Source organism: Coregonus lavaretus (genome assembly GCF_964263955.1).
Source record: "Coregonus lavaretus genome assembly, chromosome: 24".
NCBI classification, from domain to species: Eukaryota; Metazoa; Chordata; class Actinopteri; order Salmoniformes; family Salmonidae; genus Coregonus; species Coregonus lavaretus.
This window is the reverse complement of record NC_140011.1, coordinates 27,762,552-27,834,640: the sequence shown is the minus strand read 5'-3', so window position 1 is coordinate 27,834,640 and position 72,089 is coordinate 27,762,552. Positions and strand designations below refer to the sequence as shown.

Here is a 72,089-nt window from a genome sequence, read left to right as displayed (position 1 = left end):
TGCTTCTCTAGCTACCTTGATGTGGTCCTCCCCATGAGTTCTAAGACTGCTGCCATTCATCTTAGCTGGTCCCATTTCTTTGCCAATTTTCCTGTTGTGGTTGCCTAGGCAGCCATGGGTTGGTAGGACAATCCCTTCTCATATGTCCTAATTGATTACACCTCCAGCAGACACCTGGTCTTCTTGGTCCCCCCTCTTGGCATGTCTGCTGTTGTGATCGGTATCCTGGATTCTTTGGTCTGTTTCCATTTCCTTTGTTTAGCCACTGTCCAGGGGATTGGTGTGTATACACATTCACTACTGGTAAGGCAGGAGCTCTTTGGCCTTGCTGCTGAGGCAGTGGTTGTTGAACTCCCTGGATGACAGGTGCCATGCCACCCTCCTCCGTTGGGACCAGAGTAATCATTGGAGCTTGTGTCTTTTTGTCCTTTCTTGTCAGCTCTTCCAGCTGCATCTGTGTCAGTTTTCTTTGAATGTCTCTCCCTTGATCTGTCAGTTTCTGTTCGTCCTTCCTGTATTTCTCCACTGCGTGGATAACATGGTCACAGAACTCTTTGTGTGACTGACGTTAGTCCCACCACATCTTCTAGTCTGCTTCTGACAGGCATTGGCATTGCCTCCATCAGTGATGTCCTAAACAGTGTTGTCATCAGTGGATCCCCCTCCGGATCCCTTTCTGTTTCTTGTCGCCACCTCTTGAGCTGGTTCTCCAGGTACCCTGCCGGGTTTTCTTTATCCCCCAATGGCTCCCCTCTTAGTGCTTTAGGGTCTATTTTGGCTGGATACTCTATCCTCAGAGTGTGCCACAGTCCTGGCCTATAATTGTCAAAGGCTACTCCATCCAGTATCATTTTCCGCACCGCCGGTATGAGGCCATCCGCCTGCATCAAGTTCTCCATTTTGGCCACTCCATCCACCCTGGCCAGCAATGCCTTCAAGTCTCCCACCGCCAGTAGCTTCCCCATCGTTTGTTCTTCAAATGTTCTAATCCATTTCCCTGCTCCTTCATGCAGGTTAGGCAGTCTAGTCACCAGACCTTCCAGGTCCTGCGTTCCCCAAGGCACATAATGAACCTGTGTCCCCTTTACCAAAATGGGACATTGAGCTCCATATTTTTCTGGCTTTTTTATTGTCCTTCTGTTTCTTAAATTTGCTTTTACCAGATGAGCGTACAGTGCCTTACCTAATTCTGTGACTATGGGTTTGCCTCCTGTGGCTCCTTGCTCTGATAGTCGTCCCTCTGTCTCACTCTGTTCTTGATCAGAGTCAGCATACTGTCTAAGTTCTTCACCTTCCTCATCATTTGTATTCCCCACATCTTTTAGCCCTCCATACTTTTGTTCATCTACCCCATAATGTTCTAGGTCTGTTAACATGTCCCTCAGTCCTCCATAACAGTCTATATCTAAATGTGATTTGTCTCCTCTTTTAGGCGTGGAAACCTGTTGTTTCCCCTTTTCTTCCTCTTCTATCTCTATATTCCCTGTTATTGAGACTACACCTGTAACCTGTGAATACTGCCCCCCTTCTGTGTATGGTGGTGGTGTAGTTGAACCAGCCTTTTTTGGTTCACTCTCTCTCTCTCTCTCTTCTAATTTTCTTGTTATTCTTTGTTCCCTTATCCCAAACCTATAAAATAGCACTGGAGACTTTTCCTGTCCCCCGCTATTTTCCCAGTACCCTATTCATTCTAGGTCTAGACCACACCCTACTTCCCCGATCAATATTCCTCTATTTTTCAAAAACCCTCCCGTTGTACTAACGTACTCTATTTTCCCCGTATCCGAACTTTTGTATCTGTTTTCCCGTGGTTCTCTTTCTAATCTCCGTCTCTGCATTTATTCCCAAACCTTGGCTTTCAACTCTCCCCTTTCCTTAAATTAGGTTTTATCCCTTGCCTTTCCTTTACTACCCTTCGATCATTACTGGATCAATGACACTCGTAATAACTATTTCGCATTAAATTATGCCTTTTTCTGATAATGTTATAATTGTAGCCTATTGCATTACTTTAGTTTAAAATATAAATTTGTTCATTCAACAAATCTAGAACCCACTATAAGTTGGCGCTATTCCCTCAGCATAATAGCTAAAGCTACTTGCATCCCCTGGTTCACGTAACGAAAACAAATTATCGTTTTCGAATTCACCACCTATTTGCATACACCACTGGTGTTAAGCAACCTAGTAATAACAATTAGAATTTGTCAAAGAACTGTCTTCCAGTCCACTATTTAGACCTCTACTTGAAATCTTACAGCTCAATCTAACTCGCTGGACTGTCTCTATTTTACCCGCCAACCATAGCCATAAATTATTCTCCTTTGTTATCAATCCAAACCATTACCACAGCCAGCCCGCTATTCAATTTCTGTAACTGTCCTTTCTGATTACGCCCTAATTAGTAAAACAACACTGGTTATAATTTACAAGCATACATTTAATTCACATCCATATTCAATTGTATTCTCAGTAGCTTTCAAATTATCAACTCATTCGGGCGGCGGGTAGCCTAGTAGTCAAGAGCACCGTGCCAGCAACGGAAAGGTCCCAGGTTCTAATCCCTGAGCCGACCAGGCAAAAATCTGTCTGTGCCCCCGAGCAAGGCACCCAACCCTAACCACTCCTGTAAATCGCTCTGGACAAGTGTGTCTGCCAACTGACCACAATGTCATTCCGCGCCACGGAAAATAACTAACTATCTTTCTCCCTGTCTCCTATTCCGGTTGAGTACCGGAGTTGTTCAATTTGAAATCAACCAGCTGCTAACTCGTTCAGTCTTATAACACACATTGAACATTGACTGTTCTATCAATCTAAGCAACCCATAAATGTAATTTGAAAATCTAATGCAGAATCTATGCTTTATCTGAATGACAAGTAAATCCTCCGTTATTCCAATTCTAAATGGTCTGTATTTCTAGTATCTCGCACATACCCCATTTATCACAAAATAGCTTTGAAGGACACAGATCTCACACGCTCAACGTAAACACCTTAGCAGCCAACGAGTCAAACCCACATTCATTGATTTGAAAATAGATATAACGACTTAACCAGATGAATTATATTTTCCCCCTAATATACTAAAATTCCTTGACTATATCACCTCTGCTTCTGAAATGATAGATAATTATTATATTGCTTAAAACCTTTTCTCCCACACGCTCTATGCACTGTCACCCACCCCCCACGTTCGTCTACGTGTTTTGGCGCTCAAGCCAGCACTTATATTCTTCCACTTTTATCCACTCTCCATTAATCAATTACCCCCACATAACATACATCATATGTCAATATTATTCATCATCCACCGCATTCGTATTTCTAAGGATTCTTTGTCGCCACACGCTAATTTCCCCTAATTCAGTCCGAGCGGAACATCAGTTTAACAACCTAGACCCCGTCCCTCAGTCATAGCATCCCCTCAGAATCCTATAGACTGGTCACTGATCTTACACTATTCTATGCCAGGCCGCGTTGTACACCCCCCAAGATATTATTATATAAAAAACCTTATTATCCACACGCTCTATAACATTATCATACATACCTCCTTATCTCTCCATCATATCATTCACACCACGTTGTTCTCAAACACGCTTCATCACTATTTGCATAACCTACCGGAATATTCCTTTACTATGGTCAATTTTACCATAATCCCATATCCCTTCTAAATTTCCCAACTTTTAATTACCCCCTAAAAGCTTGACCGAAATTCAATGTATCCACGTCATATGATCACCCCCGTACACGTGACCTGTTCCTTCAACAGGATTTCTCTCTCTCTCCTTTACGTTAGTAAATTAATATCCACTTACTATTAATTATTCTCTCCCTAATGCAAGATTGGGCTTTCCCCTTTCTCCACCAGCCTTAGAAGCTTCAAACGACCTAAAATAGTTACCCTTTCTCCACAAAGACAAGGATACTATTTTCAGGATTTCTTTTTGTTGTCCGATCACCCACACATATAAGCCGCCACTCGTGCTTAAATGAGTCAGACAGAATGACAAGCAGGACGAACAATAGTGTCAGACGATTGAACGAAGCTGACCAAATGACAACTTAATCACAACTGAATGAACCACAGCCGCTCAAACTAATTATTCCCCGCACAAGATGACCTATCTTATTATTGCTCTATACTTTGAAGCCCTGGTGGCTGTTCACAACCGTGCACCTACTCAGGATGCCCGGCGTTACTTTCCAATTTATGGCGTCACCTTCTCAGGATGACTTACTTAATTTAAGCTGTCTAATTTGTGCATTACCTCAATCAGGATAATGCACACCTACCCGAGCAGTCCTCTAATGATGAACTCCACGTTAGAGCGGTACCATAGGCCCTCTCAGTCTTATGTACAACTCTTGGCTAGCCACCTGCTCTTCCAGCCCTCTGGAGTGCTATCTTAGCTCTCCACAGCGGTACCACAGGATTTAATTTATTTACACTTTTCAACAATCACACTGCATGCATGTTTATTCCTCATTCCAACAAAAACTCTGCTTCTTCTACTTAATTTGGTCCTTATTCTGGAGAGAATTATTCCGTACACCACCCCACCCCCAGATTCAGCTTGATCGAAACACACAGTTAAAGTAAGAACATAGCTTACCTTTGTTTAATCAGTGGCCACTGAGTCTGTGTGAGTCGGTCAAACTTCATCCGACGGTAAAGCAATCAAAACTCTCTTTAAACAGCTCCTGGCAAGCTCGCCAATTATGTTGTGGAAAATAACCACCATACTTTCTTACAAATAAGGTTTACATAGTTTTTGTTGCACCAAGAAATGACTTTATTAACGTTTCCAACAAAGCCGATACTCGTCTGCAGAGGAGCACCCCTTCTCAAGGTCTTTCTCCATCTTATATAGTTCTCTTCAGTTTCCACGCTCTTTTATTGCTCCGCCCACTTCCTTTGTCCCTGAGGACGGCTGAACTATTACTCCAACCAATCACCCGCTCCCCTGTACCTCACCCCCTCAAGCTGTAATCAATCAAGGAGATACCAAAGAGACAAAGGTCTAGCCCAAACTCTATTCAACCCTGGTGCCACTCTCTTCACAATGTTTGAAGAGAGAGACAAAAGGCAGCCATGGATTTAAGTAAGAGAAAGCACTTTGACCCTAGGGCAGTTTTTCCTCTACTCCCCCACACACACAGTGAAATGCCCCAATAAAATTCCTAGCCCAATAACAAACAATTCTAACTCATGTTCGTGATTAACCCAGTTCTATCTTCTAATTTATTAAAGAATATACATCATTAGGAGGTAATCTATCCCTACAGGTCTGCCAACATCTGGTCTACTTTTGTCAGGGCCTGGTCAATCTGCTCCTGGCCAGTATCCCTTTTCTTCATAACCATGGTCAGGAAATCATCCATTTCATCATCCACCTCCATTGAAGAGGAGGACCTGTGGAGCAGGGGTGCTACAGGTGAAGGGCCTGCAAGAAGAGAGAAGAGGACACATTGTACAATACATATTACCAATTGATAGATTAAGTAATGTTGCTGTCCTACACACATGCCGGTGCGATTGAGATGAGTGAGTGAATTAGTGATATAGAAAAATGTGTCAATAATCAGAAATGTATTAGAGAAACATTTATTAATAATAATGTTTATTTCTGAAACTATGCCCCCATACACATTTCCCCTTTATAATGGTTTACATTGTTCTGCCAGTCTACAATACACCTCAGTAAATAAGTGCGGTAAGATAATCAGATCAAAAAGAGATTGTGACATGGTTGTTATGATGAGTTTCTGGTATTGAGAAGTTCAAGTTGCAAGAATTTACTTAGACATTCTGTGGAGATTTTATACCAAGTATTTATTGGATCACGAGCTCATGGGTTCATCTAACAAACGGACATGGCTTTGCCCTTCGTCAGTTGAACTAACTTGAACAAAGGAAACACTCTACCTTATATACCTTCTATTACCCTCTTCCTGGCATACATCTGGTAAGTCTCCATGGGCACTCCCTGTCTTTGATGTTCATCACTCTTTACCCCAAGTCACTATCCTGCCCATCACTCATGCTATCCTAAACGTCACTAATCTACCTTGACATAAGGAATGTAGACTTCATGACCCCAAACCACTTATCTCGTAACTCTACATCTGTCCTCACAATACTATGACATGACATCATTACAATCCATTTTCTTTTTTTTCTTTTTGTGGTAAGTGACATGACTTATCCCCAACAATTCACATATAACCTTATATAAAATACAATATTCTCCAATCAGTAGTACATATATCTCTGACTAGATCCTAAACTATGCTAGATAACTGAGAATTGATCCCTTCAACCTTTCATACCTGAATCCAACTTGATTCTCCGTTTATTTAATCAACAAAGTTATACATTCTCAGTCATCTATCTTATGTGATATCAAACCTCTCAAACCTCTATAAACTCAGTCTGAGTAAAAGATAAACACATAATTAACTACTATATATTCATGCTAATAATCTATGTAGCCAAAACCTTTTTTTTTATATATATATGGAAAAAATCCCACATAGACATCCCCCCTTTTAAAATGACCCCTTTTTCTGAGCCATGCAACCAAGAAAACATACATAGAAATAAATTGTTAACATAATGACATCAACAATACACAATAATTATACATAACCATTACTAAGTCACATGAATATTGTAATCTATACACATGAATATAAAAATAACAAAAACACCCGTCTTCATAATTTCTGCGCCGTCAGAGGAACCCCAAGTTTTTTCCCTGGTCACAAGGGGCGCTATCTGATCTACCAAAATATTCATCTGTCCACATCTACGATCCTGTAAACCTTAAATTCCATGTTATACATTTTCAACTTAACATTCCTTTTCCTCAATCAACATTATTAATGGACTCTAAACAGGAATAAGACAACATAAAAGAAGAATTAGTCCTCGCCCTCCTTGTATTAACATTAACTGATACATCTCTAACTGTAATCACATGCATGTTAGTAATCGTTTGTACAGATCTTAAAATCCATCCCCGAAAAATTTGAAAACAACACCCCATAACTATTGCTACAATAATTACTATGGCCACTAGAGGACCTAGAATGCTTGCCATCCATGTTCCTATGGAATTACCACTAAAAAAAACTTTGAAAAGACTTCAACAGCATTCAAATTACCATATCCTCCTAATCTTAATATAATAGCATCCAATGCTATGTGATTATCAATTACACATTCTAATGATTAACATCTCAGACCCAATTCTTAAAAACCCATGATTGTTAAAATATACAATTTTCAACTCTGACTGTTCCTGATTATTCCTGATATGACATAAACATTATAACACTCTATTATCACTCCCTGTTAAATCATTACATCCCTAAACTATTCCTGCTTTAATCATTCAACCAAATTCAGATCATATGAAAATATCATAACCCCATGATAATAACCAATTAAGTACTTGCCTATCAACATAAATATTTACCACTCTAAACATCCATATCAATATCACCCAATACTTCAAATCTATATCATTACTAATATGTTAATACTTTAACCCAATTAATCAACATATTCATGATTTCATTCACAATCCTCACCTTAACTTCCATGTTTCAAACAGTATGATTCAACAGTGTATCCTAAGACATTACCTTAATGTATTACTGTTTTAACCCATAATATCTATATAAAACATTTCTCAATTTAACAATCCCTATCCTTCATTTTGAAAATAATCATACTAATACATACTAATAATTTACTTAAATCCCTCATTAATCTTATAAATTATAACCAACCAAATTACTTAACTCAACCAAATTTAAAATACCCATTGTTATTGCTTCACGTTATCCTTATCTATGAAAATTAAAACCCTCAACTTAATCACCCATTACAACTTTCAGAATGTATACTTATATTATCATACATTATAAACATCCATAATTCAATTATGAACTTCCTCATCCTGATAAAAAATACAGATCATTATCTCAATGCATTCTTAATACTATTAATTTAGCAGTGTATATACCTACTACCCAAATTATCAAATGTAGATAAATCACATTTTATTATCAACAAGCAACCCCTTTATTCCTCCCGGCACTTAAATCTTCTGGCGTCTCTTCATTATGTTCTTCAGACAGCTTCATAGTTCAAAATGACTTGCCCATGACAATGTCACAACTACAATGTCTCATTCGATTCACCACCAACTCCACAACCTCAATGTCATTTCCATTTGCCAACCATTATACCAACAACATGAGAAATGTTGCATTTGAACAGATCTTTCTCCATTCTCACTCAATGGTGAACTCCTTTCCCACTCCTTCGATATAAAAACATGAGAAAATCCTTTGATATCTTCAATTGGTTGTTGTAGACCATTTGCATGTAGAAGTGGTATTTTACAAAAACGTCTTCAACGCCTCTGATATTCATAATATGCCATTTAGCAGACGCTTTTATCCAAAGCGACTTACAGTCATGCGTGCATACATTTTTGTGTATGGGTGGTCCCGGGGATCGAACCCACTACCTTGGCGTTACAAGCGCCGTGCTCTACCAGCTGAGCTACAGAGGACCACTAGGCTACCCGCCGCCCGAATGAGTTGATAATTTGAAAGCTACTGAGAATACAATTGAATATGGATGTGAATTAAATGTATGCTTGTAAATTATAACCAGTGTAGTTTTACTAATTAGAGCGTAATCAGAAAGGACAGTTACAGAAATTGAATAGCGGGCTGGCTGTGGTAATGGTTTGGATTGATAACAAAGGAGAATAATTTATGGCTATGGTTGGCGGGTAAAATAGAGACAGTCCAGCGAGTTAGATTGAGCTGTAAGATTTCAAGTAGAGGTCTAAATACTTGACTGGAAGACAGTTCTTTGACAAATTCTAATTGTTATTACTAGGTTGCTTAACACCAGTGGCAAATAGGTGGTGAATTCGAAAACGATAATTTGTTTTCGTTACGTGAACCAGGGGATGCAAGTAGCTTTAGCTATTATGCTGAGGGAATAGCGCCAATTTATAGTGGGTTCTAGATTTGTTGAATGAACAAAATGACTAAAATGTAAAAATGTTTACGGGTATGGAGAGAAGAGTGCGTGGTAGTAATTGTTTTGGGGCATTGGTGTTAAGCAAATAATTGGTTCAATCTCCCCTCTATCCATACCTCCGTTGGTGTAGACTGTGTGATGATGCATGAACATTCTTCCTTCACTAGTTCTATGATCATGCAGAGTCCTTCTCCATTTATCACCATCTCTCTGTGGATTGTGTCCTTCTATCAGTGTACCAATATTCCCTGCTTCCAAAAACACACAAACAAAACAAAACAATGCTCCGCCAAAGCGGTGCCATCTTCCTCCTCTGCGTTAGAAAAGTCCTACAATGGTACATATAGATCTAGGAATCTCTCTCTCTTACTTGCCCCTCCACCAAGGTAGCCATCAACACCTATTACTAACCTTCCCACTTGGGTGTTGTCATAGTCTCCAAGTTGCAAAAAATGTCCAGATTCTCCTGGTAGGTCTGGCAGAGAAGCCTTCACCTTTTCGAAAGAAAGTCTGCATAACATTGTTAGTTGAGACACAGCATGCTACTTCATCCTGTCTTCTTATCAGTCCTGATAAGCCTTTTAGATTAGGAAGTGCACATTATTGTAGCTTGTTATAGTCACTAATGTCATAGAAAGTCCTCCTCTAAATTCTCCCTTATACCACAAATACATTTTCCCCTTAAACATTTAATCTAACCCATAACACATTACTTACTACTGCTCATATTCTTAATACAATATGCAAATATACCAATAAATCCTCATACCATCAATACTACCCCCTTTTTTGAACACATGAGTCACAACGTGATTCATGCTTTCAAAAACAAAACACCAACATTGTTTATTAAACCCTAATAAAAATGAAATTAAAACGACAACATTGGATAATACCTCAACTTACTTCTATCCCGTAAAGTAATCCAAGATTAGCTACCAACAGGTATCCCTCATTCAGGATAGCTCCCTCTCTCTTTAGATATTTTATGGTTCGATTCATATATATTATTACCAAATTATAAACTTCTTCACAATTATCCTTATCATAACTAACCCCCAATTCAGCATGCCTCTAGGATTTACAGTGCAGGTGATCAAGTCACACTATAAAGCCAGGACAGATTGCAGAGGTCATTCAAATCATTCAATGAATTGTTCCATCCAATAGTATACTAAACATTACCACATTCAAAACCTTTCATAAATGTTATGTACCCCAAGTGTACATTAAATCCTCATGACATTTATTCTCATAAGAAATCATGTATACCCAAAACTCAGTCAAAAAATAAAAAAACTTCATAAAATTCACCGTGTGTGCTCCTTTAAGACATATCACTTTTGACCTGTTGAAACTCCTAACACTCAAAATAACAACCCTCTATAAACATCATACTAGGTGTGTTGTGTTTTATATGAAAAACCCAATTAAAAAACAACAAACAAAAATAGCCAGGCCATACTTAATTTAGTAGCTCCCTTTTACGACCTAAAAATAAGACTACCTAATTTTACTAACTGTTCCACCCTAGCCCTGGGCAATATTCCAATGAGATAAGGAAATCCCCTTGCTCCTGGAACATAAATTATACATGTTGTTAACATTCAATTACAATCAATAATCAAAAAATGGTAAGTACACACAAAACATGATACAGCTATACACAGTCCTATCTCATCATTAATCGTTTATATCAAACTAATTCCTCATAACTACTCCATAAAAATATTATATAAAACCTTTCACAATATGAAAACCACTCCAATTTCTTCAAGTATACAATGATTATGTTTAATTGATTACCCTTCAGATCATATCCTCTTTAATTCTCACAATAATTATTAAACCCAAAATCTCCTCCTTATTATCCAATATCAAATGATCCATTATCTTTTACATAATCAACATCAAAAGAAAATCCATGTCGTTTGCCATTGTTCCTGTCACCCCTGTAAATGTCATATTTGTCTGCTAAATTAGCGTCTGCTAAATTAGCGTCTGCTAAATGACTAAAATGTAAAATGTAATATTTCATTCATTACTTTGTGTAAGAATTGATATTTTATCCCAGGCATCTATTTAAAATTTGTTCTCTACGTTGTCTCCTACTCTCCCCTTATCATAATGCTATAGGAGACTTCCATCAATCCTGGAGAAAAAAAACGCCCCCTCACGAAACACTGGATAATACCACGTTTATTAAGTTAACTACACCTTCTACTATAAACCTATAACCCCATTTCTAGTAATTTAATCATCGCAAACTGTTGCATTGATGTTTTAAAATATAAACCTATTGTTTTATAATCCAAAACCCACAAAAAGATGTCTACTTAATCCATCAGGCCAACAGCAACAACTATCTCCCATCGTTCAACGTACTATAAACACATTATCGTTATCAGAAGTAATGAACCGTCATCATAACTCACCGCTGTTTAAACAAACTATATAATGTCATAATAAGAATGATCAATTATCAAATATCGTTCCTTATTCAACTATCTAGACATGTTCTTAATTTGTAAATCGTCTCCACAAAGCAATACTACCTAATAACATATTCTCATTCACCTAAATATAAATAATTACTTCTATTAAACAATCCCATTCAACATCAAGTCAACCTGTCTCATCACCCAATTAACTTACTTACTTTTTAAACCCTCTACAATATCTATCATACTCTACCGCTAATTTTCCTTATAACGGTACCTCAACAGATGACAAATTACTGTGAAGTTATAGTCAAAACATATAAAACATCAAATTCAAAGCTATGCAACTTTAATTACTATGTTATACTATTCACTATGTGTCGGTAAGACAATCCCTTTCACAAAATGTTTATCAAGTCACCTATTAATCTATGTCAATATCCTCAATGTAAAAGTTTTGCTTTCTATCCCTCTCTGGGTTTGAACCAGGGACCCTCTACACATATCGACAACATTCACCATCGACACACCATACAAAATCCGCGATCCTTGCAAAGCAACTACTTCCAGTTCATAGAGCAAGTGACGTCACCTAATGAAAACCGCACTAGCTCTCACCGCTAACTAGCTGGCCATTTCACACCAAACATTCAACCCCCTATGACTTCCTTCTCCACAACAACCATTGATCCTTGTACACCTAACGTAACCCATAATGTCCCTTACAGCGCTCTCACGTTTCAGCAAGCCCCAATGGTTAACACCCGCAAACAAAAACATGGACATTCTTCCATGTTTTACTAGTAGACAAATTAACACACTCTCAAACAGCGTTCTACATTAACCTCTATCATCTATCATAAATACTATCTTAGTTGATTACAGGGAAATTGAATGTAGTTTAGGACGCACAGAAAAGCGAATGTCTTATATTCATGGGAAGTGAAGCAAGGGAACTAAGACAATTATAGAAATATAAATAAAAAAACTAGGGATAATGGAGCTTTGTTAGAAGTATTATGGACATACTATCGTAATAAATAAACTGAACATACATGATGTTACTAGAGCAATTTAGGATGGTTAATGTTGTTACGTTAGGTTAAAAACGTACTTCTAACAAAGCTCCATTATCCCTAGTTTTTTTTTTTTTATATTTCCATAATTGTCTTAGTTCCCTTGCTTCACTTCCCATGAATATAAGACATTCGCTTTTCTGTGCGTCCTAAACTACATTCAATTTCCCTGTAATCAACTAAGATCATAGCCACACAATGAAACCATCACTCCGCCATTATCAGAATGAATGAGATCTAGTCAACTATCCTTTCAAAGTAGGCTACAAGTAACACCAAACACTTGCTGTAGTTTACCATCATACAGTATATTGAAATCATCCATTTATCACAATCCAATTTATTTATAGACATATTCCACCATTCTCACTCGTTTAATCTAGCAAAACCTTATTCAATGCCCCAAAACAATTACTACCACGCACTCTTCTCTCCATACCCGTAAACATTTTTACATTTGAGTCATTTAGCAGATGCTCCTATTCCGAGCGACCCACAATTAGTGAGCTCATACATTTTTTATAGTTATACTAGCCCCCCTTGGGAATCGAACACACAACCCTGGCGTTGCAAGCACCATTCTCCACCAACCGAGCTACAAGAGTCCTGCTATTTAAACCACACACGCTTCAAATCACACATTCAACATCACCAAACCAAATACTCCGTCTTACACATTCAATCAACACATCAGCAGTGGAATTTACACTCATGAATGCAGATTGTTACTCCATGCCATTGAAATGATAAATAAATTCCACAAATAGCGCCATTACAATGATTTCTCATCTTACCCTCTGATACCAAATGAAGTTCCCTCACTTTACTATGTTAGCTCTACCATGATAATTAGTTCAATTGAACCCTATATTGGCTTTGTACTATATTATACATTACGTCTAAAACAACATTACTTATGGTCAGTTTATTCCACTATCACATGAACCAACTACGGTATAAACTTAGAAAACCCATATTAATTACTTTCCCACCCATTACGTACGTCTACGTTTTGGGTGAGCAAGTTTAATACAGACATGGCACTCTAATTATGATTTTGTCATTACCATTTCCAAATCGTCACAACTCCTTATAGAACATTATAAACTTCTAGATACTCACATCAAATAATCCCTTCATAGTGTTTTTAACCATTCTTAATCGACACAAATCTCTACAAACATTTTCCCAGCGGAACCAAAATGTTTTATATAAATAGACTAATTTCCCGGACACTGCTCTGCCTGTCCAGAAAATATAGCCTAAATTGCTCTCTAAAATAACGTCAATCTCCATACCACTCCTTGATTATTCTATGAATTAATTAAGTTATATATCGTAACTTCTTATCCAAACTTATATCAAATTATTATACACATTTTTAGAACTTATTTTTTTACCCTTCAGATTCAAATTACCTACTGCTTTTTGTTCATAATATCGCCCATTTTGTCCCGTTCAATTACTTAACTTTACATTACTTTTACAAAATACTTATTCTTAACTGCTGATTTGCCTGTACTAATTTCGTCACTTCCTGTCTCTCGCTTCGAGTTTAAATGAAGCTCTGCTTTACGTTTACTGGTGACAGTTTTTCCAGATATTGCTCTACTAAGCTGGTCATTAATTACTTATTAGTTCATGCAATCATTAGTAATTAAATACTTAAATAAAATCCCCATCTGTATTAAAATGTCGTTTGCCTATTTCTGCCATTTTGGTGCTATTATTCAATATGTTACATTGCATTGGCTCCAACTCCTGGCCATTTTGAGTAATTCATCAAAATATTAATTCAAAAAGGGCCTCAAACCCACTATTTTATAATGTTTTTTTTAACCATTATGAGTTAAACATCACAATAAAGGACTCAAACCTTTATTTCTGCTCTGTTGGGGACTCGAACCTCACAACGCTGCACTAAGGACTGTAACCTTCAACCGTAGGCCTACATACATGGCCTCAAACCATATCCTTAATGTCCTTAAATATTCATGATGTCGTACACTGTATAATCTCGTCATGTCTACCAAGGACGTTTATCGCTGAGGACTCGAACCTCGCATCTTTCTACGTTCGTCTACCAAAGACGTTTATCACTGAGGACTCGAACCTCGCATCTTTCTAATGTCTATCCTGTCGTCACGGGACTGACATAACCCATCTACCTTACTTTAGGACACAAATCTAACTTATCATAATAAAAGAGCCTACACCCAATGTTGTTAAAACCCATTCTACTACTTCTGTTTTATGTTTGGTCCTTTACTCAGACCAAACCCTGTTTAGAATAATAGCACCCTATTATCGTCAAATTTAATTAACTCCTTACATCTCATTACATAACTCAATACAACTCATCGTCCCCCTTTAAAAATATTGAATTTTAAACGTTCGTTACAGTTCAGCTTTACCACAGATAAGTCTGCTTACCTGTTAGCTGAGCTGTAGACTGCATCCTGTTTGTGAAGACGCCAATCTGTTATGATGAGTTTCTGATATTGAGAAGTTCAAATTGCAAGAATTTACTTAGACATTCTGTGGAGATTTTATACCAAGTATTTATTGGATCACGAGCTCGTGGGTTCATCTAACAAATGGACATGGCTTTGCCCTTCGTCAGTTGAACTAACTTGAACAAAGGAAACACTCTACCTTATATACCTTCTATTACCCTCTTCCTGGCACACATCTGGTAAGTCTCCATGGGCACTCCCTGTCTTTGATGTTCATCACTCTTTACCCCAAGTCACTATCCTGCCCATCACTCATGCTATCCTAAACATCACTAATCTACCTTGACATAAGGAATGTAGACTTCATGACCCCAAACCACTTACCTCGTAACTCTACCTCTGTCCTCACAATACTATGACATGACATCATTACAATGGTTTTAGACAGGGAACACATACTGTATACATCTTCAAATTTATTATTTAGCCTCAGAGTGAGATTGTTTTTTCTCATCCTTTTCAGAATCTCCAGTGTGATTTTCATAGCGCCCGGGTCCATGTAAGCTGCTATCATCTTATACACGGTGTCATGAGTGCCATCATTCTCCAGCTGGCCCTTTGGGATGGAACAAAAGCCTTCCAACACCTCCTGCGTCAGTGCCATTTAAATCTCTTCAGCTCTTTTAAGACCAGCTCATCCAGAATTTCCACCAGCAGATTCGGAACAGACGCCATTGTAGGTCACTAGACAAAAAATATTTGAATAGAAGGGGAAATCGTTTGATGAAGGCACAATGGACTTGCATTGGTTTAACTTTACATTACAGTGACCTTATTACTTTTTCAATATTCTTGTAATTACAGTGTAACAAGTACTGTCATTACTCATTGCTACAGTGTATTCACACTGTAGGCTACTTAAAGTTACTTAGGGTTAGGGTTATGGCTTGGGTTACGGATTAAGGATAGGGGAGGTTACGGTTACTTTTGTAAACGTTGTAACTCTTTTCAACAATGAATAATTACAAGACTTGTTACACTGTAATTACACCCAGAGGTAGCGTTTCTGGTGGGCAGAGACTTTAATGCGGGGAGACTTAGAACCGCCCTACCTCACTTCCTCCAACATGTCTCCTGCGCCATTAGGGGCGCTAAAACTCTAGACCACTTTTATTCTACCAACAGAAACGCATACAAGGGCCATCCTCGTCCTCCCTTCGGCAAATCTGACCATAACTCCATTCTCCTGCATCCTGTTTACAAACAAAAGCTCAAACAGGAAGTACCAGTGATGTGCTCAATCTCTCCTTATCCCAGTCCCAATATGTTTCAAGCTGCCACCGTTGTCCCTCTTCCCAAGAGCTCCAAGGTAACCTGCCTAAATGACTACCGCCCTGTAGCACTCACATCTGTAATTATGAAGCGGTTTGAAAGGCTGGTCATGAAACACATCAACACCATCATCCCAGACACCCTATACCCACTCCAATTCGCATATGGCCCAACAGATCCACAGATGACGCAATCTCAATTGCACTTCACAGTGCCCTCTCCCACCTAAACAAGGGGGGAAATAACTTTGTGAGAATGCTATTCATAGACTACAGCACAGCATTCAACACCATAGTCCCCTCCAAGCTCATCACCAAGTTAGGGACCCTGGGAACAACACCTCCGCCACGCTGACTTTCAACCCGGGGGCCCCTCAGGGGTGTGTGCTTAGTCCCCTCCTGTACTCCCTGTTCACCCTCGACAGCGTGGCTATGCACAACTTCAAGTTTGCTGACAACACGACAGTGACAGGCTCTGGCTCTGTCGTAGCAGGCCGCGACCGGGAGACCCACGGGGCGGCGCACAATTGGCCCAGCGTCGTCCAGGGTAGGGGAGGGAATGGCTGGCAGGGATGTAGCTCAGTTGGTAGAGCATGGCGTTTGCAACGCCAGGGTTCTGGATAAGAGCGTCTGCTAAATGACTAAAATGTAAAATAGGCCTGATCACCGATGGCGATGAGACTTAGCAATGTGGTGCCAGGACAACAACCGCTCCTTCAACGTTAGTAAGACAAATGAGCTGATCGTGGACTATAGAAGAAAGAGGGGAGAGCACGCCCCCCTTCCACATCGACGGGGCTGTTGTGGAGTGGGTTCTTGTCGTTCACATCACTAAGAACTTAACATGGTCCACACACACCCGCACAGTCGTGAAGAGGGCACGGCAGCGCCTCTTCCCCCTCAGGAGGCTGAAAAGATTTGGCATGGGCCATCAAATCCTTAAAAATGTATACAGCTGCACCATCGAGAGCATCTTGACTGCCTGCATCTCCGCTTGGTATGGCAAATGCACTGCCCTTGACTGCAAAACGCTACAGAGGGTGGTGCGGACACCCGAGTACATCTTTGGGGCCGAGCTCCCTGCCATCCAGGTCCTCTATATCAGGTGGTCAGAGGAAGGCTCAAAACATTTTCAAAGATTCCAGCCACCCAAGCCATAGACTGTTCACTCTGCTACCGTCCGGCAAATGGTACCTGAGCATCGGCTCTCGGACCAACAGGCTCCGAGACAGCTTCTACCCCCAAGTCATAAGACTGCTAAATAGCCATTCTGCTAAATAGTCAATTAATGGTACCCGAACTATATGCACTGATGCTACGCACACTCACTAGACTATATACTGTACAGTGCCTTCAGAAAGTATTCACACACCTTGAATTTTTCCACATTTTGTTGTGTTACAGCCTGAATTTAAAATGGACTAAATAGAGATTTTGTGTGACAATATGCCATAATGTCAAAGTGGAATTATGTTTTTAGACACTTTTACAAATTAATTAAAAATGAAAAGCTGAAATGTCTTGAGTCAATAAGTATTCAACCCCTTTGTTATGGCAAGCCTAAATAAGTTCAGGAGTAAAAATGTGCTTAACAAGTCACATAGTAAGTTGCATAGACTCACTCTGTGCAATAATAGTGTTTAACATGAATTATTTATGACTACCTCATCTCTGTACCCCACACAAACAATTATTACACAGATTTAACCACAAAGACCAGGGAGGTTTTCCAATGCCTCGCAAAGAAGTGCACCTATTGGTAGATGGGTAAAAAAAAAAAAAGTAGACGTTAAATATCAATTTGAGCATGGTGAAGTTATTAATTACACTTTGGATGGTGTATCAATACACCCAGTCACTACAAAGATACAGGTGTCCTTCCTAACTCAGTTGCCGGAGAGGAAGGAAACCGCTCAGGGATTTCATCATGAGGCCAATGGTGACTTTAAAGCAGTTACAGAGTTTAATGGCTGTGATAGAAGAAAACTGAGGATGGATCAACAACATTGTATTTACTCCACAATACTAACCTAAATGACAGAGTGAAAAGAATGAAGATTGTACAGAACATATTCCAAAACATGCATCCTGTTTGCAATAAGGCACTAAAGTAAAACTGCAAAAAATGTGGCAAAGAAATTCACTTTATGTCCTGAATACAAAGCGTTATGTTTCGGGCAAATACAACACATCACTGAGTACCACTCTTCATATTTTCAAGCATGGTGGTGGCTGCATCATGTTATGGGTATGCTTGTCATTGGCAAGTACTAGGGATATTTGTAGGATACAAATAAACTGAATAGCACTAAGCACAGGCAAAATCCTAGAGGAAAACCTGGTTCAGTCTGCTTTCCAACAGATACTGGGAAACAAATGTTCCTTTCAGCAGGACAATGACCAAAAACACAAGGCCAAATATACACAATACAGTGCCTTCGGAAAGTATTCGGACCCCTTGACATTTGCCACATTTTGTTACGTTACAGCCTTATTCTAAAATTGATTCAATTGTTTTTTTCCCTCATCAATCTACACACAATACCCCATAATGATGAAGCAAAAACAGGTTTTTAGAAACGTTTGCTAATTTATTACAAATAAAAAATGGAAATATCACATTTACATAAGTATTCAGACCCTTTACTCAGTACTTTGTTGAAGCACCTTTGGCAGTGATTACAGGCTCGAGTCTTCTTGGGTATGACACTACAAGCTTGGCACACCTGTATTTGGGGAGTTTCTCCCATTCTTCTCTGCAGATCCTCTCAAGCTCTGTCAGGTTGGATGGGGAGCGTCGCTGCACATCTATTTTTAGGTCTCCCAGAGATTTTCGATTGGGTTCAAGTCTGGGCTCTAGCTGGGCCACTCAAGGACATTCAGAGACTTGTCCCGAAGCCACTCCAGCGTTGTCTTGGCTGTGTGCTTAGGGTCGCTGTCCTGTTGGAAGGTGAACCTTCACCCCAGTCTGAGGTCCTGAGTATTCTGGAGCAGGTTTTCATCAAGGATCTCTCTGTACTTTGCTCCTTTCATCTTTGCCTTGATCCTAATTAGTCTCCCAATCCCTGCAGCTGAAAACCATCCCCACAGCATTATGCTGCCACCACCATGCTTCACCTAAGGGATGGTGCCAGGTTTCCTCCAGACGTGACGCTTGGCATTTAGGCCAAAGAGTTCAATCTTGGTTTCATCAGACCAGAGAATCTTGTTTCTCATGGTCTGAGAGTCTTTAGGTGCCTTTTGGCAAACTCCAAGCGGGCTGTCATGTGCCTTTTACTGAGGAGTGGCTGCCGTCTGACCACTCTACCATAAAGGCCTGATTGGTGGATTGCTGCAGAGATGGTTCTCCCATCTCCACAAAATCGCACGATACATGGCCTCATTCATTCTTTCCTTTACACGGATCAGTCGTCCTGGTCCCTTTGCAGAAAAACAGCCCCAAAGCATGATGTTTCCACCCCCATGCTTCACAGTAGGTATGGTGTTCTTTGGATGCAACTCAGCATTCTTTGTCCTCCAAACACGACGAGTTGAGTTTTTACCAAAAAGTTATATTTTGGTTTCATCTGACCATATGACATTCTCCCAATCCTCTTCTGGATCATCCAAATGCACTCTAGCAAACTTCAGACGGGCCTGGACATGTACTGGCTTAAGCAGGGGGACACGTCTGGCACTGCAGGATTTGAGTCCCTGGCGGCGTAGTGTGTTACTGATGGTAGGCTTTGTTACTTTGGTCGCAGCTCTCTGCAGGTCATTCCCTAGGTCCCCCTGTGTTGTTCTGGGATTTTTGCTCACCGTTCTTGTGATCATTTTGACCCCACGGGGTGAGATCTTGCGTGGAGCCCCAGATCGAGGGAGATTATCAGTGGTCTTGTATGTCTTCCATTTCCTAATAATTGCTCCCACAGTTGATTTCTTCAAACCAAGCTGCTTACCTATTGCAGATTCAGTCTTCCCAGCCTGGTGCAGGTCTACAATTTTGTTTCTGGTGTCCTTTGACAGCTCTTTGGTCTTGGCCATAGTGGAGTTTGGAGTGTGACTGTTTGAGGTTGTGGACAGGTGTCTTTTATACTGATAACAAGTTCAAACAGGTGCCATTAATACAGGTAACGAGTGGAGGACAGAGGAGACTCTTAAAGAAGAAGTTACAGGCCTGTGAGAGCCAGAAATCTTGCTTGTTTGTAGGTGACCAAATACTTATTTTCCACCATCATTTGCAAATAAATTCATTAAAAATCCTACAATGTGATTTTCTGGAATTTTTTTTCTCATTTTGTCTCTCATAGTTGACGTGTACGTATGATGAAAATTACAGGCCTCTCTCATCTTTTTAAGTGGGAGAACATGCACAATTGGTGGCTGACTAAATACTTATTTTCCCCACTGTAGCTGTAGGTCTACTTTAGCCTTACCAGCAGATGGTGCCATGGTCTCTCCAACAGGCAAACTTCACTGACATTCATAATGACTCACTCCAACGGTGAAGACGTAAATCAAAAGGTGATATTTATCTGTCAAAGCGTTGTCAAAATAAACTGCAACATAATTTAATCGTTTTTCAGTGTTTTATGGCCACGTTTGGATGCATAACATTAACAAAAAGAGGGGCCATTTTTATTATGTGCTTTCGAACAATCCATTAAAAACAGAGAGTCTGCAAGACGCTGCTGTAGGTCTACTCCATCCAAGTCATACAAAATTGGTGGGCTGTAATAGTCAACTATCATGCTGCGTTGTCATCTGTGGTTGTCATCCAGACAGGGAGTGGTTAAATGCCAGCTTGCTCTGTTTGTAGCTGAGCGAGGCCTTGCTTGTGTCATATAGGGGAGTTGCCCGGCCCAGACCAGACGTACCAACACACCCTGCCAAGCAACACGGTCCTGCCGAATTAAACCCTCTCCTGTCCCGCAGCACCAAAATACCCGCCGAGGCCTAGAAAACGTCTAAATCAGACAGCATAAGGTAAGAAATGCAATTATGTTAGACATTGTGGACCGCCCCTCTGGTGCCTTTGTTACAATGACCCATCAAATCAATGCAGCAATGTAGAAGCCGTTTAAAGCTCTGATTTAACCAGAACCGGACCGTTATATAATTTCGATGATCATTATAGGCTACGAGATATATTCTGAAAACGAAATTTGCAATCAGTACTATACTACTGCCGATGTTTCGCTGGTTGGACACTATTTGCAGCAACTTTAAGTGAGGGTGATCGAGTATTTTTTCCCCCTTCTGTTTATGGGTCAAATATTTCGTCAATGTTAATTTGTTCTGCGTAATTGGAGTAAAACAACCATCGTTATGAATGACCAAATGTTAACAGAGACACAATGACTTAAATTGAGCTATGTCAAATCATGATATCTGAGGATGCCATATATGGACAGAGACTGAACAACGTGGATTCAACCATAGGAAAAGCAATGACATTTGCCAATCAAAACAGAACAAAAAGAAAAGAACGTAAAACTGAGGTCGCTTTACATTTCCATGCACAATACATTTGATAACACCATTATTATATTAAGTATGCTATACTTTCATGCTGCCCTTATAGTGTAAACTATAGTTTATAAAGCTGTAACAATGTTTTAATAAGATTGTTTACATTTGTATAGACCTTTTTATATGCACAAATTCTAGAAAGATTTTCTTCTTACATTATTTCTGGTCACTTTTCATTTTGGAATATCAAAATATTCCTGTGTTAATGTATATTGTTTGAAAGGGTGAGAAAGGGTGTGTCAATCAAATGCCAAACATTGCTCATTTGTTTAGGCCTACTGGGCATATCCCATCAACAGCTGGGCATTCTCCTGTCTTTAAATGGACTTCGTAGTCACCATAGGAACACTCACAACTCCAAAAACTGGCTTTGCATGATGAATAACCAATATAAGAGGAAGTTGGTTTCCCACTCAACACTGTGTGCGTGTGTGAGTGTGAGACATAGCACTCTGGCATAGCACTCTGGCATTCAGTCAGCAGGGGAAGTGTTGTGTCTAAATCTTACACACACAGCTGTGAGATGGCCCAGACCAGGGCCAGCTGTCTGACACCACAGATTACAGCACACCTAATCCCCATGTGCCTCACTTTATCACACTTTATATACTGTTAGCTGAAACAATAACCAATCAGTGTGTATTTATCTGTGTGTGTGTGTGTATGTGTGTCGATACTTTAATACGAGAGAGAGAGAGAGCAGTATGTAGTATGTGTAGCATGAATGTGTGTGTGTGTGTGTGTGTGTGTGTGTGTGTGGATGAGTGTAAATCTGTGTGTGTGTGCATGCATGTGATCTAAGGTGCGGAGTGTCATTTGTCTTTGACTTTGGACCCTTTCGGATACAGTACCGCCCACACACAACTTTAATGTCTGACCCGATTAACCAGACGTATGTATTTACACTGCCATAAAGTGCAGTCTCTGATGCTCTTCCTCTCCAGGTGATGTTATACTATGTGTAAACACTGGGCCGAGTTACAGGGGACTGTTGTATGTAGAGGCAGTGAAGGGGTTAAAGGAGATAGCCATTCAGTCTATCTGAGGAGGCCTGTAGAGTTGAGAGCAGGAAGCTGATACACACTCAGCTGAGGGAGAGGCCTGAGTGGAGAAAATGAGTCACCCCTGAATCCCCCACTAAGTGCTGAGGAATCTCTCTTGCAAACAGAACTTTAGATTATCAATGCATTATGCATTGATTGGATTTCCAGACGTAACACTTGAACTCTAAGATCTGATCGATGAGCAAAAATGAGGGAACAGCCAAGCAGTAAAGTTCTAAAACATCCTCTCTTCTCATTTGTTTAATGTAATCAGTCACACGATTGGTTTATAGAAACAGCTCTCAGTGCAATGCAGTGGATCAAATCCAGCATCCCTCCTTCCCAGTTTGAAGGCTTTGCAGCAGCCAACCCAGTAGACATTCCAAGCTTTTCTCCAGTTCATCTGATACTGAGGAAAGTGCTGGTTCACGGGGGAGGGGTGCACCGTGCAGGCCAGCAGCAAGTCTCCGGGGGTGAGAATCCTGGAATGACTGACTCACTTTTACCTGGTTGTGAAGAAGAGGGAGGGGTTATGACTTGCTGAGGTCCTGAGGTTTTGCATGGGGTAACTTAGTCTGTTTTCCCCATGTGCCAATGAGACTGGGACCAGTAGTCAGGTGACCTGTTCTATTTATGCTCCCGATTGTGGTCTACTAAACTACCCCCTCTGGGTCACTAGCCAGAACACAGAGCAGATTATCCTAAGAGAAGTGACTGAGTGTAGCTTGTGTTGAAACATAACATGCATATAGTAACTTCTGCTAGTATAGCCTAGCTAGCACTGGCGTAGTTACTTCAATTGTTTAAGCATATGTTGCACAACAGTGATTCAAATACTTTTTCAGAATATTGACAATCTTAAGGGGGTTAGCCATCAGTGACGGAGTTGACAAGCCACTGACGGAGTTGATAACATACTCAAAACAGAAATACGCTACGTGCTTCAGCACTCTGCGGTCCCGTTCTGTGAGCTTGTGTGGCCTACCACTTTGCGGCTGAGCCGTTGTTGCTCCTAGACGTTTCCACTTCACAATAACAGCACTTACAGTTGACCGGGGCAGCTCTAGCAGTGCAGAAATTTGACGAACTGACTTGTTGGAAAAGTGGCACGTTGTATGACGGTGCCACGTTGAAAATCACTGAGCTCTTCAGTAAGGCCATTCTATTGCCAATGTTTTTCTACGGAGATTGCATGGCTGTGTGCTCGATTTTTATACCCCTGTCAGCAACGGGTGTGGCTGAAATAGCTGAATCCACTCATTTGAAGTGGTGTCCATATACTTTTGTGTATTCTTGCTTCTAAAAATAAAAGTTCAATATAAACATTTGTGCAGTGTCTTCGGAAAGTATTCAGACCCCTTGACGTTTTCCACATTTTGTTAGGTTACAGCCTTATTCTAAAATGTATTACATTGTTTTTTTCCTTAATCAATCTACACACAATACCCCATAATAACAAAGCAAAAACAGGTTTTTAGAAATGTTTGCTAATTTATTACAAATAAAAAACGTTATCACATTTACATAAGTATTCAGACCCTTTACTCAGTACTTTCTTGAAGCACCTTTGGCAGCGATTACAGCCTCAAGTCTTCTTGGGTATGATGCTACAAGCTTGGCACACCTGTATTTGTGGAGTTTCTCCCATTCTTCTCTGCAGATCCTCTCAAGCTCTGTCAGGTTGGATGGATGGGAGCGTTTTGGACAGCTATTTTCAGGTCTCTCCAGAGATGTTCGATCGGGTTCAAGTCCAGGCTCTGGCTGGGCCACAATGGCGTTCAGAGACTTGTCCCGAAGCCACTCCTACGATGTCTTGGCTGTGTGCTTAGGGTCGTTGTCCTGTTGGAAGGTGAACCTTCGCCCCAGTCTGAGGTCCTGAGTGCTCTGGAGCAGGTTTTCATCAAGGATCTCTCTGTACTTTGCTCCATTCATCTTTCCCTCGATCCTGACTAGTCTCCCAGTCCCTGCTGCTGAAAAACATCCCCACAGCATGATGCTGCCACCACCATGCTTCACTGTAGGGATGGTGCCAGGTTTCCTCCAGACGTGACGCTTGGCATTCAGGCCAAAGAGTTCAATCTTGGTTTCATCAGACCAGAGAATCTTGTTTCTCATGGTCTGAGATTCTTTAGGTGCTTTTTGGCAAACTCCAAGCGGACTGTCGTGCCTTTTACTGAGGAGTGGCTTCCGTCTGGCCACTCTACCATAAAGGCCTGATTGGTGGAGTGCTGCAGAGATGGTTGTCCTTCTGGAAGGTTCTCTCATCTCCACAGAGGAACTCTAGAGCTCTGTTAGAGTGACCATCGGGTTCTTGGTCACCTCCCTGACCAAGGCCCTTCTCCCCGATTGCTCAGTTTGGCCGGGTGGCCAGCTCTATGAAGATTCTTGGTGGTTCCAAACTTCTGCCATTGAAGAATGATGGAGGTCACTGTGTTATTGGGGACCTTCAATGCTGCAGAAATGTTTTGGTACCCGTCCCCAGATCTGTACCTTGAAACAATCCTGCCTCGGAGCTCTACGGACAATTCCTTCGAACTCATGGCTTGGTTTTTGCTCTGACATGCACTGTCAACTGTGGAACCTTGTATAGACGGGTGTGTGCCTTTCCAAATCATGTCCAATCAATTGAATTTACCACAGGTGGACTCCAATCAAGTTATAGAATCATCTCAAGGATGATCAATGAAAACAGGATGCACCTGAGCTCAATTTTGAGTCTAATAGGAAAGGTGCTGAATACCTGTTTTCGCTTCGTCATTATGGGGTATTGTGAGTAGATTGCTGAGGAAATGTTTTTATTTAATCCATTTTAAAATAAGGCTGTAACGTAACAAAGTATGGAAAAGGTAAATACTTTCTGAAGGCACTGTAAGTATGGAAAATGATTAATTTTTAAATCCCCAATAAAAACATAACCATTTTATCAGATCTTTCAGCACTTTAACAGAGTTCACGTTAGAAAAAAATCTGATGGAGTTGATGTTTTACGGAGTTGACAAATTTCATTTTTCTTCTTCATTCAAGTGGTATGCAGAGTAGCAATTTTGTTTTTCTTCAGTTGCTTTATGACTCTTAAACCGAATTATCTATCAGGCAGATGGAGTTGACAGTTTATGGTTGTGACCATGGTGATTTCAATATTGTTTGTTTAAATCTATCAAAAGTAGAGACATTTTACAGACCTTGAGTGGTCTTGTTGCACTACATGTACAGTAATGAGGACATGAATAAGGGGTCCTTATGGTATAGCTGACCCTGCTCATTCCTGATTAATTTAGGATTTTAGACCAAATCTCCAGACACATCTTTTAAGAATCACAGTCTTTAGAGAAATATTGTTTAAAGCCACTATTGCAAGAAACTACATAACATACTTTTTCAGTTAGTATCCATTATTGCCAGTTTTTAAAAATAATTTTAAACACTTTTTTGGAGAGTTTGAAATGGGGATCCTTTGCTCCGGACAAGGGCATTTCCAGGCATAGAGCTGACATGGAAATGTATAAAATTGAAAGTATTTAGAAAATTCCAAAAACAAATATTTTCCTTATAAAATTCCCCTAAATGTAAATGTTAAGCTCAAATAATGCAACAAAATCAATTTTTTAAACTATAAAAATAAAGTTTCCCAGCCGGACTAGGATTGCCCCGATTTTCAAGAATCCCTAAACTAATTTCCTGCTATTCTACACATTTTGCCATGAGGAATTTCATGCAATGCAAACAGATGAAGGCATGGAAACACAGTGAGCTCCAGGTGTTGTTCTCTCTATCTGGAGACATGGTAATGTTCGTGGTGTTGGACAGAGTTTCAGGTAACAGCTGAGTTGGGCTGATCTGTCAATATAGATCACTGTGAGCTTGCAGTAAATCTGACTTTATGATCTGGTGTTTATGAAATGGTTATATATTAAACTGAAACAGGAATATACAGTGAGGGAAAAAAGTATTTGATCCCCTGCCGATTTTGTACGTTTGCCCACTGACAAAGACATGATCAGTCTATAATTTTAATGGTAGGTTTATTTGAACAGTGAGAGACAGAATAACAACAACAAAATCCAGAAAAACGCATGTCAAAAATGTTATAAATTGATTTGCATTTTAATGAGGGAAATAACTATTTGACCTCTCTGCAAAACATTACTTAGTACTTGGTGGCAAAACCCTTGTTGGCAATCACAGAGGTCAGACGTTTCTTGTAGTTGTCCACCAGGTTTGCACACATCTCAGGAGGGATTTTGTCCTACTCCTCTTTGCAGATCTTCTCCAAGTCATTAACGTTTCAAGCCTGACGTTTGGCAACTCAAACTTTCAGCTCCCTCCACATATTTTCTATGGGATTAAGGTCTGGAGACTGGCTAGGCCACTCCAGGACCTTAATGTGCTTCTTCTTGAGCCACTCCTTTGTTGCCTTGGCCATGTGTTTTGGGTCATTGTCATGCTGGAATACCCATCCACGACCCATTTTCAATGCCCTGGCTGAGGGAAGGAGGTTCTCACCCAAGATTTGACGGTACATGGCCCCGTCCATCGTCCCTTTGATGCGGTGAAGTTGTCCTGTCCCCTTAGCAGAAAAACACCCCTAAAGCATAATGTTTCCACCTCCATGTTTGACAGTGGTGTCACGCCCTGACTCAGGGTGTGTATATTCTTTGTTGTGTATGTTCTATGTTGTACGATCTAGTATGTATGGTTCTATGTTGGCCGGTGTGGTTCCCAATCAGAGGCAGCTGTCGTTCGTTGTCTCTGATTGGGGTCAATACTTAGGCAGCCTATTGGCACTAGTGGGTTGTGGGATCTTGTTCCGTGTAAGGTATGTTGTGTGTGCTACCTTGGACTTCACGTTTCATTTCGTTTATTGTTTTGTTGAGTGTTTATTAAGTTAAAATAAACATGTATGCATCTCACGCTGCGCCTTGGTCCGTCCCGTCCTTCAACGAACGTGACAGAAGATCCCAACAGACCTGGACCAAGCAGTGTGCCGAGGAGGAGCAGAGAGGATGGACTTGGCAGGAGATAAGAGAGGATCTGACAAGAAAGATGGAGGCCCTGAAAGGGATCAGGGTGGAGAGGCAACCCCAATAAAACATTTTTGGGGGGCACACGGTGTGGACGACGAGGCAGCAGGTGGCCGCGACAGGGCGGATCTGCTGGTTAGGAGAGGAGGCCACCATATTACGGGGGCTATTGGTTCAGAGGGAGCAGGAGGTATTTGGTCAGAGGGAGGCGCTACAGGAGGCTAGAAGGGAGAAGGAAGGTGTAGAGGCACGGCGAGAGGAGCTGGTTAGGCAGCAGAAGGAGCGGGGGTTAATAAAGGAACCCAGTCCTGCTCCTCGCACCAAGAAAGTGGTGCGTGTCGCCAGTCCGGTCCGGCCCGTTCCTGCTCCCCGCACCAAGCCAAGTGGTGCGTGTTCCCAGTACGGCCCGGCCCGTTCCTGCTCCCCGCACCAAGCCTGTGGTGCGCGTCGCCAGCCCGGCCGTCCTGTTCCTGCTCTTCGCACCAAGCCAGTGGTGCATGTTCCTAGTCCGGTCCGGCCCGTGCCTGCTCCTCGCACCAGACCAGTGGTGCGTTTGTCCAGTCCGGCACGGCCCGTGCCCATTCCACCGGTGCCTGGTCCGGCACCGGTCAGCTGCTCCACTCCGGAGCCAGAGCAGTCCGCTCCACCGGTGCCTGATCCAGTTCCGGTCAGCCGTTCCACTCCGGAGCCAGAGCAGTCCGCTCCACCGGTGCCTGATCCAGCTCCAGTCAGCAGCTCCACTCCGGAGCCAGAGCAGTCCGCTCCACCGGTGCCCAGTCCAGCTCCGGTCAGCGGCTCCAGTCCAGACCATGACGTCAGCCCCTCTCCAGGTTCAGGGTCTCCCACACCAGGGTCCAGACAGGGCCTGGCGTATCGTGGGAGGAAGGAGAGGGGAAGTAGCGCGCTGAGGTCCAAACCAGACCAGGGGCGCAACAGAGAGGCGGACAGTGAGAGGTTGTCACGCCCCAAGCCGGATCCACCTCCGAGGCAGAATGCCCGGCCCCTACCCTGTTATGTTTATGTTGTGCGGTCGGAGTCCGCACCTTTGGGGGGGGGGGGGGGTACTGTCACGCCCTGACTCAAGGGACTCTTATATGTTGAGTCAGGGTGTGTATATTCTTTGTTGTGTATGTTCTATGTTGTACGATCTAGTATGTATGGTTCTATGTTGGCCGGTGTGGTTCCCAATCAGAGGCAGCTGTCGTTCGTTGTCTCTGATTGGGGACCATACTTAGGCAGCCTATTGGCACTAGTGGGTTGTGGGATCTTGTTCTGTGTAAGGTATGTTGTGTGTGCTACCTTGGACTTCACGTTTCGTTTCGTTTATTGTTTTGTCGAGTGTTTATTAAGTTAAAATAAACATGTATGCATCTCACGCTGCGCCTTGGTCCGTCTCGTCCTTCAACGAACGTGACAGGTGGGGATGGTGTTCTTGGGGTCATAGGTAGCATTCCTCCTCCTCCAAACACGGCGAGTTGAGTTGAGCTTGCGGGCGCTGCAGGACCTTGCGGGCGCTGCAGGATTTCAGTCCTTCACGGCGTAGTGTGTTACCAATTGTTTTCTTGGTGACTATGGTCCCAGCTGCCTTGAGATCATTGACAAGATCCTCCCTTGTAGTTCTGGGATGATTCCTCACCGTTCTCATGATCATTGCAACTCCATGAGGTGAGATCTTGCATGGAGCCCCAGGCCGTGGGAGATTGACAGTTCTTTTGTGTTTCTTCCATTTGCGAATAATCGCACCAACTGTTGTCACCTTCTCACCAAGCTGCTTGGCGATGGTCTTGTAGCCCATTCCAGCCTTGTGTAGGTCTACAATCTTGTCCCTGACATCCTTGGAGAGCTCTTTGGTCTAGGCCATGGTGGAGAGTTTGGAATCTGATTTAATTGATTGCTTCTGTGGACAGGTCTTTTATACAGGTAACAAACTGAGATTAGGAGCACTTCCTTTAAGAGTGTGCTCCTAATCTCAGCTCGTTACCTGTATAAAAGACACCTGGGAGCCAGAAATCTTTCTGATTGAGAGGGGGTCAAATACTTATTTCCCTCATTTAAAATGAAAATCAATTTATACAATTTTTGACATGCTTTTTTCTGTCAGTGGGCAAACGTACAAAATCAGCAGGGGATCAAATACTTTTTTCCCACACTGTATATGTTGTTTATGATCCAGGGTTTGTTCTCCACAGTGGAACATGTGTAAAAGGACAGATACCCGTGTGAACGAAAACAACATCAATATAAAACTTTTAGATGATCATGATGGCTAAGAGACTTACTACCATGTCTTCATGTCAGAAAAGAGATCCTAAAAATAATGTGTGGCTGTTTGTGAAATGAGTCAAAGGTTTAAAAAAGGAGAGGAGACCGAGGAAAAAATAACCCCAGATTCTTCGGGTCAGGGTTGCATGAATTCTGAACCAACTACTTCTCTCTCCCAAACAAGGTCACGAGCAGATTATTTCCATGGTTGTGGCCAGTGGGCTGTCAAGAAGAATGGCAAGGCCTGCTCTGATGCTGACGGTTAGTCATACAAACGGAGAAGGAGCCTGCTCAAACCGCAGTCTTTTTCGAAATAAATGAGTTGGAGTCTAATGTCCAAAGGCACACAGATGGGCCGCGGTGCAGAAAATGCTGTGTTTACTCTCTAGAACACGGGCTTATTTAGGTACACAGAACAGCCTGTTTAAGCTGTCTGGAACATTACGTGTGGATCTAATTGATTCAGGGTGTGTTATGCTGTGTGGATGTGGGCCTACAGTAATAGTCTTTTTTTTATTTTTTATTTAAACTGTTGTTGTGTTTTGGAAAATTGATAAAGTCACTGCTTATCTTGATTAGTCACTGCTTACGAAGCTGAAAAAAATATAGATGTCTGACACTTCCCTCTCAGTGGGCAACACCTTACGGGTCTGGGTGCTGTGGAAACAGTGTGTGGCAGGGCTACTGTACAGGAACCAACTGAGGCATGATTGCCTGGCAGCTAGACAACTGGCAGAACATTTGGAAATGCTTTTCTGTGGTCACTAAAGTGACCTGCAAAGAGGATAGGAGGAAGGAGTTGTCTACGACTCGAGTTAGACATTAACAGTTCTTAAAAATCTAATGCCAAAATGACCTCAAGTAGAGTAGGTGGTAATCTCACTGAGCGTAGGCACCCACTTATGTTGTCCTGTGGTGACACCGCTGCTGGGGCTGTCTGTTCCAAACTGAGTCACAGCACTTCCTGTTCAGAGAGCGAAGGAAACACCCAGAGCACAGGGCACCAATGAGTCACTACACCAACTGGACATTAATAACTCACTACTTGAAACTTTATATCCATGGCAACATCTCTGAGTAAAGGGAGTGGCTCCCCTCTGCAAACCATGCCCACAAATACTAAAGATCGACTTTTATTGTCTTCACAGAATTACCTATTTCTCTTAGCAGTAACTGTCTTATCCTAACTATAAATGGTTAACAACGATCTTCTATATATCATCCATACCTTCTAACCCAGTGTGTGTGATTTCTCCATGCAGGCAGCATGGTGTACCATCCTGAGTTTGAGAAGGCTGGCCAGCAGTCGGGCCTGCAGGTGTGGAGGATTGAGAAGTTTGACCTGGTGGCCGTGCCAGAGAACCTGTATGGAAGCTTCTACACAGGAGACGCCTACCTCGTCCTCAACACCATCAAGCAGCGCTCTGGGAACCTGCAGTATGACCTGCACTTCTGGCTGGGTGAGGACAGAACCAGGAGCATGATGGGTTGCATAACAAAGCCTGGTGGATATGATTTGAGGTCATAGAAATATAATTACTAGAACGGGCATCTTCCTTGAAGTCAATGTACTGTGATCGGTGGCCATATTGAATGTAATTCTATCTCTATGATTGATGTACACCAGCAGAGTTCTGAGTCAGGCCCATTTCATTGTATTGATCATGCCTGCATAATGTAATGGGAAATGTACTAAGTGAGTGATGCCCAAGCTAGCTTCATTCATTGTACCGGTATGTATCAATTGGGTTTTGCTTAGGGAAATAGTAATCCGTGACATCTGTGAAATCTAGCAGACTAAGCAGCCATTGTGGGTTGGGCCTCCATTGACAGACAAGAGAGCAAAATGTTGCAATTCAGTGTGTAACATCCGTGGTTTCTCTGCTCCAGGTGATTTCTGCACCCAGGATGAAAGTGGAGCAGCAGCCATCTTCACAGTCCAGATGGATGACTATCTGGGGGGTAAACCCATCCAGTACCGCGAGGTCCAGGGACATGAGTCCAAAGTATTCCTGGGTTACTTCAAGGCTGGACTGAAGTACTTGGTGAGATATTATTTGAGATTTTCTTTTTGCATTATTGCTACAATCCTGCCAATGACACATGATATTGCATTCATACCTCAGGCGGGGGTATTGTTATATACCTGAATGGTTTTGGAGTAACCAACCTAATCAACCTTTTTAATGGGAATAAAGTATAAAGTATTCCTCCATACAATTCCTAGAAATTGGAATTGTATGGAGGAAATGTGCCCTAGAAATGTGAATGACTGCATAATACCTGTGCCGTATCTTTTGTCACTGTTTTAGAAAGGAGGTGTGGCATCCGGGTTCAAACATGTGGTCACCAACGAGGTGGTTATGCAGCGGGTGCTGCAGGTCAAAGGTCGGCGTGTTGTCAGGGCAACGGAGGTGCCTGTCAGCTGGGACAGCTTCAACCAGGGAGACTGCTTCATCCTGGACTTGGGAAGCGTGAGTTACCATCAGCCTGAGGGAGACATGGCGTCATCAAACATTGGTGTCACATTTAAATTATAAAACGGAGAAGCATATGCACATTGTAGGTTTCACATCTTGCTTACAATAAAATATAAACATTTAATAGAGAGATTGCAAGAATTTTAAGGATATTTGTACAAACTAATTCCATGTCGATGCTGACCACATGATAATAATGATAATGATAATGATAATGATGATAATAATAATAATAATGATAAATGGGATTTTATGCGCCTTTAAAAAAAAAAACAAGGACACTGTAAAGCAGGGTTCTTCAATTCCGGTCCTGGAGGGCCGAAACACCTCTGTTTTTCATCCTCTCCTTCTAATCAGGGGCTAATTCAGACCTGGGACACCAGGTGAGTGCAATTAACTACCAGGTAGAAATAAAAAACAGAAGTGTTTCGGCCCTCTAGGACCGGAATTGAAGAACCCTGCTGTAAAGGGTATAAAACAAAACAAGAATAAGAAAATGAAATGAATAAAAGCTCCTTAGCTTATTCCTGTCTTTTGTGTTGTGTGTCCCTCCTCTCACAGGAGATCTACCAGTGGTGTGGTTCCCAGAGCAACCGCTTTGAGAAGCTGAAGGCCACCCAGGTTGCCAAGGGTATCCGTGACAACGAGCGCAGTGGGCGAGCCCGCGTTTACGTGTGTGACGAGGGGGCAGAGAGAGACAAGATGATAGAGGTGAGATCATAAACAATTAAAGAACAGGAGAGTCTTCTTACTCTCTTTATCTCTCTCTGTGTCTGTGATTGGTTGATGTCTATTATGGTGTATAATGGACATTTTAATGAACTCCAGCTGTGGTAAAAGTATTGTTTTATTTTCTGAAGTACTTCTAAAAGGGATCTTCTCTGTGCGTCTTCAGGTTCTGGGAGATAAACCAGACCTGCCTGAAGGATCCTCTGATGACATCAAAGCAGATGCCTCAAACAGGAAGATGGCCAAACTGTACAAGGTGGGAGAACAGTGAACAAACCACTGAAACGAACATCCAACTGGTCTAGTTGCATTATGAGGACTTTTCACATACACCTGTGCCTAACGAGAAAAACACGTCTCTGATCTCTCCTCTACAACTCTTCCTCTGTCTCTCCTCCTCTCCCCCAGGTGTCCAATGGCAGTGGAGACATGGCCATGTCCATGGTGGCAGCAGAGAACCCATTCTCCCAGAGTGCACTGGAGTCCAGCGACTGCTTCATCCTGGATCACGGCTCTGATGGCAAGATCTTCGTCTGGAAAGGTCAGCAGGGGTCACCCAATATCAAAGAAATGTTTATGATCAGCTGATTTTTCACAGTTAGAAATACCATCAATTCAGCAAGTCAATGAAAGCACAGTAGCTAGACTTGTTTTGGCATGGTATGGCTGCTTTCATGTCCATTTGGTAACACTTAAGGTATAGCATTACAGACCACATTTAGAGAATGAGACATTGAACAGTGTCACACAGAGATTATATGATGGAACTGGAAGAGGTTTATTCTTTCCAAAGATAATGGTCCTCAGTTATATACCATGGTGATAGTTATACGTAAATGTTGATTTTCAGTCTTTAGAGTTCTAAGTGGTTGAATTAATGAAACCTATTTTTTGAATTTTTCTTCCCTCTCCCACGTACTCTCACCCAGGCAAAGAAGCCAACCTGGAGGAGCGTAAGGCAGCCATGAAAGCAGCAGATGAGTTCATCAAGAAGATGGGGTACCCCAAACACACCCAGGTGCAGATCCTGCCGGAGATGGGAGAGACGCCTCTCTTCAAGCAGTTCTTCAAGAACTGGCGTGACAAGGACCAGACAGAGGGCCTGGGTGTGGCCTACGTCTCCAACAGCATCGCCAAGATAGTGAAGGTGTCCTTTGATGCCGCCACACTCCACGACTCCCCTGCCATGGCTGCCCAGCACGGCATGGTGGACGGCGGCAACGGAGAGAAGCAGGTAGGTGGACGAGATGAGGAGCCGGAGCATGTGTACACATTGTACGGCAAGCCTTCCCATTCATCTTTCTTAGAGTAACTATCAGGATGAGTATTGCTATGAGTAACTATCAACTTTATAAAGAAGGGCTATTATACAGTAATAGCATTCTGTGAGGTACTGTGAGGCAGTCATGTTTGGGTTTCAGCCCAATGCAGTCAAAACAGGAAGGATATTAAAGTAGTAAATCTCTGATGAACAGATAGCAACCAAATGAGAGGGACATGATTCTGCATTATTCAAGCTGTATTTACATATACAGCTTTGTTTCAGTAGCCTGCCACAACTAGGGGTTACATCATGTGTATGTGTATGGACAGATCTGGCGTATTGAGGGATCAGACAAGGTGGAAGTGGACCCCTCCACACATGGACAATTCTACGGGGGAGACAGTTACATCATCCTCTACAACTACCACCATGGAGGACGCCAAGGACATATTATCTACATGTGGTAAGAGAGACATTAAAATAGAATTAAAATGATGGAAAATAAACAGTAGAAACTATCAGTAGAGATATTTTGCCTGCTAACTGGAGTCTCTCTCAGGCAGGGAAGTGATTCTTCCCATGACGAAATTGGTGCTTCAGCCATCTTGGGTGCCCAGTTGGACGATGAGCTTGGTGGTGGGCCTGTGCAGGTAATGAATGAGTGGGTGTGTGTGTGGAAGAAGTGGCTTTCTTTTCCCATCGCATATTCCTTTTTTATATACTTTCCTCTTGGCCTCATCTATATTGAGCCCAGTAACCTCCTTCCTTACCAGTGTGTCTGCTCATTCTCCCTCTTCCTCCACCATTGCTTCCTGTCATTTCCTGCCTCTTTGTTTTTTCCAGGTTTCTGGGGCTCCTATTACCACCCAGGTACTCCCCTGTCAGGGCTGCATGACTCAGTACATAGACCAGGCATGGGGGGCTTAGAATCTCTGTATTTAACTGATATGGCTCAATGTGTTTACAGAGAAATCAGCCGGTTGAAATCAACAGGGACCCCAAACAGGACATTCCAAAGCCATGTTTATGAGGGAGATCCCTTTGCCCTCCCTGATCCTGTTGCATTATCACTCTGACACATAGCTACTGATCCCAGACCAGCCTATTATCTGACCTGCTGTGGGGACGAAGAGCTCTCTTGCTTGTCCTTAAGAAATTTGCTCAACTCAAGCAAGGACCATTGCATAGGCCACCAGTGATTCTAGGTTGTCTTTTATACTGCAGTTCTTTATGATTTAGCTAGATCATGCCTTGGCTCTGTATAAGGTTCCAGGCTCTGGGAATGTCTGTGACCATCTCTTGCTGTGTATCTGTCTGTGTGTGTCTGTCTATGCCTGTCAGTGTCTCACCCTCCTGTCTATATACAGTGTGAAAATGTTTGCTGTGCACTGCGTAGTTATGTTATTGATGTGTTATAATGCATGACTAACAATAATCCTACATTTGTGTAGAAGCCCACCAGGGTGGAAACTTCAGTCACAAACCTGTTTATATTCCAAGCAACTGTCCATGATGTCTAAACGCTGACGACACCTATCATACATTTGTAACGGTATGATACATAGTCGTGCAAAATAAACAGCATTTAGAGGAACTTAATGCATAGAAATGCATGAAAATAAGTCAGCACACTATAAACATGCAACCTTGCCTCACAAGTTTTCAGTACAGAGGTACTTTCACTCTGTGCAATATGCACCTAATTTCTCTCTAGCCCTCCGTCCAGCAGTCTCCAATTTTGGGAGGAAAACATCTGAAACGAGGCTTTGTGCATGCCCACGCAGGTCCCAACATTTCAGGAATGGTGTTGAGAGGAGAACAAACACACTCTTGAGTGACTAAACAGTGAGAAAGCCACACAGTCCGTCGGCCTGGGAGGGGGAGAGAAGTCCCCTTTGTGCTGGCGGATGATGAGGCAAACTGGCTGCATCCAGCAAACAGGATGTCCTGCTGTCAGACAGCTAGACAGACAGACAGACGCACAGCATCCTGGGAGATTAGGGTAGGGAGTGCCATGGAACACTTAACTCTGTCAGAGTTCTCCTACCCTGTTGTTGTTCAGAGCTCACTGCTGCCACCCTGTGGGATATTATTGTAGACACATGCAAGGCTGCATCGCAAATAAATCTAGATTTCCAAATAGATGTAATTCAATACAATTATATTCTTCCAAAGATCCACAGCTTTTTGATTTTCCCTGCATTTGGTCTCAGAATTTCTTATTGCACAGAATATAATTTTTGTGAAATTATACAGCATGAATCACCATGATTAACAATGTGTCCAACTACATCACAACAGTATAGATGTTTGTTAACTAGTTTGCTCTGTGGTCCAGGTGAGGGTAGTCCAGGGCAAGGAGCCAGCTCACCTCATGAGCCTGTTCAGGGGACAGCCCATGGTGGTGTACAAGGGAGGTACGTCCAGAGACGGGGGTCAGTCCGCTCCTGCTGAAACACGACTCTTCCAGGTGCGCTCCAACTCTGCAGGGTGCACAAGAGCTGTGGAGGTGAGTAACATCGGGATAGGGCCCTGTTTTTCTGAAATGAGCTACTCAACTGCACTATATTTAAATACATGACACTTGTGGTCATTTTCCACCCACCATGTTTCATCCATCCACCTCTAGGTTGATGCTGTGTCCTCCAACCTGAACTCCAACGACGCCTTCCTCCTGGTGACTCCAGCAGCCTCCTTCATGTGGGTGGGCCAGGGGGCCAGTGACACTGAGAAAAATGGCACCCAGCAGCTCTGTGACATTCTGGGGGTGTCCTCCTCAGAACTGTCTGAGGGCGGAGAGACTGGTATGTACTGTACGTTGTGCCAATGGACATTGGCTTTTCTTTGCTCTGTGGCTGGCTGTGGCATGTCCTAACCAACTGCTTGTTGTGTGTCTCTGTGCAGATGACTTCTGGGAGGCTCTGGGAGGGAAGGCAGCGTACCGCACCTCCTCCAGACTGAGAAGCAAGGACAAGTTGGACGCCCATCCACCCAGGCTCTTTGCCTGCTCCAACAAGACCGGAAACTTCATTGTGAGTCCCATATTATTACCATCAGCCATTCGTGGTTAACCCTTTAACCCTGGTCTTTCTAATGTTCCTGGTTCCCTCCACCCAGATTGAGGAGGTACCTGGGGAGATGACCCAAGAGGATCTGGCTACCGATGATGTCATGATCATGGACACATGGGATCAGGTAGATACATTAGCATGTGGTATTTTCTAAGATGTGAATATGATTAAGTGTGGAGATGTACTAACAGTAACACAGTGGATAACAGATTCATTTTAATGTCACTTTAATAATGTTTACATACTGTTTTACCCACTTCATATGTATATACTGCATTCGGAAAGTATTCAGACCCCTTTACTTTTTCCACATTTTGTTACGTTACAGACTTATTCTAAAATGGATTTAATTGTTTTTTTCCCCTCATCAATCTACACACACTACCCCATAATGACAAAGCAAAAACGATTTTTAGAAATGTTTGCAATAAAAAAAACTGAAATATAACATTTACATTAGTATTTAGACCCTTTACTCAGTACTTCTTTGGAGCACCTTTGGCAGCGATTACAGCCTCAAGTCTTCTTGGGTGGGACGCTACAAGCTTGGCACACCTGTTTTTGGGGAGTTTCTCCCATTCTCTGCAGATCCTCTCAAGCTCTGTCAGGTTGGATGGGGAGTGTCGCTGCACAGCTATTTTCAGGTCTCTCCAGAGATGTTAGATCGGGTTCGTCCGGGCTCTGGCTGGGCCACTCAAGGACATTCAGAGACTTGTCCCGAAGCCACTCCTGCGTTTTCTTGGCTGTGTGCTTAGGGTCGTTGTCCTGTTGGAAGGTGAACCGTCACCCCAGTCTGAGGTCCTGAGCGCTCTGGAGCAGGTTTTCATCAAGGATCTCTCTGTACTTTGCTCCATTCATCTTTACCTCGATCCTGACTAGTCTCCCAGTCCCTGCCGCTGAAAAACGATCCACCACCATGCTTCACCGTAGGGATGGTGGATGGTTTCCTCCAGACGTGACGCTTGCCATTCAAGCCAAAGAGTTCTATCTTGGATTCATCAGACTAGAGAATCTTGTTTCTCATGGTCTGAGAGTCTTTGAGGTGCCTTTTGGCAAACTCCAAGTGGGCTGTCATGTGCCTTTTACTGAGGAGTGGCTTCCGTCTGGCCACACTACCACAAAGGCCTGATTGGTGGAGTGCTGCAGATGGTTGTCCTTCTGGAGGGTTCTACCGTCTCCACAGAGGAACTCTAGAGCTCTATCAGAGTGACCATCGGGTTCTTGGTTACCTCCCTGACCAAGGCCCTTCTCCCCGATTGTTCAGTTTGGCCGGGCGGCCAGCTCTAGGAAGAGTCTTGGTGTTTCCAAACTTCTTCCATTGAAGAATGATGGAGGCCACTGTGTTCTTGGGGACCTTCAATGTTGCAGAAATGTTTTGGTACTCTTCCCCAGATCTATGCCTCGACACAATCCTGTCTCGGCGCTTTACGGACACTTCCTTCGACCTCATGGCTTGGTTTTTACTCTGACATGCACTGTCAACTGTGGGACCTTATACAGTGAGGGGAAAAAGTATTTGATCCCCTGCTGATTGTGTATGTTTGCCCACTGACAAAGACATGATCAGTCTATAATTTTAATGGTAGGTTTATTTGAACAGTGAGAGACAGAATAACAACAACAAAATCCAGAAAAACGCATGTAAAAAATGTTATAAATTGATTTGCATTTTAATGAGGGAAATAAGTATTTGACCCCTCTGCAAAACATGACTTAGTACTTGGTGGCAAAACCCTTGTTGGCAATCACAGAGGTCAGACGTTTCTTGTAGTTGGCCACCAGGTTTGCACACATCTCAGGAGGGATTTTGTTCCACTCCTCTTTGCAGATCTTCTCCAAGTCATTAAGGTTTCAAGGCTGACGTTTGGCAACTCGAACCTTCAGCTCCCTCCACAGATTTTCTATGGGATTAAGGTCTGGAGACTGGCTAGGTCACTCCAGGACCTTAATGTGCTTCTTCTTGAGCCACTCCTTTGTTGCCTTGGCCGTGTGATTTGGGTCATTGTCATGCTGGAATACCCATCCACGACCCATTTTCAATGCCCTGGCTGAGTGAAGGAGGTTCTCACCCAAGATTTGACGGTACATGGCCCTGTCCATCGTCCCTTTGATGCGGTGAAGTTGTCCTGTCCCCTTAGCAGAAAAACACCCCCAAAGCATAATGTTTCCACCTCCATGTTTGACGGTGGGGATGGTGTTCTTGGGGTCATAGGCAGCATTCCTCCTCCTCCAAACACGGCGAGTTGAGTTGATGCCAAAGAGCTCGATTTTGGTCTCATCTGACCACAACACTTTCCCCTAGTTCTCCTCTGAATCATTCAGATGTTAATTAGCAAACTTCAGACGGCCCTGTATATGTGCTTTCTTGAGCAGGGGGACCTTGCGGGCGCTGCAGGATTTCAGTCCTTCACGGCATAGTGTGTTACCAATTGTTTTCTTGGTGACTATGGTCCCAGCTGCCTTGAGATCATTGACAAGATCCTCCCGTGTAGTTCCGGGCTGATTCCTCACCGTTCTCATGATCATTGCAACTCCACGAGGTGAGATCTTGCATGGAGCCCCAGGCCGAGGGAGATTGACAGTTCTTTTGTGTTTCTTCCATTTGCGAATAATCGCACCAACTGTTGTCACCTTCTCACCAAGCTGCTTGACGATGGTCTTGTAGCCCATTCCAGCCTTGTGTAGGTCTACAATCTTGTCCCTGACATCCTTGGAGAGCACTTTGGTCTTGGCCATGGTGGAGAGTTTGGAATCTGATTGATTGATTGCTTCTGTGGACAGGTGTCTTTTATACAGGTAACAAACTGAGATTAGGAGCACTCCCTTTAAGAGAAATCTCTGAGGGGGTCAAATACTTATTTCCCTCATTAAAATGCAAATCAATTTATAATATGTTTTGACATGCGTTTTTCTGGATTTTTTTGTTGTTGTTATTCTGTCTCTCACTGTTCAAATAAAAATTATAGACTGATCATTTCTTTGTCAGTGGGCAAACGTACAAAATCAGCAGGGGATCAAATACTTTTTTCCCTCACTGTATAGACAGGTGTGTGCCTTTCCAAATCATGTCCAATCAATTGGATTTACCACAGGTGGACTCTAATCAAGTTGTAGAAACATCTCAAGGATGATCAATGGAAACAGGATGGACCTGAGCTCAATTTCGAGTCTTATAGCAAAGGGTCTAAATACTTACGTAAATAAGGTATCTCTAAAAACCTCTTTTCGCTTTGTCATTATGGGGTATTGTGTGTAGAATACTGAGGATATATATATTTTTAAGCCATTTTAGAATAAGGCTGTAACGTAACAAAATGTGGTTAAAGTCAACGGGTCTGAATCATTTCCAAAGGCACTATGTATATACAGTTGAAGTCAGAAGTTTACATACACCTTAGCCAAATACATTTCAACTCAGTTTTTCACAATTCCTGACATTTACTCCTAGTAAAAAAAAATACATCACATTCCCAGTGGGTCAGAGGTTTACGTAGACTCAATTATTATTTGGTAGCATTGCCTTTAAATTGTTTAACTTGGGTCAAACGTTTCGGGTAGCCTTCCACAAGCTTCCCACAATAAGTTGGGTGAATTTTGGCCCATTCCTCCTGACAGAGCTGGTGTAACTGAGTCAGGTTTGTAGGCCTCCTTGCTCGCACACGCTTTTTCAGTTCTTCATCGAATTGAGGTCAGAGCTTTGTGATGGCCACTCCAATACCTTGACTTTGTTGTCCTTAAGCCATTTTGCCACAACTTTGGAAGTATGCTTGGGGTCATTGTCCATTTGGAAGACCCATTTGCGACCAAGCTTTAACTTCCTGACTGATGTCTTGAGATGTTACTTCAATATATATATAATTTTCCTTCCTCATGATGCCATCTATTTTGTGAAGTGCACCAGTCCCTCCTGCAGCAAAGCACCCCCACAGCATGATGCTGCCACCCCCATGCTTCACGGTTGGGATGGTGTTCTTCGGCTTGCAAGCTGCCCCCTTTTTCCTTCAAACATAACGATGGCCATTATTTACATTTTAGTCATTTAGCAGACGCTCTTATCCAGAGCGACTTACAGGAGCAATTAGGGTTAAGTGCCTTGCTTAAGGGCACATCGACAGATTTTTCACCTAGTCGGCTCGGGGATTAGAACCAGCGACCTTTCGGTTACTGGCACAACGCTCTTACCCACTAAGCTATTATGGCCAAACAGTTCTATTTTTGTTTGATCAGACCAGAGGACATTTCTCCAAAAAGTACGATCTTTGTCCCCATGTGCAGTTGCAAACCGTAGTCTGGCTTTTTTATGGCGGTTTTGGAGCAGTGGCTTCTTCCTTGCTGAGCGGCCTTTCAGGTTATGTCGATTATAGGACTCGTTTTACTGTGGATATAGATACTTTTGTAACTGTTTCCTCCAGCATCTTCAAGGTCCTTTGCTGTTGTTCTGGGATTGATTTGCACTTTTCGCAGCAAAGTACGTTCATCTCTAGGAGACAGAGCGCGTCTCCTTCCTGAGCGGTATGACAGCTGCGTGGTCCCATGGTATTTCTACTTGCGTACTATTGTTTGTACAGATGAACGTGGTACCTTCAGGAAATTGCTCCCAAGGATGAACAAGACTTGTGGAGGTCTACCATTTTTTTTCTGAGGTCTTGGCTGATTTCTTTTGATTTTCCCATGATGTCAAGCAAAGAGGCACTGAGTTTGAAGGTAGGCCTTGAAATACATCCACAGGTTCACCTCCAATTGACTCAAATGATGTCAATTCGCCTATCCGAAGCTTCTAAAGCCATGACATCATTTTCTGGAATTTTCCAAGCTGTTTAAAGGCACAGTCAACTTAGTATATGTAAACTTCTGACCCACTGGAATTGTGAATTTATAAGTGAAATAATCTGTCTGCAAACAATTGTTGGAAAGATTACTTGTGTCATGCACAAGGTAGATGTCCTAACTGACTTGCCTAAACTATAGTTTGTAAACAAGACATTTGTGGAGTGGTTGAAAAACGAGTTTTAATGACTCCATCCTAAGTGTATGTAAACTTCCGACTTCAACTGTATGCATGTGTACATATATATATATATATATATATAAATTCTTAATCCTTTTTTATTTTTTTATTTCTTTACTTTTCTTTGGATTTGTATGTGTTGTTAGGTATTGCTGTTGGAGCTAGGAACATAAGGATTTCGCTACACCCGCAATAACATCTGCAAAATATGTGTACACGACCAAATACATTTGATTTTAATTTCAGTACATAGTCTAATGTAGGTTGAATCACCTCTTTTAGGTGTTTGTCTGGATCGGGAATGAAGCACATGAAGAGGAGAAGAGTGAGGCGATGGCCTCCGGTAAGTGAATATGGAAAACTGCTGCTGAATTTAACAAATTATTAATTCATTATCATGTAGACTGTTTTTCATAGAGAATGTACATGCCACCCTGCCTTTTGAGTGCATTAGTCATGTCATGACCAAAATAATTTGATTGAGAAGTTTACCACTGGGAAAACTGCTCTCTATAGAACCCTAATTTAATCCCCTCCTCCCCTAGCTGTGCGTTACATTGAGACAGACCCTGCCAACCGTGACCGCAGGACGCCCATCGTGAAGATCAAGCAAGGGTTTGAGCCGCCCACGTTCACCGGCTGGTTCCTGGGCTGGGACCACGAGTACTGGACCAGCGACCCCCTGGAGCGGGCCATGGCTGAGCTGGAGCTGTGAACCGTCACCTTTAACCCCTAACCCTGCCGCCTGGCTCTACCACACACACTGAGCAGCTCCAGTCATGAGACTTTCAATGGTTGAATCCTTTATGCCCTGCCAACCTCCTTACTTCTGACTGCCAGTGGGAATAGAACAGGCTTTCATACACCTGTTGAGCTGACACAGAGCACTAGTGCACTATTTTAATCTCTCCTGATAATAATACTTTATTAGCTTTTATACATATGCAAATGAGCATGTAAGTGACCAATAATAAGGGCTTTAATGGAACCGAAGGCTTAGATAAAGCAATCTGCATGGACATTTAAATATAGTTTGTGTGAGATATTTTATACATTTATTTCTACGATGCCAACAACAGTAGGCTGTTTCTCGCTATTCAGTATCTCACAAACATCCAAAACCTAGCATATTACACTGAACAAAAATATAAACGCAACATGTAAAGTGTTGGTCCCATGTTTCATGAGCTGAAATAAAAGATCCCAGAAATTTTCCATACGCACAAAAAGCTGAGGAGTATTTCTGTCTGTAATAAAGCCCTTTTGTGGGGAAAAACTCATTCTGATTGGCTGGGCCTGGCTACCCCGTGGGTGGGCCTGGCTCCCAAGTTGGTGGGCCTATGCCCACCCATGGCTGCGTCCCTGCCCAGTCGTGTGAAATCCATAGATTAGGGCCTAATTAATTTATTTCAATTGACTGATTTCCTTATATGAACTGTAACTCAGTCAAATCTTTGAAATTGTTACGTGTACATTTTTGTTCAGTATACAATCCTCTGAACCAACAGAGGCAGGGAGGCTTGGTGTGTAGTAATGCAGAAAAACACACTGCCAGACATAACCACACCAAAGTAATAAAACCATTATAGCCTTAATCTATAATACTTCATGTTCGGTATGAAGTGACTCGTCAATGCAGGGGTTCGCTGCCATAATGGAAAGGAATGCAGGAGAGAGGAACCAGGCCAGCTTTGTTTTTATTTGGTGTGTCACAACAGGAGTAGGGTACCCTTCATTAGTGCTTCTATTCTAGATCTCACTCCTCTCGTCGCTGTGGTCAGTGCATGTTGGCCTGTCTCTGTCTGCAGCCTTACAATGCGGTTCTTCATGGGGAATCCAAAGCTATGCTGCTAGAACTCTCATTAGCCACCACTTCACAGCTGTCAATGGTTTTCCCCAGGCCTGACTATCGTTTCAATAAAACCTATGTCATCGACACTAGATGTGATGAGGGTTGTCTCCATCTTATATCATTTGAAGTGTGTATATACTTTTTATTTCAAGGTTGAATCATAGTGGAAAGAACACACTACAGCTATGACGGTAACACTAACATACAAGTTTATGTTTTGAAGTACAGGTTCAAATGCATGTCAATACATAAATAAATTATAATCTACATTGACCTATCTAGAAAAAGTTTCACACCAAGGTTGCATGATATGAAAATATAAACTTGATAAGAAATCATTTCAATATGAGGAAAATAGGCTACAACAGAGCGGTTTAGTAACATTATATATAATGGAACTATGTCATTTACACATAAAACACATACCAGGTTTTATACAGTAAAGTAATTTATACTGTATAGGTTCTGTAACAGCATCTGAATCACAGTGCTTTTCCGATTCAAAGACATCTTTGGTCTGGATGGAACCTATCACTAAACTATCTGTGCCAATACGAGCACCGATCTAATAGTGCAGACTGAAATATAGCAATAAATGCTATCAGAATATGGAGGACCAATTTCCAAATCCCATACAAATAACATATGGCTTCTTTCACACTCAAAAGAGTGTGGTTATAAAATACTGCTATTTTAAAACATTAAAATGTACTTCCAATTTCCATCCAGATATGCATAGGAACTATATGAGATTAGTACATTGACCCCTTGGCAATGACTTAAGGCTTTGTGTTGTTTAAATGGTCATAGTAAAGAGGTTACTTCCCATAGAGACAGACAAACAGGGTCCCTAGTACATCCTGGTCTCAGCCTCATAGCAGTGCAGGGAACACCACACCTCAGTTGAGCTGGCGACTCAGTTCCCATTGGTTTTGTTCAAACCCTGTTCCTCTGTTCCCTTCAATGGCGTTGACACACACACATATCAAATGTTTACATTAAGTTCTTTGACCCATAAGCTTAACCAAGCTCTCTAACTATGCTACTCTGTACCAGCTGGCATTGACCTAAGAACATTTGGCACAAGAGAAACGGTTCACTCAATCACAGCCACTACATTTCTACAACAGATTCCCAAAGCAACACAATATGATATATGTGTGAATGATTGTTTCTCGTGTGTGTAAAAGTAATTGCACAGCATCCATCAGGCTCTCCTCAGTCTCTCTTCATGAAGGCCTGCATCATGTCCATTGGCAGGGGGAAGATGATGGTGGAGTTCTTCTCGGCAGCGATGGTGTTGAGCGTCTGCAGGTAGCGCAGCTGGAGGCCAGATGGAGACTCAGCGATCACCAGGGAGGCCTCCTTCAGAGCCCGTGACGCGTTCACCTCCCCCTCTGCTGCGATCACCTACACACACACACACGGCCCAGGGGACAGGAAGAAGGGAGGAGGGGGACAGATACAGAGAGAAAGGGAGAGATTGGAAAAAAAGATGGACCATTAGTTAATGAAGAGAGATAGAATTCCACAGTATGCACAGATCAAGTGAATGTGAGTATATAGAGAAAAGCCAGAGAGAGAGTGGATGATTAAATGAATAAATGCCAGAGAGACCTCATCTTTAACCAGCAGATTCAACATGCGAAGATGGTATCCAATTAGTGTAATGGCCGATGGGAGGAGACTCGGTTAGAGGTGCCCCAACTTGTGACCTGCTATGCTCTTACTATCTATTCTAGCTTAATGAAAGGCTTTTTATGGCATGACCACTGGTTGCTAAGGAACAAGGCAGATGACATCTTGACCCTACACAAAAACATTTATCTGGATGATTTATTTTGGGACTAAATCAAGCCAAGAAAGTATATAGCTGAGAAGACAACTGGGATTCTTCACTCAGAGGAAAAGGATTTACCTCAAAAATAGACAATGCCTGTATGTCTGAGCGTGTGTGTGTTACCCTGGTCTGTATGTGTGTCAGTACTGTACCTTAGCCCTGGCCTCACGGCTAGCCTCAGCCTCTGCTGCCATGGCCCTCTGGAGCTGCTGGGGCAGTTTGACGTCCTTTATCTCCACACGCTCCACCTTGATACCCCAGTCATCTGTAGCATCATCCAGGGTGGACTGGGGACAACACAGGTGTAAAACATTCAGCTCCACATCCAATAGGTAACCTCAGGTTATAATAGGCCCAGAACACCCCTTCCTTACACAGCATCTCTTTGAAGACTAGATGACATATCAATCTGACATACAGGTACCCTAGCAGTTAGAGCATTGGGCCAGTAACTGAAAGGTCGCTAGTTTGGATACCCGAGCCGACAATGTGAAACATTGTTGATGTGCCCTTGAGCAAGGCACTTAACCCTAATTTGCTCCAGGGGCGCTGTACTTCTGGCTGACCCTGTAAAACAACACATTTCAATGCACCTATCTGGTGTACGTGACAATAATACATATTTATATCAAACTAATAGAGATTAAAATGTCACTGCAGCAGTACTTCTGGAGGATGAAATGTCTTGAGGGACTAGGTCCAAAACAATAAGAAAGGCCATAGCCGGAAGATCAATGAATTCGTTTTCTCCAATCCTAACCTTAACCATTACATTGTACATTCTATAAACAAAGCCATTCAGTGAACTCTCGCAATATCTTCTCCTGTATTATGGCAATTATGGCTTGCTGTTCAACACTAAATAAATAACTATTATCCACACAGTCTTCTAGTACCTGCATGATGTGAAGTTGTGCATGTATGGTCAGGATATGGTCAGTACAGAGTCATTGGTGGTCGATGTGGTTCAGTACCTGCATGCTGTGGGCAATCTCATTACGATCAGACAGGATCTCAGCCAGGTTCTTGGTTCCCAGGACGTTCCTCAGGGTGGTCTGTGCCAGCAGGCGGGTGGCGGCGTCAGCGTTGGTGATGTTGGCCACAGCCAGGGTCGCATTCTGAACACGGTAGTACACCACACCATCAACACTGACCGTCACTGAGTCCTTAGTCAGAACCTGATGAGGGGGGAACAATCAGTTACACTGACAACACTGTTCATGGCTGGGTAGTACATGATAGGCTAATCATGGTAAATGGGGTGGGGGGGGGGTGGGGCTCACCTCTTGTGGGGGGATGTCGAAGGTGATGGTGCGCATGTCCACATTGATGAAGCTATCTGTGCAGGGCAGGATGAAGAACAGGCCTGTGGGGTGTGACACACACGCACAACACACATTTAACGGCGAAGCTTAAAGCTACTCAATATCATAAAAGCTGAGAAAATGTGATTGTCAGTAAGGGTAGCATAAATTATTTAACATACAGTACAGTAGAACTGAGTAAATGTCTGGCATAAGACCAAATTCACACCTGAGTTCCATTAGTCACACGACTGCTGTTGGTCATGACTCTACACATTTCCTGCATTCATAAACACCTCTTTGTTTACACACACTCGGGTTCAGCATGGTACAATACAGTGCAGTACAAACACAGAGTGCTGGGTATGATGGTGTGTAAGAGAGAGTCTTAACAGAGGCATATAACTTGTGCAACCTTTTTCCGAGCTGGGACTTCAGCCCAGTGCCAGCTGGCCCTGGTTATAGTGCAATGCAGGAGTATGCTCTAAATTTGCTATGCAAGGCATCATGGGATATGATGGAAAATTCCATGGATTCCCACCCTAAAAATGGCACTGGTTCACTCACCGGCGAGGGAGAGAGCGCAGAAATAATGAGCAGAGTTTACTTGGGGAAACCAAATACTAAACTTTGGTGTTTATGCCTGGGCTCTTAGGGCAGATGAGGAACGTGAAAGTCCCTCCGTGATAGATGGACAGGGTCTATTAATACCTCAGTCTGCTATCATGTGGCTGTTCCGGAATCCTGCCAGATCATGTTTCATCCATGGAGAGCATGACGGAAGGCTTCCCACAAACATATAAAACAGACTTGAGAGTTTGAGGTCCATAGCGTGGCTATGGTAGATAAGACTACTGCGGCCACTTTATAGTTAGTTACATTAGTACCACCCCTGCACAAGTAATGCCATGTCACCTGAAATCACTGGAGGTTGGAGATTTGTGTGGTAATAGCACATCTTCCACATTGTTAAATGGATAGTGCAAGATTTTGGCAGTTAAACCCTTTTGTACTTACCCAGAGTCAGTAAAAGTGAAGAATATTTGGTTAATTTGGCTCCCTGATTTGCATACTGTTACTATTGCTTTTTTAGTTATAGACAACAATTATCTGCAGATAAGTTATAAAAACATTGTCTGAAGATGGCAATTCCTCACAGCAGGAACAATTTAGAGAGCCTCATTCTGGTCCACACAAATGTTTTCAGTGTGCACATAAATGTGTAGGCCCTCTAATAATTTGTTCAGGTAATAATTAAAATAGGCTCCGGTCAGCATTCTTGCCTACAAACTTGACCCAGTTTTGACAGTGCAACTACTTATTTGAAGTCGGATATGCCAGTTGTGTCTTTGAAAATAAATGAGGCCAGCATTTTTGAAGACATTTTCATGTATGCTATGTCCTGTACAGTGTTGATAGAAAGTCATACAAAATGAGAAAAGGTTCTATTGAAATGCCACTTGCCTAAAGTACACTAAATAGGCAAAAGTATGTGGACACCCCGTCAAAGTAGTGGATTTGGCTATTTCAGCCACACCTGTTGCTGACAGGTGCACAAAGCGAGGTCCATTCAGAAATTGTTTATCGAGGCCTCCCGAGTGGCACAGTGTTCTAATGCACTGCATTGCAGTGCTAGCTGTGCCACTAGAGATCCTGGTTCAAGTCCAGGTTCTGTCGCAGCCGGCCGCGACCGGGAGACCCATGGGGCAGCGCACAATTGGCCCAGCGTCGTCCAGGTTACATTTTTAAATTTTAGTCATTTAGCAGACGCTCTTATCCAGAGCGACTTACAGTTAGTGAATACATATTTTTTATTTATTTATTTTTTACTGGCCCCCCGTGGGAATCGAACCCACAACCCTGGCGTTGCAAACGCCATGCTCTATCAACTGAGCTACATCCCTGCCGGCCATTCCCTCCCCTACCCTGGACGACGCTGGGCCAATTGTGCGCCGCCCATGAGTCTCCCGGTCGCGGCCGGCTGCGACAGAGCCTGGATTCGAACCAGGATCTCTAGTGGCACAGTTAGCACTGCGATGCAGTGCCTTAGACCACTGCGCCACTCAGGAGACAGGTTAGGGGAGGGTTTGGCAGTCAGGGATGTTCTTGTCCCATCGCGCACTAGCGACTCCTGTGGTGGGCCGGGCGGTGCACGCTGACACGGTCGCCACGTGTACGGTGTTTCCTCCGACACATTGGTGCGGCTGGCTTCCGGGTTAAGCGGGCATTGTGTCAAGAAGCAGTGCGGCTCAGTTGGGTTGTGTTCTGGAGGATGCACAGCTCTCGTCCTTCGCCTCTCCCGAGTCCGTATGGGAGTTGCAGCGATGGGACAAGACTGTAACTACCAATTGGATACCATGAAATTGGGGAGAAAAAGGGGTAAAAAAAAGAAATGGTTTATCGAGATCGGTGTGGAAGAACTTGACTGGCCTGCACAGAGCCCTGACCTCAACCCCATTGAACACCTTTGGGATGAATTGGAACGCCAACTGCAAGCCAGGCCTAATCACCCAACATCAGTGCCCGAACTCATTATTGCTCGTGGCTGAATGGAAGCAAGTCTCCGCAGCAATGTTCTAACATCTAGTGGAAAGCCTTCCCAGAAGAGTGGAGGCTGTTATAGCAGCAAAGGGGGGACAAACTCCATATTAATGCCCAATATTTTGGAATGAGATGTTCGACGAGCACATACACATACTTTTGTCCATGTAGTGTATATTGTTTTGTCCTTTTAGTACTTCAAACCAAGTCTTTAAGTTTTGACTGTTCATTCAATCTTCAAAGCATCCTGAAATACACCTGACTCTTGACTGAGTTCTATATCAGGATCTTGATATGCTAAATGAGGACAATTTCTGATGCTTAATTGAATTTTGAGGATATGCTCAATAATTTGACAAATATTAAATCCTGATCATTCTTTCAGAAACTAGCTATAATTTTTGTATTCCCTCTGCATAAAGGCGCACGCAAACCCCAAGCTAAAAGCACTGTTATTTTAATTCCACCTTTGCCATAGATCTAAGCCCCAAGGAGTCCTCAGAATTCACCAATGGAAAATGTATGCACTCACTAACTGTAAGTCACTCTGGATAAGAGCGTCTGCTAAATGACTAAAATGTAATGTAAAAAGCTGCTTTTACCAAAAAAAATCTCCATGGGAGGGCCATACCCCTGGACCCCCACAAAAATCTCATACTAGTGTAAATACAGCTAATTAATAAGCTATCTTAAGAATAACACTACATAATGAGGGTAAACTGTCAACAAAACCCTCAGCACCACTCTTCCACTCCAACCACAAAGAGAGAGCCAAGAGAGGAGAGGTATGCTCTCTGCTCAGCACATCAGTTAGAGAAATTAGGAAGTGAAGGACAACACACAAACAAGAAATACACAAAGTGGTCTTCCGAATCGGGGGTTGGTGGTAAGCAAAAGAAAAATCAGAGAGAGCAGAGGGCTGAAGAGGGATGTGGGTGTTTATTCTGCACTACCAGTCCAGCACTATGACTAGGGCCCACTGCTGCTCATCAAGACGTCAGTCTGTAGACAGGATAGCAGTAAAGCTCTCAGATCACTTTAATTCAGACAAGAGCATTAGTTAATTGATTGCAATTGGTGCCAAATTCTGTAGTGACCGTATTTGTTGAATAACGACCTCTTTAAAAGTTCTGCTAAAGTATTCTATGAAGATTTGCAGGGAACATATTGGCATATTCAGTTTGTCATACCAGATACACCAGACATATTTTACAGTGTTACCAAGGCAAAAATCTTACCACACAAACTATGCTTAAGGAAAGAAAGACTACCACTATTTGAATTAGTGTGCTTGCTGAAAGCATGCATGAACCCTGGAATTCTGTGTACATTCTGGAATGATGTTAACACATAAGCTACTGCAGGACAGGAGTGGTTAAACTAGGCCACAGGAAGTGCAGAACAGACCTGTTGCAGTGCACCCCTGCACAGTGGTTCAATGGCAGTAGTAGTGCAGCAGCCCACCACAATGTAAAACAAATAGTTCAAAGCAGATTTCCCCCTAACCACATTAACACTGAGAAGAGGCTTGACTCCTCCTAACATATTTTCACAGTTAAGGTGGTTTCAAGACAGGCCCATATCCTGTTTACTGCACTTTTCATCCATCTCATACTGTCTGTGATCATAATATGTTTAATTAAGGTTTTTGGTTGCTTTTCGGTAAGGTAAGTATGGGACCTTGAGAGAATCTGAGAATCAAAGCCAATATGCACAGTGAAACTTTCTCCAGGGACAGTGCATGTGTAGGTGGTGATGGGGAGTGTATCTATTACCTGGCCCTTTGGCTCCTCCTCGTACGATCCGCCCCAGGCGAAAGATGATGGCCCTCTCATACTCCTTCACAATCTGGGAGAGAAAGAAACACAGGCTGAGTAATCATTATAGTTGTCCCCTAGCCCGTTTTACATTTCTCACACTACCTTTTCACCGATCAGTCAACATTGAAATACCACTGATTGGGTCTCAACGATCCCCCTTTTCTTTACTTTAAAGTGAGTAAATATCTAACAATACAACTCTGGCAGCAGGTGTTGCATTAAGAGGAGAGAAAGCCAATTTCCATGGGAATAAAGGCATGCTGGTAAGTGATCAATTCATAGAATAAATAGACTCACACAAATGACACCCCTAACCAGTTCGCAGTTCACGCATAACTGTACCTTAATACACATCCATATGGAGAGAGGCAGAGTTGCGAGCATCAGAAGGATGGATAATCCGACTATGATCCAACCACATAGGCCATTGTCAGTATCCGAGCTCTCCAAGGCTGAAAGACAATACAAAAACATACAAACGGAGTGAAATACAACCGAAGACAGAAAATAAACATTTTCACATCCCAGCCATCACAAGAGCAGCCCCTTCAACATCATACATTTCTGGGAACTTCTTTATTTGGATTCTTCTGTGATTTGCCAAATGTAGCCTACTGCTGCGTTTAGACAGGCAGCCCAATTCTGATATTTTTTTCACTAATTGGTCTATTGACCAATCAGATCAGCTCTGAAAATGATCTGATGTGGTAAGACCTGCTGTGATTGGTCAAAATACCAATTAGTGGAAAAAATATCAGAATTGGGCTGCCTGTGTAAACGCAGCCTTGGTAACCTAAATTGTGCATCAGATACATAGGCTACAAACAATTAGGCAGAAAATTGTTTTAGAACTACCGGTAATACCCAGATACAGTATGCATGTGTCTCATGTCAGAAACCAGCAAAAGCATCCCATCCAGGTGACTGGGACATCACACTAACCTTTCCCTAGATTCACACCCTAAACCACACCAATCAATCAGATTGTTGTTAGATTAGGAGGAATATAAACAGTCTAGAAGAGATTAAACGTATCCACTGAGACGGTTTAAATCAAATTTGGCAAACACAAACAGCAATAACGTTTTACTCATTAAATTAAATCTATAGGCTACATAGCTAGCTATCTAACAAGCATCTATCCCTTCAAGGCGCCTACCTGTATCAGAATCAGCAAGCAAACTTCTTGAGCCTACAGAGAAATGTCATACAAAACATTCACGGTAGTAACATTACAAGCCTTGCATGAGGGGGATACACTCATATAGTAGCCCAGTAGGCAAAACTATTCTGGCGCATTCTAGGGCTAATAGTTACTAATACTAACACTAACTAACACTACACTAAGTTATGGATTTTATCTGGCAAATCCACATTGGGCAAATAACCTAACTATACTACTACCCAGCAGGGGCGTCAGTTGGGTATGGCAGTCGATGTAAACCAAAAATTTAAAAGTAGGCAAAAAAAAAGTAGACTAAAATCAATCCAAACCCAATTAAAATGCAATGGCAGTTTAGCGTATTGATTGGATGGCTTTAGGACCATGTGGAGCGTCACTTGGAGAGAAGCTGCCAGCATTCTCTCAGAGTGTGCCAGAGGGTTTACTTTGCCAGTCAGCCGCTTTGCGGGTCAGCCATTTAGGCAGTGCAACTCTTGATGTCGGCATTTGAACTCGGCCTTGTAAGCCTAGCAGCCAGCTGTTTAATGCACCAGTTACTTTCACATTGATGTCGGCATAGGAAGCGTGTCCAATGGGCTAGGGGAAGCTATATAATTACTTGTACCTATACATAAATAAGTAAAACCATTCAAAATACTACACAAACATGATTTGGCCACAGAGGATCATTAGCTTCTTTTAAAAATTAGCTGTGGATTGTTTTAAGTGCACAATTTGAGCAACGCACGTGGCAAATAGCCTAACAAACATCTGATTGTTGAGTTGCAGCGGTCAGTGAAAAGCAGTTAAATATTTCAAAATACAATCGTAGGAAAAACATAGTTTAGAAAGCAAATCGCTATTGCTGAAAAGAGAAAAACAAAAAAAACAAAAATTCTCTCTTATCAAAATTCTCAACTCCCAATTGAGTGAACAGTAGCCTATCTTATTGGCACCAGTGGAGAGCATTGGCCATATCCCCAGTGAGTGTGCACATATTCACTTTCTTTATCATTGGATCACTACCACTGGAACATGTTTTTGGGGACAATAATTTCCTCCTCCAGGCTAGATGGACGTCATTCAGTACAATTTGAATCTCCCCTTTTCGTAGACCTAGATTAGATGGTTGCATTCAGGCTAAGGTCATTTTTACTGATCTGTTTGTCAGTGTCAGCAGAGTAGGCTACTAATTTGTGTCATAAAAAAGATGTTACTTATGTGTCTCCAGTCATATAAACTTTTGTAGAATTGCATGAAATGTGTTTATAAAAAGGCCACATTTTTCCTGTGCAACGAAAGGAGAAGAAACATCTCTGATCAGGCCTACTCTATGTCACTATGTACTCAGGCATGCATTGTTCAGAACTGTCTGTTTTGCTAACAGTGATTGAGTTATATTATTTGCCTAAATTATGACTATGCAATCTACTCACATTAGGAATAGTAGCCTATCTTACATTAGTCTGCAAATGCAATAATACAGTGCCTTCAGAAAGTATTCACACCCCTTGACTTTTTCCACATTTTGTTGTGCTACAGCCTGAATTTAAAATGTATTAAAATTGTGATTATTTTTGTCACTGGCCTACAAAGTGGAATTATGTTTTTAGAAATGTTTACTAATTCGTTATTTGCAATAATGCCGCTTTCAAAACAACTGGGAACTTGGAAAAATACGAGGTCAAATCATGACGTCAGTGATCTTCAGGTCAGAAAGTCTGAGCTCTAGAAAGAGGCCCGAGTTCCCGAGTTGGATGACCGTTCAAATCGATTTTTCCCAGTCGGAGCTAGTTTTTTTTCCCCGAGTTCCCAGTTGTTTTGAACGTGGCATTAGATAGAGCCTGTCAAGATCCTAATTGCGGTCTGAAGCTAGCAGTGGCGTGTATTCATGGATGCCAAGGGAAGCCACCCCAAAATAATTTACCAAGAAAAAAGAAAAATACATAAAATAACGTATCTTTCGTATCTCTGTGTTTCATAATTTTTCTTCAATTCTCAAGAGGCCGGAGAAAGCATCAGAGTGTGTGAAACAGCGCCCCTCTGTCTCTGTATGTGCAGACCATCTATCTGATTATGTCTGGTCATAAAGCGTATTACATTGTTGCCGCCCGTAGCATTGAATGTAAGGGAATCCAGCGAGCATTTGGCCTTCCTTGATAAAACAACAAAAAAGGTATAAAATAGCCTTGAGCTGAACGGAGTGAGCTCAACTGTGAATGGTCCTGGCGCACCAAAAAAAAAGTGTCAAGTGAAGCCAGTTTGGATTTGGCTTCACTCCTATCAAATCGCATTGAGACCATACGTAAATGACAGAAACAACTTAAATTGTTGCATCTCGTTGTGTTGTTGTCCTCCGGTGGCTAGCTAGCTAAAATTGGCCCTTTCCTAAATTAGCCATGGATGGAGATAGGGATTTGGACTTGTGGTTTTTACTAATTCTCCTTACTGGTCAATGATTATAATGGCAATTCTGATCCAACCATTAATTCATACATTGTGCCCCTGGCCTCAATATGTAACTAGATGTAGAAGGCTAATGTTAACTAACTAACGTTGCCCATGAAAGGAAGTTAGTCTAGCTAGCAAGCATTTTAGCCAGGTAGCCTAGGACAACAAATAAAAGCGTGTACTGTATGACAGAGTGATAGACCATTCATGAACATGAAAAGTAGGAGGATGGCATTGGCGTTTCTCTACAAGTAGGGTGAGTCAACATGTTTTTCTACTTGCACAAACACACACGCAAACAGAACTCAGAGCCATGGACAGCCACATCATATTTAGCTTACGTTGATTGGACTAAATTGTTTTTGGTATCTTTTAGTTGTCACTGTATTAGACTAAGCATAGGTGATTTGATGATGTTAAAATTGTGTTGGAATAGAGGCAGTTCCTGTTTTCTTTGCGACTTAAATAACTCTCCGTGGTTCTAAATCAATAGGCAAGTTGTTTAGTGGTCTGAACTTGCTTGACCATGCTGTAGGTCAATTAATTGTTTGTTTACATCAGTGGCGGCTCCTGAAAAAATTCTCAGGAGGGGCAATTTTTCTGATGATTTAGGTGACCTACACACATTTTAAAAAAGATATGTCCAGCAACAACATGAAGACAGGGGCAGCATATAAGTCAATACCAGAAGCATTTATTGACTGATCTGGGGAGATGGATTCCAGTTTCTGTGACAGATTATAAATAATCTCTGATGCCTTTGTTATATTAGCTTTTGGTTGAATGTACTGTCGTAGGAAATATATAATGTTATAGCTTGGTCTGACTAAAATCTTGTGCATGACCCATTTTGTGTTGGGCGTTTGTTTTCAATCAATGCTGTTCCTATCCTATAACAATGGACAAAAGAGTCCTATCTTGTCAGCCTTGTCAGCAGGTGGCCAAGGACAACACCCACGCCATAGGTCTCTCAGTTCTTCCAACTCACGAGTTCTTGCTCTGAGGACACACACACACACACACACACACACACATCATCACTGATAACACACACACACACACACACATCATCACTGTTAAACACACACACACACAAAAATCCCCTCTCTTTAGGCTGAACATTTGAAGACAGAGAACCCGACTCAGAGCCAATGCAACAGTGGAGGGGACCTCGCCCAACTCATCAGGACCAATCAGAAGATCAGAACTACTAGATTCAACCTACATCATTTATTGTATAAAATGTCTGCACACAATGTTTTCGGGGCTCTCTTCAGATAGCTCCCTAAGAGTTTGACGAACGAGTCCGTGCACGCGATTCCAGATATCTTTACCTCTGAATAAACTGCCTTTATTATACCATATCCACCCTGTCCAAAGTCTCTACTTGGTCTCAGTTCTCCAGTAAACTTGTGATTATCAACAGTACACAACGGTAACAAACAATTGGGGGAACTCACGGGGCAGATAGTAAGGTCGCAGTGACACAGAAAGCAGTTCAATGTCGGGGCTCGGGGGTACAGAGTCGCTCTCTTACCAGGATCGATTTTCCCTGTGACTGTCAGATCGCGGTCCGCTCTGACCAGGGTGAAGCCGGCTGGCTCCACTTCTCTGTCCGGGACTCTGTCATCCAGCCAAGTCTCCCAGCTGTATTGGATTCCGCTGCCAGCAACGTTTTCATTATTTAGTCCGTTCGTAGCGGGTATGTACACGATCAACAAGATCAGTCCAAAACCCACCACTGGAAATCCATGGTTGGCAGAATGTTTGTAAACTAAGTGTACAAATTAAAAACATAAAATAACGCCACTAAGTGTACAAATTAAAAACATAAGATAACGCCACACTGCAGGTCGCAACAGAGACGCTGCTAGCCGCTATTTTCTTAGTTACGTTCATGGTTACGTCACGTATGACGAAAGCGCGTAAGTGCAAGCCCACAGACACCCATAGAGAATGTATTGAAAGCTTTGAAATTTGAAAAAAATAGATTTTACATGACAGGCTATGAGAGACTTCTGGGCGATTTTCAACCTGACTGAAATCGCCCCAAAAACGGGCGGGGCCATTTGAAGCACGACTTTAGCCTGATTTGACATTTAGTGGCAGTCAGATCAGATTACAACACTGATAACTACTGTTGCCGTGATATAATTGATTAGAAAAAAAATCCCTTCCTTTTCCCGTTTGGCAGTGCGTCGCCCATATCGCCCTATTGAACAGGCCGTCCCTGGTTTACATGCAATATGCTTTGTGGACTTCACTGGATAGAGGTTGCTCTCCGGTTTTGTGATAAAACAAAGGGGTGGTTGAATTTATCCTGCCACTTTGTCTTCTTATTGTCTCGGCCTTTAGGCCTATATATCACGGTCGCAAGGCATATGAACTAACAGGTTATAGAGCAAACAACTCAATTATCACAACACATAGGTGGTAATATGGCTTTTTTTCTGATTTCCCAGTGATTTTACCCACGTACCTGGAAGCCAGTAGCTTCTGCACAACACTGCAGGCAAACTGTGTTCAATGTAACGTCGCAAAATGTAACTACTTAGTCAGCTACATTGTGGCAAAAATGCGTGGGTTGTTGGACTTGCATTGCACACCACACACCTGCGTTTTGTAGGGCGTGTCCCTGTTCCACTACTTTCTTTGGTATTTTGTGGTCTAAAGAGATGCAAATGTGGCCATTTTGTCTATGAAAATAACCATACCCGCCGGCTTTAGTAAATAAATCGGATTACCTGCTTGACGTTCCCGTCTTTTACTCTCTCTCGAATGGGTTTCTTTGCCGTCTTCTTCCATTGTAAATTACAGTTCAGTCACTGATCTAAGAGCTGTGGCTTCAGGTTGGTATGTGTGTTGATGAAAAGCAGCTTGTGTTTGTGTGACAAGATAATACGTCATCGGGAGAGGTAGCGTACTAATTTATTTTTCTTCATTTTCATGCACTTTGTCACCACCTACTGGGTATAATGGGTCAAGCACTACAATGAAATGTGCCCATAGAGATAGATGGAGGACTCCAGTGCCTGAAAGCTCGTTTTAGCATGGGCAGCGCCATTCAGTACTTTCACCATTTTGAAGTAGTCAACTGGGTGGGACTTCCTATGGGTTAAAGAAGTATCACATAATTCCATCCAGATCATAAGGAGGGATCAGCCAATGAATTATACTCAAATTGCAAACATACCATAACTGCAGGTGGCATAAATAGCCCACATTGGCTTTATACCTGTTCAAACAACACATTCCAGGTGGCAATATGCACCTTTTCAGTTTGCTTGCCAACTCATAGAAGTAGTAGAAGAAGAAAATTGGCCACTTCAAAATGGAGATGGCTCAATGGCACTGCCCATGCTCTCACAGGCGCCATAATGGGACAGATACGATGTTGCATCCTCTAACTATCTCTATGAATGTGCCTATCCTAATACTGGGTTGGTGAATCTGATAAATCGGTCACTTTTTGATAAAAACACAACATTTGTCAGCAATGTAGATTTATGTACCCTGAACATATTTAGATATGGAGACACCCAAGATTTGGCCTCTGGGGGGCGTGGAGGCCATCGTTTGAAATGGCTGCTAACAGTAGCACTATTTAACAGTTCAGATGGATTTTTTTGTTGTTGAGACAAAAAAAACAAATTTGTCACAAAGCTAGATTTATGTAGCATGAAAACAATTAGATATGGAGCCACCACAGATTTGTCCCCCTGGGAGTCGTGGCAGCCATCTTACTATTTTACTAACTTTAATCTACAAAACGTCATGGCCTATACTTTTTTGTCTGTTAAAGTCATGGCCTATACTTCTTGGCCTGGATCTCCTGAAAACCAAAAAGTTTAAAGGCCCAGTGCAGTCAAAACCGTGATTTTCCTGTGTTTTAGATACACGTGACTCAGTCTATTAGGTACACCACCCCGTTCATGAAAATGGTTTGCTCCCACAGACAGTGAGTCATGTGGCCGTGGCTTGCTATATAAAGCACACAGAAAGACATCGAGCCATTCAGTTACTATTCAGTTGAACGTTAGAATAGGCAAAACGAGTGACCTAAGCGACTTTGCGTGTGGTATGATAGTCAGGTGCCAGGCGCGCCGGTTTCAGTACTTTAGAAACGGCTGGCCTCCTGGGCTTTTCGCGCACGACAGTGTTTAGGGTTTACAGAGAATGGTGCAACAAACAAAAAACATTCAGTCAGCAGCTGTCCTGTGGGTGACAACAGCTCGTTGATGAGAGGCCGAAGCAGAATGGCAAGAATCGTGCAAGCTAACAGGCGGGCCACAATCAGGCAAATAATGGTGCAGTACCACAGTGGTGTGCAGAACGGCATCTCGGAACGCACAACTCGTCGGTCCTTATCACGGATGGGATATTTCAGCAGATGACCACACCGGGTTCCACTCCTATCAGCTAACAACAAGATGTGGCTCCAGTGGGCACGCGATCACAAACACTGGACAATTGAGGAGTGGAAAAACATTGCCTGGTCTGACGAATCCCAGTTCCTGTTGCGTTATCCTGATGGCAGTGTCAGGATTTGGTGTAAGCAGCATGAGACCATGGCCCCATCCTGTCTGGTGTCAGTGGTACAGGCTGGTGGCGGTGGTGTAATGGTGTTGGGAATGGCTGCACCCCTGCCCAGTCATGTGAAATCCATAGATTAGGGCCTCATTTATTTATTTCAATTGACTGATTTCCTTATATGAACTGTAACTCAGTATAACCTTTGAAATTGTTGCATTTATTTTTTGTTTCAGTATATTTATCTGGTTAGGCCAAGGTTAGTCATTTTTGCGTGAGCTAGGCTATCCAGGGAAAGCTTTGGCAACGTGTTGTATTCTCACGTGGGGAGAGGGAACATAAACTCTGCGAGTGGACAAATTAGAACGTTTTTGCACCACACAGAAGGGAGAGTTCCCGGCTCCACACACTCTCAATGTGTGCGTGGCTGGTGTGTCTGCCTCGCTGAGCATAGAATGGAATTCGCAAAACAAAATACAACACAACAAGCTCCTGGGTTTTTAAAAAGTATCTTGATTTAAAATGTTTCCGACCCGCAATGTAATTGTTCTGAACCGCGAGCCAACCCACGGGTTGAAATAATATTTTCATTCCACCCGCCAGTGGCTCATCCATGGGTATCCGACCCGATGCAGGAATAATGATTAGCCCAATAGGGTAAATGCAGATAGACAACCCCATGCTTCAGCCTATTTATTTATAGCCACTATGCTGCATCAGTTGGGCTACAGGTGGTAATGCTTATTGCTAATAGCATACCTGATGCCATTCATCCAATGGCATTGAGGAGTATACCTCCTCAGTCACCGGCTTCATCAATAAGTTCATCGGAGACATCGTCCCCACAGTGACCGTACATACATAATCCAACGAGAAGCCATGGATTACAGGCAACATCCGCACCGAGCTAAAGACTAGAGCTGCCGCTTTCAAGGAGCGGGACACTAATCCGGACGCTTATAAGAAATCTCGCTATGTCCTCAGATGAACCATCAAACAGGCAAAGCATCAATACAAGACCAAGATTGAATCCTACTACACCGGATCTGACGGTCGTCGGATGTGGCAGGGCTTGCAAATTATTACGGACTACAAAGGGAAACCCAGGTGCGAGCTGCCCAGTGACGCGAGCCTACCAGACTAGCTAAATGGCTTTTATTCTCACTTCGAGGCAAGCAACACTGAAGCATGCATGAGAGCACCAGCTGTTCCGGATGACTGTGTGATCACGCTCTTCTTAGCCAATGTGAGCAAGACCTTTAAACAGGTCAACAGTCACAAGGCCGCGGGGCCAGATAGATTACCAGGACGTGTAGCTCAGTTGGTAGAGCATGGCGCTTGCAATGCCAGGGTTGTGGGTTCGTTTCCCACGGGGGGCCAGTATGAAAATTTATGCACTCACTAACTGTAAGTCGCTCTGGATAAGAGCGTCTGCTAAATGACTAAAATGTAAATGTAAAATGTGTACTCAGAGCATGCGCGGACCAACTGGCAAGCGTCTTCACTGACATTTTCAAACTCTCCCTGACCGTGTCTGTAATACCTACATGTTTCAAGCAGACCAAGAAAGCAAAGGTAACCTGCTTAAATGACTACCTCCCCGTAGCACTCACGTCAGTAGCCATGAAGTGCTTTGAAAGGCTGGTCATGGCTCACATCAACACCATCATCCCAGAAATCCTAGACCCACTCCCATTCACATACCGCCCCAACAGATCCACAGATGACTCAATCTCAATCGCACTCCACATTGCCCTTTCCCACCTGGACAAAAGGAACACCTATGTGAGAATGCTGTTCATTGACTACAGCTCAGCGTTCAACACCATAGTGCCCACAAAGCTCATCACTAAGCTAAGGACCCTGGGACTAAACACCTCTGCAATTTGATACTGGACTTCCTGACGGGCCGCCCCTAGGTGATAATGGTAGGCAACAACACATCTGCCACGCTGATCCTCAACACGGGGGCCCCTCAGGGGTGCGTGCTTAGTCCCCTCCTGTACTCCCTGTTCACCCACGACTGTGTGGCCAAGCACGACTCCAACACCATCATTCAGTTTGCTGACGACACAACAGTGGTAGGACTGATCACCAACAACGATGAGACAGCCTATAGGGAGGAGGTCAGAGACCTGGCAGTGTGGTGCCAGGAGAACAACCTCTCCCTCAACATGAGCAAGACGAAGGAGCTGATCATGGACTACAGGAAAAGGAGGGCCGAACACGCCCCCATTCACATCGACGGGGCTGTAGTGGAGCGGGTCGAGAGTTTCAAGCTGCTTGATGTCCACATCACCAACAAACTATCAATGTCCAGTCGTGTCAGTCGTGAAGAAGGCACGACAACACTTCTTCCCCCTCAGAAGACTGAAAAGATTTGGCATGGGTCCCCAGATCCTCAAAAAGTTATACAGCTGCACCATCTAGAGCATCCTGACTGGTTGCATCACCGCCTGGTATGGCAACTGCTCGGCATCCGACCGTAAGGCGCTACAGAGGGTATTGCGTATGGCCCAGTACATCACTGGGGCCAAGCTTCCTGCCATCCAGGACCTATATACTAGGCGGTGTCTGAGGAAGGTCAAAAAAATTGTCAAAGACTCCAGTCACCCAGTCATAGACTGTTCTCTCTGCTACCGCACGGCAAGCGGTACCGGAGCGCCAAGTCTAGGTCCAAAAGGCTCCTTAACAGCTTCTACCCCCAAGCCATAAGACTGCTGAACAATTAATCAAATGGCCACCCAGACTATTTACATTGACCCCCCCCCCCCTTTTGTTTTTACACTGCTGCTACTCGCTGTTTATTATCTATGCATAGTCACTTTACCCCTACCTCCATGTACAAATTACCTCGACTAACCTGTACCCCCGCACATTGACTTGGTACCGGTACCCCCTGTATATAGCCCGCGTTATTGTTATTTTATTGTGTTACTTTTTACTTTAATTTATTTAGTAAATATTTTCGTAACTCTATTTCTTGAACTGCATTGTTGGTTAAGGGTTGTAAGTAAGCATTTCACGGTAAGGTCTACACCTGTTTTATTCGGCGCATGTGAAAATAAAATTTGATTTGATTTGTATAGCTTATATGCATGGTCCAATATGTTAAAATAATTTTAACTAATCATTTTACCAATATGTTATTTGGCAAATTTCTGTAGGTGGAAATTGTATTTTAGATGGTGTCATCATCATTTTATTTTCATTCATTTTGGAATAGAATGTCCTATTAAAAATTCACCAGAACTGAGCTTCTCAGTCTTTCTACATAAAACCCCAAAATAGGGGGGAGGGACACCCCCCTTCAACCATCCCAATATTACACTTTATATACATCACAGAAGACTGAAATATAACAAAACCACTTGACATAGAAACAGGGTTTTCAGCATAAAAAAAAAGAAAGTTAGTTAATTATGAAAAATATTAATAACATTCCACCCATGAGGCCACTAGAGGGCAATTTGGTCATTTGACTGCAGGAAAGGGGTTGTTACCCAGAAATGATTTGATATTGAGATAAAAATGACTGCATTGGACTTTTAACAGTTACACACAGTATTTTACAATGGTTGGCCGATTATTATTTGTTCAGATGGTGAAGAAATATAAATATGTACAAAAAGGAAAAATAGCAAAGGCATGTCCAAACTAAAGACTCAATAACAAACGAATGGCCTCATGGCCACCAACTAAACCAGCAGGTTCTCCAAGCTGGCACTCAGACTGACAATCTCAATTGGCTGCCACAACCCCCAGGGGACAGATATGGGGTGGCTCCATAACTAAATATTTTCAGGGTACGTACATTTATCTCTGTACTAAATCTGTTGTGTTTATAAAAATAAAAAAAGCCTTCAGAACTGTAACATTGTATTAATGTCAGTGGCCATTTTTACAAGATGGCTGCCACGCTTCCCTAGGGGCCAAATCTGGGGGTCTATAAATAACTGCTAACTTTAAAAAGTGAGGAGCACCAACGGGAGCACCAGGAAAATCCTTCATTTGAAGCACATCTCCTGGAGTAGGCCTAGTTATCAGCCCCCTAACTTTTGAACGGTTTGGGCTAGAGATTAGCAGTTTTCTGCATTGTAGGCTAAAGGTGCAACCGGCATGACGGTCGCAAAGATGAACACTGCTGCTAACCTGCTCTCTAACCAAGGTACATGAACTGGGGAGCAAACTGAAGTTAAGAGCGTTTTGCCTTTGTAGGGCAGAATTGATAAAAGCGTTTTTTTAAACAGTGCTTCGGCCCTCATTTGGGTTTTACACAGAGAAATGATGAGGGCTTTATGAGGGCTCTCTTATTTCACACAGGTAGGCCTACGAGCAGAAAGTAGTAGGCCTATCTACAAAAGTTTATCAAAACAATAATTTACAGACACAGTAGTATGCTACAGTAGCTTCAATTAGCCTGATCAAGGATATGCCTGATGACAAATGAATAGCCAACTGGCTGGCAGAGGTAGGTGAACCTACATCTCAGTCCATAGCTGTGTGGTCAAAGTGACCCGGGCCCACTGCCTACCATTCCTCTACTGGACCGCCTTTTCCAGGCTCCAGCTAAAAAAAAAGGCCAGGCAATTCCTGGAGGTGTGATTATCCTGGGAAAGCGAGGGGATGGAGACTGCCTGCGCATGTTGGAGTGGCCGGGAAAACGCCATGCCGGCTAATCCTCTTTTAATTAGGGTAAGGAGAGAAGATCTGGGACCCCTGCTGGATTAGTCACAGCACATTGACAAAGCACCAAGCTGGGACCAGTGCATTGGACTGGCTGGCAGTGGCCAGTTAGGGTCCGCCAACGGCCTCTCAGGCGGAAAAAAATGCTCTTCCCTCTCCCAGTTGCTACCTGGGATTTTATATTTTTCTCTAATGCTAAAGGTTCTTTGGTCTCTGATGGAATATGATTACAGAATATAATTCACACATTTTCCAATATCTCTCTCCCCTCTTTTTCCCTCTTGGTCTATCTATGCTTTGTCCCTCTCCTTATTATCCTTCCCCCTTTCTATTCCCCTGTCACCCTCTCACTCTCTATTTTCTCTCTCCTATTTCCCAATTCCCCCCTCTCATTTTCTGCCCCTCTTTATTTTCACTCTGTACAGTACTAATGGAGGTGAGAAACCCCTCATGAGAGTAAGGATTGAGTTGAGGACAAAAGGATGCTTGAACCAATCACATGTCCACACAAAAAAGGCACTTATGGTGCTGTAAATATCATCAGGGTTTGTAGAACTTCTAGAATGTTAGTGGTAAATAAAAACACTGTCTTTCGGGTTCAGAACACTAGAGAGCAGTGTTGCTCCAAACAAGATAATGGCAGCTTGGAGCATGGTGTGTAGAACAACTGGGAGAGGGGACAGAACAGATTGAGGTGATAGTGGGCCTGGAAGCTGGGACACATTTAAAGATAGAATACTAATTGAAACAATAACAAAGTGGTCACCCCGCCTCAGTTTTGGTAAAAAGCTGAGGGATGGGCTTGGAGAAATACATGTTTTGAGGCTATACAGTGTTTGTTTACATTTACATTGTTTACAAACATTGTAGTAAAACAAGCTTATATTTTGGGTTCTGACGGAGTACGACAGTTGAACTAACCTCATGATGCAATTACAAGTTATATTTTTCAAGAATCAGTGGGTAGACATAATTAATTTAAAAGCCCACAAATGGATGTAGTAACTAAGGATTCTAGCTTTAACAGCTCTATCGATCAATTAGCCAATTTTAAGGAAGGTATGCATGCAAAAAATATTAGCTGAAACATTTAAACCTTTAATGGGGCACAATGTTTCTACATCATTTAGGGTTTGAAACTTATGAATAAAGAAGACTAAGTAAGTAAAGCAAGTAATATAATACGTCTTCAAACAGTTCTTATTTGTAGTCACTGTAGTCTGAAGATCACACTGGTTTCCATGTATTAAATACAAATTCTGTATAGTAAAGAAAACATTTTCCTCCTATTACAGTGATACATTCTGTACTGTCTTCGTAAATATAAAAATCAGCTGTATGAAAAAACCATACTCACTGGGTTAACATAATCACTTGTACATAACACGTTCAGAGCTCACATCAGTGGACCTTATCATACAGTCACTGCTTGATAACCTAAGAACCTTTGCATATCATATACTATTTTGCGTTTAAAAATTCCTGCAATACCAGTATGTGTGGTGCGGTTCCTGAGCATTATGATAATGTAATAACTGCTAAGGCAACCTCTGCTCTCCATTGTTCCTGTTTGTATCCAGGGTGCAACTGGGTATCCAGGTAGTGTGCTGCTGCCTTGTCAAGCGAGGCACCAGCCTGCCTGCCTGTGTTTGACATTCTGCTCCACTTCTCCCAGTGAAATGAGTTCTCTCTCAACTTACAGAGGATGCAGCGCCCACACAGCTGTTCTCCCCTGAGCTGGCGTACATAAAACATAAAAGCCGGGCCTATATGAAAAATGCACAGAGCGCTGGAATATAATGCGCTTGATACCTTGATGCTGTGTGGAGAGAGGCAGAGATAAAGAGAGAGGCCTGCCCTGGATAGATTCTCTTTCTCCTCAATTCGTTTGACTACAGATCTTGGATGGCTGCCTGCTCAAACATTTACTCACAGTACTCCATCCGCGTATCACATTACAAAGATTGATTGCTCGCTTGCCTCTCACCCACCAAAGTTTCATTGGCCAATATGAAAACAAATGGGATTCTTGAAACGAGAATTAGAAGGGTAGAATTGTTATGCACAGAACAAATGGCTGCCGCTCTGCCAAGGGTAAAGACAGGCTTAGAGGCCTGTGTGTTTTTCCGGGAAATTCATACCATTGTTCTTCTTGTGTATTGAAGATTAATTGAATGTAACAGTGCATTAAGCGGAACAGAAGACAGTTCCTTTTACATGAAATAACCATGTAGTACTTATGGTAATTATGTTGTGAGAGGCCTCTACATCAAATATCATTAAAAGTACTTCAAAAGTAATGTCAAATGGTATTTGAAAATATATGTTTATTTAGGTATCGATTGTTGTGTAATCTATATTCAGGTCTACTCTCAGTTGAAAGAGCCACTAAAGCACAGCAGCTGAAATTGGTGCTGCAGGATGCAATTACTACAGATATTTAAGTTCAAGTTGTTATCTTGTGTTCACCTATATTTCTATCGGTTTTGGGGCACTGCAAAAGGAAAAACTATCTAGAAAACAAATATTCTAGAGACAGAGGGAGAAGGAAAACTCATACCAAACAATAGAATATGGCTCCGGTCACAAGATGCAGCTCTCGGAGCAGATCGAAACAGACATTACTCTCAGTTCAAGGTGACCCACAGCTTTTACCCCAGTCTTTTCCAACCAACTACACCAGCCAACACGAATCAATCTGCAGCATCTCATTTCATGTAGGAAAAGAAGACCCACTCCTCCATGTTTTAATCAATAGTGGCGTTAAAGTAGGTAGAAATGAGCACACCGAGCCCTGGTGGAGAGCCGGGCTGAGCGGCAGCTCTGGGCAGCTGCCGTGTGTCAGAGCAGCTCCAGTGGAAGTAAGAAGCCAGATCAGGTGCTTTGACCCTGGGGACGGAGGGTCAGCACACAGGATGCTGTGTTTCTCCTCAGCTAACCTGCTTTCAAAATAACCAAACCGCTCTCTGGGACCCCAGGCAACTGCAGATTAGCCCCCCTCTGCTGCATCATGTCTTCCCGCACCAACATATCCCCTCTCCTCTCTCGCTCCTCTCTCTCTCTCGCTCACTCCCTCGCATCGTTAGCATTTAGATAGACGAGAGCAGAGAGGCTTGGGTAATAGGCTTTACCCTTCCCTCCATCCCTCCATTTCTCTTCCCCCTCTTGCTCAAATCAGATGAAGTGAGAGGGATTATATCAAAAGAACAACAGTGATGATGAGGGAGAGCGAGGGAGAGAAAGAGAGAATCAGAGGAGAGGGAGGGGAGCATCACGCTCGATCGGCTGTGAGCTCATTAACTGAAGCCTTTGACAGAATTGATGTTAGAGGTGATTGGAGATTATCACATTTAGGGAATACTTCACCCCTCCCCTCTCTCACCATCCTCCCTCGTTCTCTTTCTCTTGATTTCATCCAGGTCATCTGTCCCCGGTCAATTCCCCAAGCCCTGGCCTTGCGCGGGAGGGGGCCTCACAGATACCATCAACACTAGCTGTCTGCTTGATCTCCTAATTCTGCTTCATTTAAACTTCATCAACTGTTCCACTGGACCAGAAGAGGAGAAGAATGGAAACAGCTTGGGTGGAAACAGCTTTTTTCTTCTCTTCCCCCTTTTGGTTGTCAGATCTCTGATATGATATCCCCATAGCTACCCCCTCTCCCCTCCCCTCCCAACACACACTCTTGCACATACATGCGTACACCAGCCCCCCAGAACCTGACCGACCCCAGAGATAGGAAAATACACTAATCCTACGCACCTGTACCCCTTTACCCTCCTATGCTTACACAAGGAAATTTAGCATGCCCCTTCGGCTGATGCAGAAAATGAGATTACTGTATTTAAATGAGTATGGTAATAGAGAGCATGCTGTCAGGCCCCTGTAGGATAGGGGATTTCTCCTGCACTCATTGTTAGCAGTTTTGCTAAGCGCCATCGTCCTGCTCCTAGTTACAATGGGGACGTCATCTGAAATATATTTTTTTCTCTTTCGTTCTCCTGTGTTCACTCATTTCCCTTTTCCCCCCCACACACACTATGTTCCGCTCCACTCAAGTTTAGTCCCTCAAAGGACTTGTGTGTGTGTGTGTATCACCCTCTCCAATCCAGACCAAGGTGAATGTTGTTCCTCACTGCAGTGATAGGAAATGCTCAGTCTGTCCGTAATCCGTTTTATGTTTGCAATGAAACCAACACCCAAAGGACTCCCAGCTCCACCTCCCAGCTCCATTTTGAGAAGAGAGGCCAGTAAGTCAGTGAGTCAGGTGTTTGGTCATACCTATATGACTGTTCAACTGCTCCCCCCCATCCCAATATCAAGGCTTTATTCCATTATTTTCTTTCCCCAATCTGTCAAGAAGTGGTGGTGGAGGTAGAACGAGAAGGCCAAGAGATTAGGAGTGAGAGAACACGTCTCTATAAAACAGTTCTTTATGGGGTGCTTTTTGTGCGTTTGTGTCAGGGTCAAGCAGTCACACACCCCTCCAATGTGCTCCCTCATGTCCAATGAGTTGATGACCACCACAGTAATTGTCTAGCTTAAAAAAATAAAAGTACTGGAGCCGTAAGAGCACTGTCACCCTTGTCTCTCCATCAGTCCTTTCTCTGTCTCCCTCGCTGTCTGTCTGGGACAGCTATAAATCCATCACACCTCAAAAGTTGGTCGTTAATATGAGTCTCGATGGAGTAAGGGATAAAAGAGAGAGGGATAGGTGGAGAATTGAAGCAAAAAAAACAAGACAAGAGAAAGGATCACAGCTACAGAGATGTAGGATCTAGGGAGAGTGAAAGAGAGTGAGATAAGCGAGGGAAATGTGTGTATATTGTGCAGTATGTGATGTGTTCAGTGGACACTGTATATGATAGCAGAATGCCAACTGTGAGCGCAGTGCTACCGTTGGTTGCCCCCCCCCCCCCTCCCCTAGTCCTCCTACCTGTCCCAATCCCCATCCCTGGTCCCTCTGTGCCTCCAAGGCCCCCCGCTGCAGGCCTGCTCTATTGGTTTTCACTAGCGGAGGGAGCGATAAATCACGGGAAATGGGGGCCGCCGATGATTGGGCTGCGGGGTGCAGAGAGAGTTAGAGAGCGAGTGGAGAGATGGATCAGAGAGGAGGAGGAAGAAGGGAGGAGAGGAGGAGGAAGGGAGGAGAGGAGGAGGAGGGGAGGAGAAGGGGAGCGTGTGGGCTCCAGCATGATGCAGTGCAGCACCATGCGTGCATCAGACAGGTTACTGAAGCTGTTGGTTTCTCCAGGGCAGAGCTATACCTGTGTAGGGGGCAGAGTGAGAGTCCCCTGGGTGTTACATAAAGGAGCTAGGGGTCTGTTATGGGTCTGTTATGGGTCTGTGGGGGCCTCCAGGACACATAAACTAGGGGAGGTGATAGGAATGACCTACAATATGGGCACAGCATTGCTTATTCTGGCCAAGCCATTATAACAGTACTACTCTAGAGAGCAGAAGGTGAGAGAGAAATGGAGGGTGGAGGATGGAGGATGGAGATAGCCCCTGGGGGTAGAAAAAAGCAGGTAAATAGTGTTGAATACATTAAACACAATTAGAACTTCATTTGTATAAATCTGCCCTGGACGGCTTGGTATATCGTAAGTGAAGGGAATAAAGAGAAGCATTTAACGAAACTGCCCAGTAAGCGTTTACAGCTTATATTTAAAAGCTATTTTGTTCTGAAACATTCTCAAAATGGGCACTAGTTTAGCATCTTTAGGCCAACTCGAGACATTCGGACTGGCTATCCATTATTAATGACCTAAGAATGTGATTATGGCAATAGGGTGAATATTGATGAAGAACCTCCAGCATGATAGGCGACACTGGTGTCTCTGTCATCACATTGTCAGAGTGAGAATGCAAGTCACCTTTTCTTTGCCTGTCACCTCTCATCTGCTTGTGTGTGCCGTGTGTCTCGGTCTCAGCCTCAACATGGGAAATCACTACACAAACATAAAGCTGCCTGCCAGGAATAATGAATCACAGTGAGTGTGACGGGGAAGCCTGAACAAGCTTCCTCGTATTGTACAGGCTTTTACAGTACAGCGTTTCTCGCTGCTTGCCCTTTTAATGGATGTTTTCTGTTTCAGTGTGTTTCATCAGCATTGGTGAGGTGGCAGGTGGGAGGGATCCTGCCTATGGAGGAGTGGAGAGGGCTTTTGTTTGCTTTAGTTTACACACTGCCGCTCGTTGTGTGTGGCGTGTTCGGCAGCCAGCTCTCTGCCATCAGCTCTGCCATCATCGAGGATGACAGCTCGCCGCCATGTTGTGAGGGAGGAGGAAGAATTACTGTAAAGAACAGAACAACAGATAAAACAGCCTTACATCTCCTTGCATGATCTTCAGAGCAGATGTAAAGATCTAATCTCACTTTGGTCGTCATTTAATTTGACTGATTGGCTGAGGCTAGATAAGAGCTAAGTGATAAAGAAAGGGGTGATTTTTGGGGGAGGGAGAAAAGGGGGGCAGGGGGTCTGGGATTACAGAGATCATCCTGCCATTCATCCTAGCCCTAAACAGACCCCGTCTTCCCTCCCCAAACCCTGCTAATTCCCTTTTGATGAGGCGTGCTAAATAAATCCTTTTTTCACGGCTTTATTCCCCACTGGCTCCCGCAGCGCTGATCAGGCAGGCAGATCTGAGGGCTTCTGCTGCCTGCCGTGTGTGACCCACAATGGAGCCTGTCTGCATCATATATGGCCTGCTCTGCTCGGTCCACTCAGCAGCCTCATTACGCTTTCACCCCAACACATGTCTGACTGGTGGCCCACAGACAGACACACTCATCTATACCCAAACAATAATAACACAAAAACATGTTTACACAGAGATGTAGCCAACAAAGATACATGTTGTGTGATTGCAATGGACTGATCGCTGACACATCTATACATCAACCTTAGGACTATGGCTGAGTTGTGTGTCTGTGTTTGCAGTGTGTATATGTATGGTGTCTGTCTGGTGTGTGTACTGTATTGTACATCTCCCTCCTGTTCCCTCTCCGGTCCTACAAACCCCTCCACTCTCGTCCCATCTAATAACTGGGCCCCTGATCTCGGCTATGACGCTAACAAGCTCCTCCGTCTCCCTGCCTCTGTCTGCCTCGCCCCACCAGGGCCCAGT

At 42.9% G+C, this 72,089-nt stretch overlaps 2 protein-coding genes across 4 annotated transcripts; one reads left to right on the top strand and one right to left on the bottom strand.

Annotated features, from left to right (window-relative positions):
* The first annotated feature begins 21,204 nt into the window (after positions 1 to 21,204).
* On the top strand, positions 21,205 to 44,715 carry LOC311100243 (gelsolin-like). The gene is made up of 16 exons (XM_084141078.1): positions 21,205 to 21,348; positions 31,483 to 31,680; positions 32,111 to 32,265; positions 32,533 to 32,694; positions 33,262 to 33,411; positions 33,596 to 33,685; positions 33,838 to 33,970; positions 34,359 to 34,663; positions 35,023 to 35,156; positions 35,253 to 35,343; positions 37,032 to 37,202; positions 37,323 to 37,497; positions 37,598 to 37,725; positions 37,811 to 37,888; positions 43,055 to 43,115; positions 43,318 to 44,715. The coding sequence occupies exons 2-16, from the start codon at positions 31,488 to 31,490 to the stop codon at positions 43,485 to 43,487; spliced, it is 2,196 nt and encodes a 731-aa protein (XP_083997204.1). The 5' UTR covers positions 21,205 to 21,348; positions 31,483 to 31,487; the 3' UTR covers positions 43,488 to 44,715.
* Positions 44,453 to 58,631, bottom strand: LOC311100244 (stomatin-like). Of its 3 annotated transcripts, none has more exons than XM_084141080.1 (8): positions 58,487 to 58,631; positions 53,289 to 53,321; positions 52,472 to 52,581; positions 52,085 to 52,157; positions 47,748 to 47,830; positions 47,439 to 47,642; positions 46,617 to 46,751; positions 44,749 to 46,034 (listed from the first exon to the last, which is right to left on the bottom strand). In XM_084141080.1, exons 1-8 carry the CDS (start codon positions 58,545 to 58,547, stop codon positions 45,843 to 45,845), a joined length of 891 nt encoding a protein of 296 aa, XP_083997206.1. In that variant the 5' UTR covers positions 58,548 to 58,631; the 3' UTR covers positions 44,749 to 45,842. The 3 variants fall into 3 exon arrangements, with proteins under 3 accessions (XP_083997207.1, XP_083997206.1, XP_083997205.1); XM_084141079.1 differs by lacking the exon at positions 53,289 to 53,321 and adding an exon at positions 57,280 to 57,516 and having other exon boundaries at positions 58,487 to 58,611; XM_084141081.1 differs by lacking the exon at positions 53,289 to 53,321 and having other exon boundaries at positions 44,453 to 46,034.
* Between the last annotated feature and the right edge of the window lie 13,458 nt (positions 58,632 to 72,089).

Coding starts and splice junctions, on each gene's coding strand:
- LOC311100244 (XM_084141079.1), bottom strand. CDS start 58,547: ATGGAAGAAGACGGCAAAGAAACCCATTCGAGAGAGAGTAAAAGACGG. Junction 52,158..52,471: donor CCATATGGATGTGTATTAAG/GTACAGTTATGC, acceptor TTTCTCTCCCAG/ATTGTGAAGGAGTATGAGAG. Junction 46,752..47,438: donor AGATTGCCCACAGCATGCAG/GTACTGAACCAC, acceptor TGTTGTCCCCAG/TCCACCCTGGATGATGCTAC.
- LOC311100243 (XM_084141078.1), top strand. CDS start 31,488: ATGGTGTACCATCCTGAGTTTGAGAAGGCTGGCCAGCAGTCGGGCCTG. Junction 37,726..37,810: donor ACAAGACCGGAAACTTCATT/GTGAGTCCCATA, acceptor CCCTCCACCCAG/ATTGAGGAGGTACCTGGGGA. Junction 43,116..43,317: donor GAGTGAGGCGATGGCCTCCG/GTAAGTGAATAT, acceptor CTCCTCCCCTAG/CTGTGCGTTACATTGAGACA.